Here is a 71,560-nt window from a genome sequence, read left to right as displayed (position 1 = left end):
CAGCCTATTAATATCTTTTAGACCATTCCAATACTTACTAAACTTTGCTCTCATAACCAAAGCCTTTTCCCTAAGCTTCTCATCCGTACTATTACTCAGTGTAATCAGATTCCTTTCTATAGTGACGATCTCATTGTAGCACTTGTAGGAGCTAGGCGAGTTAGAAGCAGAGACAACTAAAGTGGAGTTATAGAATATTACCAGGAACTTGACCAAACTCTCCACTTTATCCCAGTCCTCTGAAGTTGGTGGTCCAACCCTCTTCTTGCCCTCCACAGTCTCTTGAAAGTGATCATTGTAAAGCTTGTCCTCAACTGCCATTCTATCAAACGCCACCCTAAACTTCATAGCTCTTGTCAACATCAAGTATGTTGAATTCCATCGTGTCTTGCAGTCCAACGATAAGCTACCTCTTGTCATCTTTGCTGACTCAACCTTCTGATCAAATGAATCGACTCTCTTGGTAGAAGCTCTGATATACTGTATAGCGTTCCTAATTGCAGACACACTCGCATCCACCTCGTGCAAACCATCTCGCACAACCAAGTTGATGATGTGAGCACAACAGCGAAGATGCAGAAACTGACCTCCCAATACCAAGGACTGAGGTCCTAAAGCGTTGAACGCATCCGTAAACAGCTTCAGAGCATTAGTGTTCGCAGTGGCATTGTCAACTGTTATTGTAAACACCTTCGTTATTCCCCATTCAGCCATTACCTCCAGCAAGACAGAGCATATTGTCGTCCCCTTATGATCCACTACATGCTTGAACCCAATGATGAATTTCCTCAGTTTCCATCTGGCATCGATGAAGTGTGCTGTGACGACCATGTAGCTAGATGATGTGCTCGGTGCAACCCAAATGTCTGTAGTTAAAGAAACCCTCTGCTTGTTGCCACTGATCAGCTGCATCAAATCTGATTTCTTCCTTGCATACAACTCTACGATGTCCCTAGTTGCTGTTCTGCGTGAGTGTGGCTTAGGTAGATTAACCTTGTTGCAGAAGTGCCTCCATCCCAAGCTATCAACAAAGGAGAGTGGCAACTCGGCTATGACAAGCATCTCATTAGTAGCTTCCCTTACAACGTCATTAGAAACCCTAGACAGCTTCAACTGAACACCATCTTCATCACCACTCTCGACATTCAAAGTATGCTGAGTCTGAGACTGACTTTGCTTCCATGACTGATATTCCTTGCAGATACCATTATGCTTCTTCAGACAGGAAGTGCCATTGACCGTTCCACAACACATAACTCGACCGCAGTAGTTACAGCTGCATTTGTTCCTGTTCTCCTTCAGTCTTGTGTAGTGCTGCCAATATTCTGACCTTGTACTTGTATTCTTCTTCTTCTTAACATGTGGAGCTGACTTCTTCTTCCGTTTGTTGCCACTTGCAGGAGCAGGACTAGTTGTCCCAATCTCATCTTCGTTTCCCTGAGGTTCATCATCATCTCTGGTATCTTCATGTTGAGGTGACGAAGAATCCATCTGCGAAAAAAATACCCAAAGATTAATATAAACAGAAACATAATCACGATAAAAACTTCTCAACGCTTTCATTTTCATTACAGAACACGATCTCAAATTCTCAATTCTCAAGTCTCAACACATAACAGAACACAATCTCAATTCTCAAGTTCTCAAGTTATTTAATCTATTATAGAACCCAATCGAAAGTCTGAAATCTCAAGAATCAAACATCACAATCTCAAATCTTAAGACTCTTTAACACAAACAAATTAAAAATGTAACATACCTTCGATTGATTCCTTGAAGAAGCTGAGAGAGGATATGTCTGAGTTGGGGAGAGAGATGAACAAGAGGAACCTCGATTAAATAGTGAATGAGAAGGGAAGGGACAACGGTCGGACAGCATCTTTAAAGGATTCAAGTAGCATGCGAAATCGCAATCGGTGCGTAGGAGCCAGGAGGATTGATAGGGTTTCGGCTTTCGATTGTTCGAGAAGGAGAAAATGTGAGTTCCAAGAGAGAAGAAACATGCGCACACTTAATACTAGTTAATACGACATTAACATCATAACATGGGTAATGAAGGTTTGTTATGATATTCGGTTTTTCGGGTAAACCGAATGGTTCCGGGTTTTAACCCGATCCGAACCGTAACCCGAATCACAAAATATTGAAAACCGATCGGGTAATAAGACAAAACCGAAACCGTACATTATCGGGTTTTTCGGGTCGGGTCGGGTCGGGTTTTTCGGATCCGGTTTATATGCCCAGGGCTACTTTTATCCATTAAGTTTGAATGAATTCGTTATTTGTTTCGATTTAATTTGAAAAATCGGATATCCATAAATATTGAAAAAACAAATACTAAAGATCCATTCAATCTATACTATTAAAACATAATCTCTCATAAAAATATATCCTTATTTTTTACATTTTATAATGGCATGCCCATTACCTTTTATTGATTAAAAAAAAAATTCGACCACAATATACGCACCAAATCAGAATCAAATATTTTTATGAACAATCACATTACATGACCATTTAAATCCGAATCTAACTAAACTGCAGTGTATTTAAAAATAAAATAAAATCGGTCATAGTCGAGTTCTGATTGGACTAAGATTAGCAGTGGGTTTTGATTTTTAATTCTCCGGCAAAGAGTATGATCGAAGGAGGCGATGAAGTCGAGGAAGGTCTAGACTAGAGTTTTAGGGATTGAGATTTTTCATGATCTATTATTGTTGGTCGCTGGGTACTATGGCAAGTCAAGGTGTTGAATTGAGTTTCAGAAGCCCTGTGTATTCTACAATTCCAGTGATGCCGACAATAAGTTTCATAGAAGTGTGTTCAACTTTATTCTAACTTAATAATATGTACAAAACTTAAGCTATGTACCTGAATCTTATTATATTTAATATAATGATGAGATAGTGTGAAGGTATGTGAAAGATAGATCCAAACTAAGAACTAACCGATAGTTCTAAGAATGGTGAAACTAATCTAGAAGGAGATTACTAGAGAAAAAGAATCACCTCGAAGGTATTAGATCTTTGATGAGATAGATCATAGAGTTTTAGAGGTTTGGAGATAAAATATTTCTGATTGATTTTCATCTACAAAATGCAGGGAGTACATATAGCTAAAAGACAAGGATTTCTCAACGGTCTAAACAAGTGACTCGTTAGTGACTAGAAAGCAAAAGCATAAAGTAGAAAGTGAGATAAGCATAATGAAAGGATATTCTTCAGTGATAAGGTTGTCATGGATGACTCATCCTATGACAATACTCCCTCCAGAGCAACCTTGTCCTCAAGGGTTGAACAAAGGAAACTTGGCTGCAAAGTCATGGTAGAACTCACAAGTAGCAGTTGCAGGTGTTTCTCCCTTCCATTGAACCAGAACTTTTGTAGCAGCAGCATTGTGATATTTGACTGCTTTGTTTCCAAAATTGCCTCAAGTTCTTTGGATAGCCAGAGATCAATCCAGTACTGAGGGATGTCGGGAGCTGAATCAGGTGGGTTGGGGAAAAGCTTGAGCTGGCTTACATGAAAAGTATCATGGATAGCAGCTTCGTGGGTAGGGACAGCTTGTAAGCAACTTTGCCAATGCAATCAACAACACGAAAGGGGCAATAAAAGCGGGGTGATAACTTGTGAGGCATCTTTCGTTTTCTGAGAGTGTGTTGGCGGTATGGCTGGAGCTTCAAGTAAACAAAGTCTCCAATCTTGAACTCGCGTTGCGAACGATGAGCATCGGCGTATTGTTTCATTCTGTTCTGAGCTATGAGCAGATGAAACTTTAGCATATTGATGACTTCTTCACGTTTTTGCAGGCTGAAATCCACAATAGGTGTTGAACTCTCACCTGGAAGATAAGGAAGGTGTAGTGGAGGTGGCTGTCCATAAATTATCTCATAGGGTGTTGAGCGTATAACGGAGTGGAAGGTTGTGTTGTACCACCATTCAGCAAGACCTAACCACTGGCTCCACGATGTTGGGGTTTCTGCAGCCATAGCAAGTTGGTTTCCAGAGTTTTGTTGGTTATCTCAGTTGGCCCATCTGTTTGAGGGTGATAGGCAGTTGATGCTTAAGGGTGACGCCATGAACCTTGAAGATTTTCTTCCAGACTTCACTGAGGAAAGTTGGATCTATGTTGCTGACCACATCTTTTGGCATGCCATGCCATGGAGCTTGAAGATGTTATCTAGAAAAGCTTAAGCCACAATGAGAGCGGTGTAGGGGTGAGATAAGGCGATGAATTGAGTTTTTTGCTCAGACGATCGATAACCACCAAGATGCAGATTTTCTCATGGGATTGAGGAAGGCCTTCAATGAAATCAAGGCTGATAGATTTCCATATACCGTCGGGGATAGGAAAGGGTTGGAGGAGGCCAGGTTTAGTAGCCAGATCATACTTGTTCTGCTGACAAGTGGAGCAGTTGTGTATGTAGTTATGAACCTCCATGTTCATTTTTGGCCAGTAAAACAGAGATTTTATGCAATACAAGGTAGAATATCTGCCAGAGTGGCCTCCAATAGTAGAATCATGAAGCCATTTGAGTATATGTAGCTTGCTTCTTTGTCATTACTGACCGCCAGCTTTCCTTTGCGACGCAGCTCCTCATTGATAAACGTAAAGCTTGGGTGAGAGGCTTTGTTAGCTTTCAGGTCAGAGATGATCTTCCGGAGGTGGGGATCAGTTTCCCACAACAACTTGAGAGAGTCATAGAAGCCAGAGTATTCTTGTGAGAGCACCATACTCAGAAGCTCAGAACCAGTGACTCTAGAGAGCGCATCGACGACAATGTTGTCTTTGCCTTGTTTGTAGCGGATCTCAAAGTTGTATCCCCTAAGTTTGGAAAGCCACATATGCTGGAAAGGAGTGGTGATTTTTTGCTCCATGAGGAACTTAAGGCTCCTTTGATCAGTCTTAATGATGAAAGGACGGTGAGCTAGGTAGGCGTGCAATGTCTGAACAGCGTGCACCACTGCCATTAGTTCCTTTTCGTAAACAGAAAGGTTCTGATTTCATGGTCCCAAAGAGAGACTTCTGAAGCATATAGGATGTTTGCCTTGCATAAAGACTGCACCGATTTCAGTGTTTGAAGAGTCAGTTTCCACTATGAAAGGTTGCTCAAAATCTGGTAGTGCCAAGACTGGTGCAGAGCACAAGGCAGATTTGAGATGGTTTAGAGCATTTGTAGCTTCAAGGGAACAAGAGAAACCATCTTTCTTCAGGAGTTGGCTGAGAGGACGAGCAATTGAGTTGTATTCTTTGATGAAGCGTCTTCAGTAGCTTGTCAATCCCAAGAAGCTCCGAAGATGCTTCTATGTCGTAGGGATTGGCCAGTTATTGATGGCTTTGATCTTTTTAAGATCAGTGCGTACACCATTGGTGGAGATGAAGTGACTCAAGTATTCAATCATTGTTGCTCCGAAGGTGCACTTGGACAACTTGAGGTAAAGTTGTTGGTGGCGTATGATGTAGAAGACCTCGTTTAGATGTTGTAGATGATCTTCCCACGACTTACTCTAGACGAGTATATCGTCGAAGAAGAGCAACACAAACTTCCTTGAGATGTGTTGAAAAACATGATTCATCAAGATTTAGAAGGTGCAAGGCGCGTTTGTGAGTCCAAAAGGCATCACAAGATATTCAAAATGCCCACTGTGAGTTTTGAGGGCAGTTTTGTAAACATCAGCTTCTACATACGTAGTTGATGGAAACCAGCACGTAAATCCAACTAGGAGAAGTATTGAGCTCCACCCAACTCATCAAGAAGATCTTCAAGAAAAGGTATGGGGTATTTATTCTTTATAGTTTGCTTGTTTAGACCCCTGTAGTCGACATATAATCTCCATGTACCGTCTTTCTTCTTGATAAGTACTATTGGTGATGCGTAAGAGCTGGAGCTGTGTTGGATAATCCCTTGTGTGAGAATCTCCTTAATCATTGTGTCTATTGTGTCTTTCTGTCGGGAAGAGTAACGATAGGGATGAAGCTTAACAGGGTTGGAGCCAGCAAGCAACAATATTTGGTGATCAAAGCCTTCACGAAAGGGTGGGAGAGACTTTTGTTCTTCAAATATGTCAGAGAAGGAACTTAGTAGCTGTTGAAAATGAGGATCATCAGTGTTTAAATATGTGAAAACAGCATAGCAGGGTTGAAGTCAAATTGATCTTCGTGACTGCTATCTATCTCACGCAACTGTCACAAAGATATATGAGGTTCCTGCAACATCAGCTTGTTTAAGCTAGAGCCTTTGATGAGTTCACCACCAAACTTTACTACACCATGAAGAACTTTTTGGTGTCAAATAAGGTGAACTCCATTCTGAGGTTGAGGAAATCCCAGGGCCCAGTGTACAGAGCCATTGAACTCCTAAGACAAAATCACAGCAGTCCAAAGGTGTTGTTCGTATCTCAGTAATGAAAGACGAGCCCTGAACTTTCCAAGTAAAAGAAGAGCATTTGTAGTTTGTAAGAAGGGTGCCAACAGTAGCTGCTTTGACTGACTTAGGTTAGGTGGTTTCCAGTTGACAGCCAATCTGACTCGCGATGCTTATATCAAGGAAGTTGTAGGTGGCCAAAGTGACCCACCAAACACATACATTTGTAAGATGTTGAGCCATTGATGGCGTTGATGGAGAGAAATGGTGTTTCGTCTGGTTGATCAGCCTTCTCTGGAACTGCGAGTGCTATAGTTTCTTGCTCAGTGTCGGAGGAGCTGTCATCTGAACCAGAGTCAATATCATCACACTTCATGACATAGATATGGGAATGTTTGTGCTTGAGTTGATCTTACAAAACATCGCAAATCCCTTAGAGCGTCGATCTTACATTTTTTTGTAGGAGTACTTTTGTGGGGGTTTGTCAGGGTTGTGACGGGGGATAAAGATTGGTTTTTGGATGGTTGGGGTGTTTTTGAGGATAGTGGAGGGGTTTGTTTTGGTGTAGGGACGTTGGTTAGAGGATGGATTGAAGGGAGCTCGGGATTTTTCGTGAGGGTGTGTGGGAAAGAGAGGACTCATGGAGTATAGCAATCTTAACAGCGCCATCTATAGTGGTGACCTCAAACTGGCGAGCATGTAGTGACAGATGAGGGTTCATGTTGGCTAAGAAGAGCTTAGAGCAAGAAGACGAGTCTCATTCGAGAAATCTCATACTTGTCGAGGCAGTCACTGACTGAATCAGAGCCTTCTTTCAAGGCGACAATCTCAGCAAGAGGGTCATCGAACAGTTCACTGAATCGAGCAGAGATGGCGATGATATAATCAGTCCATGAACGAAACAAGTTGTACCTAGTGCTCATGTAGTTGTGGTGCCACTGGGTGGCTTTGCCAGTGAGGTGGATAGCAGCGAAGCGCACTTTCAGCTCCGAAGGAGTACCGTCGATGTCGAAGAACTGCACACATTTGGATATCCAGTTGCGGAGTTGGATACCATCGAAAGCGAGGAAGGTAACCTTCGAGAGGCGGGAGGAAAGTCGACCGCAATCGCCTCTTTGGTTGTAACCAGTCAGATCTGGGGGGTCTAGTGGGTGGGGAGGGCCTGGGTGAATCGGGGCTTTTCCAGAAGCTTGAAGGAGAGAGATGTTGTTGTTGTTGAATATCATCGCCTCAAGTCTGTCAAAGCGTGTGTTGAGAGAGACGTGTTGAGATTTGACTTCTGCAGCGAGGATGTGATAGACCATAGATATTACCCACTTTTAACCATGGTTTATAAATGTTTTAACTACTAATTATTATATTATAGAGTCTACTTAGTATACTTATAGGTTCAGGAGTGATTTGGAAGAAAATGATGTTTTGAAGCATTTTGGAGATGAAAGGAGAAAGTACCCGAGCTGACCATCGAGAAAGACTAGCGGTCAACATTAACAAATAATAATCGATCAATGTATATCTTGTACCATCGATCGACAACGAAGCGCAGAAGCCCATTTGATTCCAGCCGACTTATGGTCCAAGGCTTCACCAAATTACAAGATTACCCCTGACAAGTTTTTAATCTAATATATATACTTTGCCAAAGTGTTTAGGGCAAAGAGAACTTTTTTGTATTCTTATTTTCACAGTAAAGGTTTTCTAGGATTTTTAGAGTTGGAGAGAAGATCAAGAGAGATTTGTGATTGGAACTCCATTATTATCTATCTATCTATTTATGCAGTTTTCTTTATATCTTGTTGGTATGAATTGCTTAGTTATGTCTGAGTAGTTCTACTGTTAGGTTTAGGGTACATATGGGTTATGAGGGATTAGCTCCAACTATAGATTGCTAAGTTGTGATATTAATTGGTAAGATTATCATAATGCTTGAATCTAGAGTAGCTAACTAGAACCTTGATCCAAGGAGTTGTAGGGATAAGTGAGAACTTGTAACTCACCTTGAATCCATCCTCATCAATATGCTAAGCAGCCTAGCGATCATATGCAACTCGTGCGCAAAGCTTGACAAAGCGCATCGATCGATATTCCTATAGAGTAATCGATCGGCGGTACGAAAGGTGTATCGATCGATATCCTCTAGAATCATCGATCAACACTTTCTAACTGGTCCGACCTACTCTTGTGAAACCATTAGATCTGTCAATAGACAAGTTTAGAAAGTGAACGCCTAATGGCTTGTTATCAAGTGTTGAGCTCTATAATATCATGCATACAATTGATAGGCATCTATAGAATTATAATCCTGATTACATGAATAGAAACCATCAGTCTAGCTATTTCATTTAATTGTCTAAACCACAATCGAACCAATTGAGCAACTACCTTGCTCACTACCTGCTGTTTACTTTAAATCATATTAACCTAGCTTAATCATCCTGATTAGATTTATTAGGTTCTCTAGCTTCTTGTGGATTCGATCCCTAATTACTACAATTGAACATTTTATTTGAAAGAGTAATTCACTCCTTATGGTAATTTAAGTGATATCAGGATGTCGTGAAGAGAACGGATCTCGTCGACTTGTTCAGTCAGGGAGCGTTCTTGAAGACGTGTTTCCACCATTGTTGCAATGCCGAAGGTCGAGAAACTTCTGATACCACTGAGAGAGTGTGAAGGTATGTGAGAGATAGATCCAAACTAGGAACTAATCGATAGTTCTAAGACTTCTTATACCAATGAGAGAGTGTGAAGGTATGTGAGAGATAAATCCAAACAAGCTTAGAAGGAGATTACTGAAGAAAAAAAATCACCTCGAAGGTAATAAATCCTTGATGAGATAGAGAGCAGAGAGTTTTAGAGGTTTAGAGATAAAATATTTTTGATTGATTTTTATCTGCAAAATGCAGGAAGTACATATAGCTAAAAAAGCAAGAGTCTTTCAACGGTCTAAACAAGTGATTTTTTGGTAACTAAAAAGTAAAAGCATAAAATATAAAGTGAGATAAGCATAATGAAAGGATATTCTTTGGTGATAAGTGATAAGGTTGTCATGGATGACTCATCCTATGACATATGATATGCCTCCTATACATGTAAAACTGTGAATTTGTATCAGAATAAGATTGATGCTTGTAAAACAACGATCTTAACTCACTAGCTAAGGATATCGTAGAAGAATCAACCTTCAGACTTGAGTGAGAAAAACTTTTGTATAGAAACGTAAATGAAAAATGTTTTTGTACGATTATACGAAATGCATTAAAAAGGGTGAATTAGAGAAATATACTCAAATGAGATCCAAATTAGAGACATGATAATTGATGGACATAATTGACCTGCCTAAAGCCATTTTGGTGTTGAGTTTCCGGAAAAGCCCTCTATGTCTGACACATGAATCTCCCTGTGGACTGACACAGCCGTTTGAGAATATTTTTTGCAGGTTTTGCAGAGCACTGTTCAAAACTATAGATTAGACTATATTGAGTTTTGGTATACACGTTTGGCTAGTGTATTAAGTCAATATTTTGGACGAAATGCCTGAGATAGCACCGGTAAGATAAACTGTTCAGGAGTGGAGAGTGATTTCGCGGTGGCAGAATGCTTGACGGTGGCCAACCGCGGTGAGTTAATCATAATCGGTTGAAATATCAGTCATCAAAATCGAATACTCTATGTGAAATCTGCAGTTTTGATGAAAAATAGTAAAATCCCAACACTTAGGTAATTGATGATAGATCTATGACAGCCATGGTTAACGTTTCAGAAAACTCATATGACAAACAAAGAAGATAACTTAATTACTATTTTGCCATTAAAATTAAAAATATTAAAAAAGACCAACATGCATTGACTAAAGTTCAAACACATGATATAACGACTATTAACCTTTCCAAAATTACATAAGACCATGTAAAATTATTTTTAAATTGCAAAATAGACTAATATATTTTAACATTGTTTTTTACAAAACTGAAAATACAATATCAAAACTAGTCCCAAAACTTTAACATAATATATTTCCTTGTATGATTTAATATAAGGTTTAGAGAATATTTTGTATAGTTTAGTATGAAGACATAAGCTTTACTAGCAATAGAAAAATAAAATAGTTAAGCAAATTTATATCTGTTAAATGAGTTGTTAACATCTACGCAAAGGAATATTAACTAACATATTGCTAGAGACAAATACGAAACATTAGCATAAGGTATTTCTTGTATGCTTTAGTATGATTTAGTGTTCAGGAAATATTATTATGATTTAGTATAATGACATAATCTTTGTTATTAATAGTAAAATAATATAGTTAAATTAATATGTACATGTTAAATAAAATGTTAACATGTACGCATAGAAATATCAACTAAAATATTTTTGGGTGTTACTGAAATTGTATTAGTTGTGAATGGAAATGTGATTAACCATAACTGCATTTGGGGTATTTTTTAGGACATATTGTGTGTTGGAAAACATTATGAAATATAATACTGACAAATAGCATATGACAAATTGTTAAGGGTTTACCCAAGGCTTGTTACTTGGACACGCATATTGGTAACATAGTTATAAAAATATTTATATGATTTAGTATTAAACATTATTAGTAATAACAAGATAATATTTTTAAATTAAGATGTATCCGCTAAATAAAATTTTAAGTTACAACATGTTTTCTTAAAGATCATAATTATATATAGCATGTTAACAAGGAAATTACAAGGAAGAATGTATCTGATAACAAAAACAATATCATCTAATAAATTGTGTATCAATCAAAATGTAATATCTAACAAACCATGTATCATCTAACCAACTAATATCTACGAACAACATCTATTAAGAAACTTCTTATTTCATACAATCTGAAATAGCAGCATAAAACTGAAGTAACATCTAACAAAAAGATAATATATACTATACTAAAAGGGGAATACGATCTATATATAGGCTGTCCACATCGGATTAATTAAATCAGCCAATAGGAGAGCTTCATCTCGCCATGTCACCACCGTCACGAAACAAGAGCGTACCGGGACTTTTTATTGGGCTTTATAACTTAGCTACAGTCCAGATTAAATCCAACAACCCTAAGCCTATGTTCAGTCGGAACGTCTTTGAACTCTGCCTCTTTCACTTCATCGTTCCTCTGCAATTGCCGTAACAGCCACACTGATTCATCAATTTAATGATGTCTTTATTCACTCCCTTATTTTTCCTTTCCACATACTCCTATATAGATCTAACCAAAAAATAATAATCACTTCAAACAATAGCAACCAAAGGAACTGGAGGAAAAGGAACTCTATGAGGATTTTGAAGGTGACTCAGTGGAGGAAGATATGTTATCGCAGCAGAGTAGAGGTAAAAATAAGGTGGGTTTGAAAAGAGGCAGGAAGCGTGGGTCGAAGGCAATAGCGCAGGATGTGAATCCGGCTAAGAGCTCTAGGCCTACTCGGAAAAAAAACTAATATGGCTAGTTTTTTCTGGAATGTAAGAGGATTCAACAAGTCTTTGAAGCATTCTGTTGTGAAGGAGTGGATTGGTAATAAAGAGATGAAGTTTGGTAGTATTCTAGAAACAAGAGTGAAAGAAGTGAAGGCTGAGAAAATAATAAAGGAGGATTTTAAGGAGTGGTTATCTTTAACAAACTATGATTGTAGTCCAGGTGGGAGGATTTGGGTGCTATGGAGGGATTCTGTTAGAGTGACTCCAGTCTACAAGTCTGATCAACTGGTCACGATTTCTGTAGGGTTGGAGAATGAAGAAGAGTTTCTGTGTTCGTTCGTTTATGCTAAGAATCAGAGTGAAGAGAGGAAGGAGTTGTGGGAGGATCTCTGTCATCATCATAACTCTAATATGTTTAAAAACAAGGAGTGGATGATTATGGGGGACTTTAATGAGATATTGGATGGGGAAGAGAATTCAAGGTTTGAATGTTTGGAGAGAGTATATGGTGGTATGCGAGATTTTCAAAGAGTGATGCTGCATTGTCATCTATCTGATTTGGGTTATCAAGGTCCTAAATTCACTTGGACTAACAAGCAAGAGGAAGGTATCATTTGTAAGAAGCTTGATCGTGTTTTGATGAATGATGCTGCTCTGCATCGTTTCTCAAACGCATACTCTATATTTGAAGCCGGAGGGTGTTCTGATCATATGAGGTGTACGATCCATCTGAAGCCGCCTCAGGAAAAAATAAAAAGGCCTTTTAAATTTGTCAGTGCCATTGCTAAACTGCCGAGTTTTCTTCCCATGGTACAGGAATATTGGGCTACTACGCAGGATCTGTTCCACTCTACCTCAGCGTTGTACAGATTCTCGAAGAAGCTCAAAGCACTTAAGCCACTTATAAGGGAACTGGGCAGGGAAGGATTGGGCAACTTGACAAAAAGATCCAAGGAAGCGTATGGGATATTGTGTGAGAAGCAGAAGCAGACACTTCAGAATCCAAGTGAGGGTTCTGCTCAGGAGGAAGCTGAGGCCTATGGGAAATGGTTACATGTAGCAAGTCTAGAGGAGGACTTTCTTAAGCAACGCTCAAAGCTTCATTGGCTGGAGATTGGTGATCAGAACAATAAAACATTCTATAATGCCATAAGAACGCGCCAAGCTCAGAACATGATCAGAGAGGTCAGATGTGTTGATGGTAGATTGGTTAAAACACATCAAGAGATAAAACAAGAGGCTGAGGGGTTTTTCTCGAATCTTCTAAATTTGAGGCCAGAGGATTATAAAGGGGCTACTGTGGAGGATCTAGAAGAGCTTCTGGATTTCAGATGTACTGAAGCTGACTGCAATATGCTTGAGGCAGAGGTAACAAAGGAGGAAATTCAGAAAGTGCTCTTTGCCATGCCGAACAGTAAATCGCCTGGACCAGATGGGTTTCCTTGTGAGTTTTTCAAATCCACTTGGTCGATTCTGGAGCATGATTTTGTTGTGGCTATACAGTCTGTCTTCAAATATGGTTTCCTTCCCAAAGGAGTCAACTCAACGATATTAGCTCTGGTCCCAAAAAAGACAGACTCGATGGAGATGAAGGATTTTAGACCTATTGCCTGCTGCAATGTCTTATATAAGGTGGTCTCTAAGATCTTAGCCAATAGATTAAAGAAGCTGTTGACCAGAATCATAAGCGTGAACCAGTCTGCATTCATCCAAGGGAGATTGCTAATGGAAAATGTTCTTTTGGCTTAAGAGTTAGTAAAAGATTATCACAAGGAATCTATCTCTCCAAGGTGCGTAATGAAGATTTATATCTCCAAAGCTTTTGATTCGGTGCAGTGGGATTTCGTCATGAGTAGTTTGACTGCTATGGGGTTTCCTATGAAGTTTACTCATTGGATCAGATTATGTATCACGAGCCCATCCTTTTCAGTTCAGGTGAATGGAGATTTAGCTGGGTATTTCCAAAGTTCAAGAGGTCTACGGCAGGGTTGTTCACTCTCTCCGTATCTTTTTGTACTTTGTATGAATGTGCTGTCTATGAAGATTGATAAAGCGGCTCGGGAAAATCAGTTTGGTTTCCATCCTCAGTGTAAAGCTCTATCTCTTACCCACTTATGCTTTGCAGACGACTTGATGGTGTTTGTGGAAGGGAAGAAAGAATCGGTTGAAGGGGCTCTAGCAGTGTTTGGTGAGTTTGCAACTTGGTCTGGTCTTAAGATCAGTATCGAGAAGTCTACTATCTACATGGCGGGAGTGTCTTCAGTGGAGAGAAGTAGAATTCTTTTAAATTCTCCTCTTTCTGTTGGAAAGCTTCCTGTGCGGTACTTGGGTCTTCCTCTTATAACCCAAGTGATGAGAAGGCAAGATTATCTGCCTTTGGTTGAGAAGATAAGAAGTAACATCAATTCTTGGAGAAGTAGATTCCTTTCCTATGCGGGGAGACTGCAACTGATTAAGGTGGTCATTATGAGTATTATAAACTTTTGGTCTGCTGCTTTCCGTTTACCAAGTTCATGTATCAAAGAAGTGGAGCAACTCTGCTCTGCTTTTTTATGGTCTGGTCCGTCGCTCAAAACCACTGGAGCTAAGGTTTCGTGGAGAGACTTCTGTAGAGAAAAAGATGAAGGTGGTTTGGGTCTGAGATCGCTTAAAGAAGTAAACATTGTTTGCGGGCTGAAGCTTATTTGGAGGTTGTTGGTGGGGGATTCTTTATGGAGTAGATGGGTTGACACTTATCTGTTGAAGAAAAGAAGTTTTTGGGAAGTAAAAATGAAGACTCAATCGGGGTCTTGGATGTGGAGGAAGCTACTTAAGCTGAGAGAGTTGGCTAAGAAGTTTTATAGAAAGGAGATTGGGAATGGTCGTCATGCATCTTTCTGGTTTGATAATTGGAGTGTTCATGGGGTGTTATATGATTGCTTGGGAGAGAGAGGTTTTATAGATATGGGCATTCGTAGAGAAGCTACGGTGGGAGATGTTCTCAGTTGTTCTCGTCGGAGACGAAATCATAGGAGGGAGGTTCTGAATAGTATTGAGGAAGAGTTGAGAAGCATGAGGGGTAATTTAAATGTTGAGATGGAGGATTTGAGTCTTTGGAGAAGAGATTCGGGTTTCAAAACCTCTTTCTCTACTCTAGAAACATGGAGGCTAACGCGCAAGAGTTTTGAAAATTGTGAATGGGCCAAGGGGATTTGGTTCTCTCAGATCACACCAAGGTATGCATTCATAGTCTGGTTGGCGACATTGAATAGACTATCCACAATGGATAGAATTATTCAGTGGAACCCAATGGTTGATGATGGTTGTGTACTTTGCAAGAGTGCGAGTGAGAGTAGGAATCATTTGTTCTTTGATTGTCAATACTCAACTCAGGTGTGGGATAGTCTTGCTAGAGGTATTATGGGAAGTGCTTATGTCAGTTCTTGGCCTGATATCATGCGGGATATGGTGGAGAATAGGAGGTTGGGAAAAATGAAGATGTTCTGTCTTCGCTATGCATTTCAGAGTGGGGTGTATAATGTATGGCGAGAAAGAAACAAAGTTAAACATGGAGAGAAGCTACTTCCTGTGAATGTTTTGAAGAAGTTAATTGACAAAGACATAAGGAATAAGCTCAGCATTTTGAAGACTAAGAAAGTGAAGGGGATGGAAAAAGCATTACAATATTGGTTTAGTACTAGAGTTTAAATTCTCTTTTTTTTTATCTGAGCTTTTGTAAAGTGTGATGATACACTAAGGGTTGCATCTACTGTAAACAGGCTTTTTTGAGGAATACAATTTAACATTCTTTCAAAAAAAAAAATAGCAACCAAAGCGGCTTTATCCACCAGAAAGGCTCCAGTGGCTCAGCTCAACAATGATGTCTCCCATGTCTTCGCCGATCAACTTTCACATCGCTACCTTGCAGCAGCTCGATCTCACCAAACACCTTCTTCACGAACTACCTTGCAGCAGCTCGATCTCACCAAACACCTTCTTCGCGACGAGGAACAACAGGATCACTCACCACAAATACACTATTGGCTTCGGTCACATCTTTATCCTCTTTGATTCTTTTTTTTCTGTTCTTATCGTTTTTGTTTTCTTGCTTATGTGGAGCTGTGAACCAATTTTTTTTAGAATGATCTTTATGGTATGTTTATTTCACATGAATACGTTCTATTTTGATTTTTGGACATGCTCTTCACCGACATAATTATGAGTGAGTATATCCAATATCTCCTTCAGTCTGTTTCATGTTATTTTGTTAGATGTCTTTTATATATGTGGCTAAGTGAGTTTATGTGATGTATCTTCATTTTTGTAAGATTCTGATTGAAAAATATGGATCCAGATTTCTTGTGAATCACATATTATTATGGCTAAGTGTAGAGATGCGGATCTTTAATGAAGCCATTAATCGGATTGCTACAGTTGAAGAGGACTTTCAGAAAATGATGGAGCTTAAAGCTCGTGCAGAGGCTGCTGATATCGCAAAGTCACAAGTCAGTTTTCTTCTTCTTGTGCTATATATTTACCCCCTTAATCAAGTTCTTATGATTTTGATCAAATGTTTGTTGTGTGTGTGTGATTGGTCAGTTCCTAGCCACTGTTTCTCATGAGATATGTACTCCAATGGTTGGTGTTCTAGGTAAACAACAAGCAAACTTAATAATTGTTTTTTTTTTGGATTTTGTTTCTCTGGAGCTGAAAACATGTAAGGGGCTGTTTTTCACAGGGATGCTGAAGTTGCTGATGGACATTGATCTTGACGCTAAACAAATGGACTCTGCTGAAACCGCTCACGGCAGTGGGAAAGATCTCATATCGTTGATAAACGAGGTTCTTGATCAGGCAAAGATTGAGTCAGAAAGGATTGAGCTCGAAAACGTGCCTTTTGATCTCCGCTTTCTTCTGGATAATGTTTCATCACTTCTCTCTGGCAAGGATGCTGAAAAAGGAATCGAGTTATAACCACACAAACACAAGACATCCTATAGCATGCCCACTCTTTCTCTAATGAATGTTTCTGTTTCTAGCAACTGTTTGTTTTGTGGCAAGAACAGTTGGCTATTTATGTTTCTAGCAATGTTCGAGCTGTTATAATTGGTGATCCAAGTCGGTTCCGATAGATAATCACAAACCTTGAACTTAGTAAACTATTGATGGTTAGCTTCTTTTTTCCTAATAACAGTCTTTTCACCGGCAGCATCTATTTGGTTCCATGACCAAGCTTGGATTGTTACTGCAGAGGTGGTTACTTTCAAGCTATGAAGCACGGGGACGGCAATTCACTGCCGTATCACGTACCAGCGGCGTTTCAGGGATGGGGACGTGGTGGGGACGGTGTGGGAACGTTTCCGAAACGTTTCAGAGTCGGTGGGGACGGCAAAGATTTGTGGAGACGGCGTAGTTAGGTTTTGGAAACGTTTCTGAAACGTTTCTAACGTAAACTCAGTATATTTTTTGTAAAAGATTTGGTTATTTGCTTTTTTTTATGTCTTTATTTTTGGAAAACAATTGAAAAAGGAAATACGTCCTTAGTTAAGCGTAGTTAAACGATTACGATTACAAAGTTTTAAACCATTTTCTGATCTCAATCGTAAGCAAACTCTTATTGTCTTCATCTTCTTTCTTCAATTGTCAATTTTCATCATTTCTAAGAAAAACACTGTAAGCATTATAATAAACTCTGTTTTTGGTTTGCCAATTACGTATGTGTTGTTTTGTGTTCTGCAAATCATATGATTCGGACCAACTGCTAAGCCCATTGATAAGGAAGAGAAATTTGCTTTTTGCTCTTGCTATACTGTTTATTTAACCTGTTGGAGAGAAGATGGTTATGCCCCAGCTGTTGGAATGAAGTTTGTCATGTGATGATGATTATAACTGCTGCGCTAAGCATTTTGGGTTTATGGTTAAGAGTAAATAGCTCATTCTGATTTGCTGAACGTTGTTAGAGGAAACAATTTGCCTCATCTACAAATACTTTTGTTGTATGAAGTTGACAAACCCATTTTTTCTCACTGATGGTCCACAGAAGAATAGACTTAAGTGATGGATGTAAACGATGAAGGTCAACTAAGGAATTGTTCCGGGCAGATGCTTTCTCTTAAATCTCTTGGAAATATTTTGGTGACATCCCAGAAACTTCGATTTATATACTTACATATCAAGGATAGTAGGCTATATTATATTCTCATACTGCCTTTTGTTTTTTTATTCTATTGATTTAATGATTAATGGTGAGAACTATTTTTCCTATCATTGCAGTTTTTTTTAAATCTACTAAGCATATTTATTTTATAAGAGTTGGTTAATTTAGATATTATCAGTTACTGGCGGAGTTGTTCAAAAAAGATAAACAATTTCTGGCTGGTATACACTGAGTAGAGTCATAATTTTTGTCATGTACACTCTCTTTTGTTCTAGGTACGATATTTTCTCTTAGTGGAGCTGATGTCAAATACTGTGTCACTTTCTGGGGTCTTTGCTAAAATTTTGGAGTGTCCGTTTTAGTGGATAATGTTTTTTTTAGAAAGGGCTTTCAGTTCACCCAAAGCTCATGGAAGAACCTTTAGATGTTGCTGAATTTTTATTCATATAATTCACCGGTGGGTCTAGACAAAAACAAAATTTTCCTTCTGCTATAGGAAAATGATACTTTATGTAGCTTTGTAAGCCTGATGAATTGCTTTCTTATGTGTCTCTTTCTTCTAAAGAGCATCCCAATTAAGGCTTCTCTGATCCAACTCCATACGAGCTCTCAGTTACCACAATGTGTGCGCCATAAGAAGTGAGGAAGCTGCGGTAATTGTGTTTGAAATTTAAGCTCATTTTATTATTTACTTAGATGTCAGATTTTCTAAGATTTTGTACACAAATTAGTTTCGTTTTTTGTTATATCAATTTCCAAAAATAATGGCTATATCTAAATATATCTTCTCAAAGTAACACATATATAGAGAAGAAACTCAATTATGAAGCTTTTAACTTAATTTGACACAAATAAATCAATATCAAGGTTTATGAAAAAATTAATTGAACAAAAATTATCTAAATGAATTTCTTAAAACATGTTACAATAAAAATATATGTACTGAAAAATGTATATAATATATTTAATTAGCAAACCTTTTAAGAAAGCCAAACTCTTAAGTATAAGTTCACTTATTGAACAATATCTTCTGAACATTTTTGACATACAAAACTAACAACAAACTTATATATAATATATCCGAATTACAAAAAAATAGTTCTCAAGGAGGAAAATAACCTAAAGATATTTTATTAAAGGGTAAAATATGTATTTATACCTCTTGGATTAACTAATCTAGACTTAAAGTTTAGAGTCATGGGTGGATTTTGGGGATGGAGTTTCAAATGTCAAAAAATAAAAAATAAATATTATATTTTTTGAAAAAACTATTTTGATCATTTTTTTTTAAATATTATTTCTACAATAAAAACTTAAAAAGAGTTATTTAAGAGAATTGCCCATTTATTTTTGTTATTCTAATATCTTCACTTATACACAACAACTTCCTTGCTCCTACCATTAGATTTTTTTTTTCTTTTTGAAAATGTTGTAAAATAATTGTTTTATCCAAGGATGTAGCAGGTTTTATGCTATATGTAGCAGGTTTTATGCTATATGTAGCTGATGAGGTATGTGCTGAAGAACCTCGAGACAATCATGGAGCGATGAGCAGCAAAATAAATTGGTCAATGGGATGAATCATGGGGTGAAGAGATGACTTCACTGGATAAGAACCAAATCTGGAAACTTGTGAGAAGGCCTGAGAAGCGTGAAGCGATTGGCTGCAAGTAGATGTGTTAAATTGGAGTCTAGTACAACTGGTGTTGAGAAGCCTGGATTCGAGGCTTGGTTAAATTGCAAAGGGATATTCTCAGAGAAAGGGAATTGATTATCAAGATGTGTTCTCACCCATCGTGAGACATGTATCTGTGAGGTTTTCTGCTACATAGAACTTTGACTTTGAGCAATTTGGAGTATACCGGCCTTTCTTCATGGAGTATTTGAAGAATGGATTTACATGAAGCAACCAGAAGGATTTCAGCATGATGGAAGAGAAGATCATGTGTCTCTACTTCATAAGAGGAGTGTGTCAACACCTGCTGGTGTACACTTCAGAGCGTCTGCTGTAGTAGATGATGAAGCAGAGATGAATGGATGATATTCCATGTACGAGGTGTGATCTGTTGTATGGGTTGGTTAGAAGGTTTATGAGTAAGCCTAGGATGGTTCATTGGACTGCGTGGGAGTTGAGATATATCACGGGAACACAAGATCAGACTATGCTTCAGAGAAGAATGAAGTGTTTATGGTTGAAGGATTTTGTGATTCGGATCTTTGCTTCCTGTTTTGGACAAAAGATTGTTGATCTCGGATTATGTTTACATGGCTGGTGATGATACAATCAGCTGGAGATCAAGACTACAAACTGTAGTGACTCTGTCAACGACTAAAGCAGAGTGTATGGCGCTGGTTGGAGGAGTCATAGAAGTGGCGCTGGTAGGAGGTGTCATAGAAGGAATGTGGTTAAAAGTGGCTTAGTGTAAGAGCTTGGATTCAAGCAAGACACGGTGGTGATATCGTGTGACTCTCAACGTTCATTGTTTCCAGTAAAGAACAATGTGGATCGTGAGAAGGCTAAGCACGTCAGCAGAAAGGTGTACTTCATCAAGGATATCGCTCAAGGTGATGCAAGTGTGTAGAAGTTAAATACTTCAAGGGATCCTGCTGATATTATAACCAAAGTGGTTCCTGAGTTTGAGGAAGCTGTTAAATTTCTTGGGATGGTCGAGAGCATCGACTTCGCCTGGAAAAGCACGAGTTTGCTTAACCTAAGTAATGGATCATGTTTGATGTCATCAAGGTGGAGTTTGTTGGGATTCGAGACTACTTCAGAGACTACCTCAGAAATTACGTCAGCGAATACTTCAGGGACTTCGTCAGGATTTGGTGATGGAAATCAAACAAGATCGCATAACTTAAACCAAGACAAGGACGTCATATTAGGAAAAGGAAATATCACTTTATTGAAGGTGATAGGTTCCTGGAAATATTACTTCTCATGGAGTTATGGAAGTTGCAAGTATTTTGGAATATTTCCTAATAGGTTTATGGAAAGGGGCGAATGCCCTAATACAACTAGGTTAATGTAATAAACTCCTACTATATAAGAGGAGCTCGTGTGTACTCTTTTCTAGAACCTTGGCATGGTCCAAAAGGTCCAGACGTGACCAAGCAAGCCGACTTGTGGCTTGTGTGAGAGAGAGAGAGAGAGGTGCTATGTCTTTGTACTTGAGATTATAGTGAATTGTCTCATTGCCAGGCCCCAGGGACGTAACCACGTTTAGGTGAACCCTGGGATATCAATTTTTTGTGTCTATCTTCTATAATTCTGTGTTCTTCTTCTGTTCTCCATAGATCTATAAACTCATACTTTCTAACGTACTACGACAAGTGCATCAGAGAGTGCTTCAGCGAGTTTGTGTGGTGAGTTTTCCCAACAGTTTCGAATGAGTAAGGGGCAGAGTCGTTGGAAGGCTTGAAAGGGATGGGGTTGATGTAGAAACCTTGGCCGTGAGAGAATGGGTTCTCGTCACGGGTCATGAACCAGGCTCCGGATCGGTTTATACCGTCGGAGGAGGGACCAAGCTCTGCGTCTCCGAGGCACATCAAGTTCTCTCCATCGAAGGTTTTGAAGTTGAACTTGACGGCAAAAGCTGCTTGAGCTAAGAACAGAACAAGAAAACAGAGTTTGTGAATCTGCATTGTGTTTTTTTTTGTATGACACTGAAGTGGGAAGAAGATAGATAGATTAATTGATTGATTGATGATGAAAGATCTCAGGGTGGTAATGTGTTTATATAATAGTTTACGTAAGCCATCGAGTTTGAAAAATCAAACTTGAAGGAAGCAATGTTCGAAAATGGTCAAATAAATTAAGCCAAGTGGACGCGTTACAAACGCCACCATCCTTATCGTTTTGCTAATTATGGTAATTGTTTTGTATGTAGTAATGTCGTGATTCTGTTACGTGATTCTCTATACCAAACATTAGTGCCTCTGTTGACACGGTGATCATTGTTCTTCGCCTCGGATGTGTTTTTGGGAGTATACAATCACAAGATTTAAGAATTCCACCAGAGGTGTGTAGAGTCTTGACTAATCCACCAAACTCTGGGTTTCTTTTCCCGCTACAAAGGGTTCAAGCCTCATCTAAGATCATAACGGAAGAGAAAATGACCACCTTCCTAATGCTGCTGCTGCTGACGATGCATCTGATAGAGGAGAGTTATCTTTCAGGATCTGTTTGACAGATGAGCGTTATTTGGACTTCAAACCATTTCACTCTGATTCTTCTGTGAACCCTGGTTTAGTCACAAGGATTCTGGTCGAGTGGAATAACGATGAGCATGAAAAGTATGATGCCAGCCACTTACGTGACCTTCCAGAAGTGTATGGAACAAGTTTCTCTGCAGAGAAGACAAAGCAAGAAGCGATATCTCTGTTTTCTTGTTCCAGAAGTATACCAATAAGTATCAGCACTAAGGAAGATACAACTTTGTGGTAAAAATCTACATGTAACTTTATTAGTATGGATCATATGTATATAGGTTTTTATGTTGGAAATATACCTATTAACAGATTGGTATGTTTTCTAAAAGTTGTTTTATTTATTGTTTAGATAAGTACGGAGGACTTTGATGAACCCGCAATCTTGAAGAAGACATTTTGTTTTCACACAAAGAATCTCTGGTGTCGACGAGGTACTTATTAACCAAACCCACTTTGTTTGTTTTATTTCTTATAGAGCTTGATTTCTGTTGTCTAATACACCAAACTGTTTTTGTTTTCTTACAAAACACTGTGCAACATCTACAAGGAGTCTTGAACCTGACTGATTTTCCGAGAAGTAGAGTTTGTTAAAGAATGGATCAAGCAGAGACATATTTAAATAGAGTCAGGTTAGTTTGCAGATGAATTATGACAATGACTTTTCTTTTCAAGTCATATGATTAGATCACTCTTTATTTTCTTCAATATTTTTTATATGAATTAGACTGTTGTCTTCTATAAAAATCAAGGTCAATCAGCTTTATTTATACATCATGGTTGATTTTTTTTTTGGTTATGTCCAAGTGTGATCAGTTTCATGTTGTAGGTTTATTTTAAGAAAATCACTATCACAAAAGAAAAAAAATCATATTCTGTAAAATCAATTTTCATTTTTTTTACTGTATCACTATTTTCAAGTTGACCTTTGAGTGGTGATGAAATTATAGAATTTCTAACTATTTTCAAGTTCGAAGTAAGTCCTTTGTATTTTTTATGTTAATCTTCTCAGTTTATATATTTTTTCTCAGTTTTCTCACCTTGACTTCTGATTTTGAATCTCCATTTTTTCTTAAGAAATATTTTCTTGGGTTTGTCTGTATTTTCTTTTTATCATTTCTTGGCTTAATGAAGAATTTCAATCTCAATCTTGGATTTAGTATTGCAGGACGATGGTGAGAGGAAATATATATATGAAGAATATCGATACATTGGCAAGAGACTATGAAGTATAGGGTGTTATAGTTGAAGTGCGCATACTAATCTTGTGACAGGTGATTAAGAAGATGACGAAGAGAGTGAAGATAGGCCAAAGAAGCATAACCTATCAAATTCTCTCTGACTATTTTCAAACTTTTACTTGCTCTCTCTTTTCATACGCTCTCCTGGACATGCTCTCTGTTTATTTATAACTTTTTTACTTCAAACACAGTTGTGTTCTGTTTGGATCCATTTTATATATTTAAAAATAGTAGTGTGACTTTTAAATTATTGGCTGTGAGTAGGACAGCTAATAAGTTGAAATTTGGAATTAGAATACAATGGTGGAGACTTGAACAATTCAAAGTAACTTGGCTAAGCATGTAAGTGAATCTTTATATGAGACTGCACAAAATAATAGTGATTCTCTTCAGATTAGTAACCTAGACTGCTCAAATATTACTAAGGGACGAGAGTAAACTGTCACCATGGTCGCGGGAAAAATGCCCTTACTTGACCACATGATGGCTGCATCGTTTTCTTCTAGATTGTGTAGTGACCTTACGAATTTAAAGATCACTATAGTTATGCCAGACAGCTGAAAATGGAATGTGTTAATGTGTGCCTTGATATTAGATGTTTCACACTTGCTTGAACAATGATTACCAATGAGAGAAAATTTCATGTGAAAAAAATCACCGGACATCTACAATTAAACAATGGAAATAACTTACCAACAAGACAAGTTAGAAGTGCATAACACACAACAAACTGCATGAAGAAAACCACATGAAAAGACTGGCAATATACATTCAAATCAAGATGTAGATCAATAAGTAACAATGAATACGTACATTCAAATCAAGATGTAGATCAGTAAGTAACAATGAATTAGGCTACCAAATGAGGTAATGTTTTTAGGATATTTACTTGATCAATCAAAACCATAAGTTTAAAACATTTAGATTTATTTATGAAATTTTTTTTGTTTGGGTGATTTTAAAAATTAATGAATTTACTTTATGTATGTTCACAATAAAGAAGAAAATATTATTTTAATGATTTTTTGTTATTTTTTAAGGGAGAGAGAGAAAGAGTTATTTAGGCTTCGAAATGGTGACGAACCGCTCTGCACATATACCCATATATCTCTATGTTTTTGTTACTATTACAACCTCACCGTACTCGTCCTGCAGTTGTCCCGCACGTTACCATTCCGAGCCTTAGAAATAGAGAGATAGAGAGCGAGACTGAGACATATATATAGGTGAAATAGAAAGAAATTAAAGATTATGATAGAGAGAGACAAAGGGAGGCTGAGAGAAAGACCCAAAGAGATATAAAATAGATGAAACAAGTGAAATAGAGAGAAACTAAATGTTGAGAGATAGATGGAGAGAGAGAGAGAGAGAGAGAGAGAGAGAGAGAGAGAGAGAGAGAGAGAGAGAGAGAGAGAGAGAGAGAGAGAGAGAGAGAGAGAGAGAGAGAGAGAGAGAGAGAGAGAGAGAGAGAGAGAGAGAGATTTAGTGTTTTGAATATACCCAAGGGTTTACAGTTTAGTGTTTAGGATTTACCGAAAGGTTTAGGGTATATCCAAGGATTTAGGGTTTAGTGTTTAGATTTTTACCCAAGGGTTTAAGCTTTGTCCAAGGGTTTAGGGTATAGTGTTTAGTGTTTATGATTTACTCTTTTGTGACGGTTTTAAAATTGTTAAAAAAATTCATCATTTGGCAGCTACTAATATTTTTCATTTATTTTAAAAACTTAACACAAATTATTATTATTTTATTTATTATCTTTAAAAAACTGTATATTAATTGGCAAACTATGATTAGTTGGTAATTCACCCAAGAAAAATTCATGATAAAATATTAAACTATGAAACATTCCCATATAAATCAAAATTGTGGTAGTTAAAAGATAATCGGTGAATTAAAAGAATGTTTACATTTTTATATTTTTTTAAAAAAAAGGTTTACGATGAGAAGGAGAGAGAGAGAGAGAGAGAGAAAGAGAGAGAGAGAGAGAGAGAGAGAGAGAGAGAGAGAGAGAACTACAATCCACTTATGCACTTATAATAATAACGTAACATGTAGTATATGAATTAGACATAATGATACATAGAGATTGAGAAAGAATTACAATCTACTTATATATTTATACTAATAGCTAGACGGGTAATATATGAATCATATGAATGCCCGCACGCACGATATGATCGCAATTACCTTTTTATATTTTTCAAAAAAATTAAAAGGTTTATGATGAGAGAGAGAGAGAGAGAGATAGAGAGACTTATATTTGGAGAAACCTAAATGAGTAAGATACAAAGATACAATGAGAGTGAAATATAATTACGATCCACTTATGCACTAATAATAATAACTATAATGCAATATATAAATCATATGCCCGCACATGCGTGATTTATTTATTTCATATTTCAAAGTATATGATAATAATTTAAACATCCAAGTAGATTGAATTAATTAATGTCTAAAAGGCTTATAGTTTTAAACCACAAAGACTGAATGAAGAATAAATTTAGTTTTAATAATACATAAAACATATGAATTGTATTTGAATATATAATACATATTTATATGAACAATACATAAAACATATGAAGAATAAATTTAGTTTTAATAATACATAAAACATTTGATTAGATATTAATAATGTTTCTGCCTAGGCCAGTGTTCTCTCATGGTCAGCTCTACGTTGCACTTTCAAGAGTTAAGTCGAGATCTGGATTAAAAATTCTAATAACCGGTAAAGAAAAGAAGCCGAAGACAAAAACATTGAATATTGTCTACAAACAAGTTTTTCAGAATATTCCGTAGGCAGGATACTTAATTGTTATCTATTTTTTTCCTGTGCCTGATGCTTTATCCCAAAAACGGTGGTCTTATGATATAAAATCCATTAATTCCAAACCTGAGCATTATAGTTATCTCTTAAAAAAACTCTCCTACAACTTATTTTTAAATGTTTTTCGGTTTAACAAAATTTTCCGTTTTAACATTATCCTATATGTGTCTTTCATTCACTTACTAGAGTTGATTACCATATTAGACACATTATGAGTTTCTATTGCATATAAAGACACTTTCCACTTGCAAGACACTTTGTGGCGGGTCCAGAAAAAATATAGACGGTTATGTCCTTATTGAGATGAAAGAGAAATTGGTTTACCTTTATTGAGATGAAAGAAAAATTGGCTTATAATTTCGATACCACGTGAACCTTTTGATTTTGTTTTAATAGTTTTGTTTTACATGAGATTGTTTGAAACTATTATTTTATTTTTTATCAAAGATTTTGGTTATGGATGTGGACGCCAACGTAACCATGTATTAAAGAAAAAGAACTCTTAAATTTGTGGATAGGAAATCAGAAGTTTGATGTAGTTGACACTAAACAAATAGATGAAAACGTATCCACAATCTCACAGATATAGATGCTAATGTGTACATGTCAATCTGTCCAGACCAGAATCTCAAGGATGAACAAGTTAATAAATTCAAATCAGAAAACATAGTCACGTACATGTCCATGGAGAAAAACAAAAGTTGAATGATTAAAAACAAAGCTCAACTACAAACATGTCTAACGATTATTTATGAATAAGCTCTTGTTAATTTACGACTTCTCTTGATGGATTTAAAGCTTTTATCGAGTCCCATTAGCCAAGGCAGTGTTATCCTTCTGAAACCATGAGAAACTAAAACACTTTGAATCTATCTTAGGATAAATGATACAACATCATTGTTACCTTACATAAAAGCAAAAAGAGTAACTTGAACTGGACAGCAGTTGCCTAGAAAATGATTTTTTAGAAGTGAAAGTGACTGTAAATAAGAGTGTGAGCCAAATTCGTGGAAAGTTTGAGATATAAGATGAATATGTATTTATTTTTGTGGATGCTCTTTTTGTGGACAGGATCTAGGAAACAAGATTACCAATTCTATGAATAAAAAATGTTGATCCTCAGCGCATACTCATTACTAATGCTAGTAGCCAATTACATTCCACACTCCTAAATCAAGATTTTTTTTTTATGAAACACAGATAAGAACAACAGATTACTCCAACAAAATAAATAGAGGTTTTCAATGAAGAATAGATCTTTAAAAAATCTGAAAATCCTCAGCAAGAATAACATATAAGTCGATCGAACAAAAAAATTGAGCTTTTAAAATAAAGATACAGCAAGAAGAACGGATCTTAGAAACCAAATATGAGAATATCAAAATCTCACAAGACAAAAAAAAAGGGACAAGCTTTACAGAAACAGAGACGATAAGAGTTGCCGTGAGAGAGAAAGGGAGAACCATGTGTTCATCAATGATTTGCTTGGTTATGACGGAGAGGTTGAGGAAATCCCAGTGCAGAGACATGGCTTCGTCGGAGAGAAGATACAACTACTCTCTCCCCTAAGTGTTTAAGGAAAATGGTCAGTGGATGAAGTCCGGATCTCTCAAGTTGATGTGCTCGACCCACCTACATAACTGATTCAATCCGTGAAGAGTAAACTGAACGAAAGCGACAACTAACTCGCTCGATTCACTTCTCTCGGCTCCACCTGCAACTTTTCAAGGAAGACGACGGCGGTATTGTACGACAATGAAGGAGAAGACCTGTTCCGACTTCGATTCTGGCGACTCTGCTAGAGACTAGACGACACAATAGTTGGAGAAGACGAAGTCAAAGGTGATGAAATAACTGATTTTCTAGACAAGGATCGAGAGAAGATGGATTTAGGTTGAGTTGCGGTGAGAGAGAAAGGGAGAACCATGTGTTCAGCAATGATTTGCTTGGTTATGACGGAGAGGTTGAGGAAATCCCAGTGCAGAGACATGGCTCTGTCGGAGAGAAGATACAACTACTCTCTCCCCTACGTGTTTAAGGAAAACGGTCAATGGATGAAGTCCGGATCTCTCAAGTTGATGTGCTCGACCCACCTCCATAACTGATTCAATACGTGAAGAGCAAACCGAACGAAAGCGACAACTAACTCGATCGATTCACTTCTCTCGGCTCCACCTGCAACTTTTCAAGGAAGACGACGGTGGTATTGGACGACAATGAAGGAGAAGACGTGTTCCGACTTCGATTCTGGCGACTCCGCTAGAGACAAGACGACACAATAGTTGGAGAAGACGAAGTCGAAGGTGATGAAATAACTGATTTTCTAGACAAGGATCGAGAGAAGATGGATTTAGGTTGAGTTGCGGTTTGTGAATTGTGGGTATTTGGGAAAGTGATGTTTGAATTAAAGATCGTGTTCTTCAGTTTCGATAGACATGCTTTTTATTTTTTTTTAATATTGTAAGAGTTATGCCATTTAATTAAAAAAAATGTTAAAGAAAATCAAAGTCTAGTTGAAGGGCAAGACTAATAATTAATATGAAGAATGTGTTCCTCAAGTGCATTGTGTTCTTTTGGAGTTGATTACCATGTTAGACACATTATGAGTTTCTATTGCATATAAAGACATTTTCCACTTGCAAGACACTTTGTGGTGGGTCCAGAAAAAATATAGACGGTTATGTCCTTATTGAGATGAAAGAGAAATTGGTTTACCTTAATTGAGATGAAAGAAAAATTGGCTTATAATTTCGATACCACATGAACCTTTTGATTTTGTTTTAATAGTTTTGTTTTACATGAAATTGTTTGACACTTTTATTTTATTTTTTATCAAAGATTTTGGTTATGTTGTGGATGTGGACGCCAACGTAACCATGAATTAAGAAAAAGAACTCTTAAATTTGTGGATAGGAAATCAGAAGATTGATCTAGTGGACACTAAACAAATAGATGAAAATGTATCCACAATCTCACAGATATAGATGCTAATGTGTACATGTCAATCTGTCCAGACCAGAATCTCAAGGATGAACAAGTTAATAAATTCAAATCAGAAAATATAGTCACGTACATGTCCATGGAGAAAAACAAAAGTTGAATGATTAAAAACAAAGCTTAACTACAAACATGTCTAACGATTATTTATGAAGAAGCTCTTGGTAACTTACGACTTCTCTTGATGGATTTAAAGCTTTTATCGAGTCCCATTAGCCAAGGCAGTGTTATCCTTCTGAAACCATGAGAAACTAAAACACTTTGAATCTATCTTAGGATAAATAATACAACATCATTTTACCTTACATAAAAGCAAAAAGAGTAACTTGAACTGGACTACAGTTGCCTAGAAAATGATTTTTTTTAGAAGTGAAAGGGACTTTAAATAAGAGTGTGAGCCAAATTCGTGGAAGGATTGAGATATGAGATGAATATGTATTTTTGTTGATGCTCTTTTTGTGGACGGGATCTAGGAAACAAGATTACCAATTCTATGAATAAAGAATGTTGATCCTCAGCGCATACTCATTACTAATGCTAGTAGCCAATTACATTCCACACTCCTAAACCAAGATTTAATTTTTTTATGAAACACAGATAAGAACAACAGATTACTCCAACAAAATAAATAGAGTTTTTAAATGAAAAACAGATCTTAAAAAAATCTTAAAATCCTCAGCAAGAATAACATATCAGTCAAACAAAAAAATTGAGCTTTTAAAATAAAGATACAGCATGAAGAAAAGATCTTAGAAACCACATATGAGAATATCAAAATCTCACAAGACAAAAAAAAGGGACAAGCTTTACGGAAACAGAGATGATAAGAGTTGGCGTGAGAGAAAAAGGGAGAACCATGTGTTCAGCAATGATTTGCTTGGTTATGACGGAGAGGTTGAGGAAATCCCAGAGCAGAGACATGGCTTCGTCGGAGAGAAGATACAACTGCTCTTTCCCCTAAGTGTTTAAGGAAAACGGTCAATGGATGAAGTCCGGATCTCTCAAGTTGATGTGCTCAACCCACCTCCATAACTGATTCAATCCGTGAAGAGCAAATCGAACGAAAGCGACAACTAACTCGCTCGATTCACTTCTCTCGGCTCCACCTGCAACTTTTCAAGGAAGACGACAGCGGTATTGGACGACAATGAAGGAGAAGACGTGTTCCGACTTCGATTCCAGGGACTCTGCTAGAGACAAGACGACACAATAGTTGGAGAAGACGAAGTCGAAGGTGATGAAATAACTGATTTTCTAGACAAGGATCGAGAGAAGGTGGATTTATGTTGAGTTGCGGTTTGTGAATTGTGGGTATTTGGGAAAGTGATGTTTGAATTAAAGATCGTGTTCTTCAGTTTCGATAGACATGCTTTTATTATTTTTAAATATTGTAAGAGTTATGCCATTTAATTAAAAAAAATATTAAAGAAAATCAAAGGCTAGTTGAAGGGCAAAATGGATAATTAATAAGAAGAATGTGTGCTTCAAGTGCATTATGTTCTTTTGGAGTTGATTACCATATTAGACACATTATGAGTTTCTATTGCATATAAAGACACTTTTCACTTGCAAGACACTTTGTGGTGGGTCCAGAAAAAATATAGACGGCTATGTCCTTATTGAGATGAAAGAGAAATTTGGTTACCTTTATTGAGATGAAAAAGAAATTGGCTTATAATTTCGATACCACGTGAACCTTTTGATTTTGTTTTAATAGTTTTGTTTAACATGAGATTGTTTGAAACTATTATTTTATTTTTTATCAAATATTTTGGTTATGTTGTGGATGTGGACGCCAACGTAACCATGAATTAAGAAAAAGAACTCTTAAATTTGTGGATAGAAAATCAGAAGTTTGATGTAGTGGACACTAAACAAATAGATGAAAACGTATCCACAATCTCACAGATATAGATGCTAATGTGTACATGTCAATCTGTCCAGACCATAATCTCAAGGGTGAACAAGTTAATAAATTCAAATCAGAAAACATAGTCACGCACATGTCAATGGAGAAAAACAAAAGTTGAATGATTAAAAACAAAGCTTAACTACAAACATGTCTAACGATTATTTATGAATAAGCTCTTGGTAACTTACGACTTCTCTTGATGGATTTAAAGCTTTTATCGAGTCCCATTAGCCAAGGCAGTGTTATCCTTCTGAAACCATGAGAAACTAAAACACTTTGAATCTATCTTAGGATAAATAATACAACATCATTGTTACCTTACATAAAAGCAAAAAGAGTAACTTGAACTGGACTGCAGTGGCCTAGAAAATGATTTTTTTTTAGAAGTGAAAGTGACTGTAAATAAGAGTGTGAGCCAAATTCGTGGAAGGTTTGAGATATGAGATGAATATGTATTTTTGTGGATGCTCTTTTTGTGGACAGGATCTAGGAAACAAGATTACCAATTCTATGAATAAAGAATGTTGATCCTCAGCGCATACTCATTACTAATGCTAGTAGCCAATTACATTCCACACTCCTAAACCAAGATTTAGTTTTTTTATGAAACACAGATAAGAACAACAGATTACTCCAACAAAATAAATAGAGGTTTAAATGAAGAATAGATCTTAAGAAAATCTGAAAATCCTCAGCAAGAATAACATATCAGTCGAACAAAAAAATTGAGCTTTTAAAATAAAGATACAACAAGAAGAACGGATCTTAGAAACCAAATATGAGAATATCAAAATCTCACAAGACAAAAAAAAGGGACAAGTTTTACAGAAATAGAGATGATAAGAGTTGCCGTGAGAGCGAAAGGGAGAACCATGTGTTCAACAATGATTTGCTTGGTTATGACGGAGAGGATGAGAAAATCCCAGAGCAGAGACATGGCTTCGTCGGAGAGAAGATACAACTACTCTCTCCCCTAATTGTTTAAGGAAAACGGTCAATGGATGAAGTCCGTATCTCTCAAGTTGATGTGCTCGACCCACCTCCATAACTGATTCAATCTATGAAGAGCAAACCGAACGAAAGCGACAACTAACTCGCTCGATTCACTTCTCTCGGCTCCACCTGCAACTTTTCAAGGAAGACGACGGCGGTATTGGACGACAATGAAGGAGAAGACGTGTTCCGACTTTGATTCCGGCGACTCCGCTAGAGACAAGACGACACAATAGTTGGAGAAGACGAAGTCGAAGGTGATGAAATAACTGATTTTCTAGACAAGGATCGAGAAAAGATGGATTTAGGTTGAGTTGCGGTTTGTGAATTGTGGGTATTTCGGAAAGTGATGTTTGAATTAAAGATCATGTTCTTCAGTTTCGATAGACATGCTATTTATTATTTTTAATATTGTAAAAATTGTGCCATTTAATTAAAAACTAGAGCTTGATCCGTGCGCACGCACGGGTATTTATTCTTGGTTTTTATATATTCTAATTTTTGATAATGTTGCCAACTTGATTCTTGTGTTTATGTTGTAGATTAATATGTTATTTTCTTTTGATATTTTTGTATCATATTCAATGCGCTTAACTTCCAAATTATTAGAAATTTTGTTTTCACGTTCTGCAGACTTTGATTCAATTATTTTGATATATTAAACAGCAAAAATGTAAATATTAGAGATTTAGATATACTTTTAAGTTTTATTAAATTACATTCCAAATATTTTGATTTAATTATACATACATATATATATATATATATATATATATATATATATATATATATATATATATATATATATATATATAAAGTTCATATCTGATTTTTTTTGATTTTTTAATAAATACATGTCTAAAGTTTGTCATACACGCTGACAGGGCTATTTATTTTAATTTATAAAAATCGGTGTTATCTTATAAACCATTGGTAATTACTGGATTTTATTAACTGTGATCAAACGATATTAGATTATTGTTTGATTATTATCGTATTGAATGTATTTATATCACAAACAAATGATTACCAATACATTCAAATATTTATTATTGTTTTTGTTTCTACTAATTTTATATTGTTTTCAAACCCTAATATTTAAAATGGTAATTCTCTCAATATCATTTTTTAAGTTTTTATCACCAAAATGTCTTCAAAGAAATTTTTTTATTAAAAGACGTTTTAGAGAATATTGTTTAAAAGAGGTAAAAAAATTCTTCTATCCATTGGTTTTTAATATATAAATCTAAATTAATATAGAAAATTTCTCTATTTTAAATGTTAAAATTAGTAATTATATCTATACTATAAATGGATAACTTATTTTTTGACAAAAGTATATGTTCAATATTTATTAAATATTAAAAGGAGTCATATTGATTTTATATATTAATATGTGTATGAAATGTTTATTATTTCGTATAAAATAGCTAGTAATACAAAATTTTATTCGAAACTTTTCGTTTATGTCAAATTTATGTTACTCATATACAAAATTATAATATTTTTTCAATTTAATTATTGTGAGTAATCACACATAGGATCTACGTGATCAATATATTTGGATAATAATAATGGCAAAGTAGTTTATTTTGATGAGAATAAATTATTAATCATGTTTTAGATTAACATGGCAATATAGTTTTAATAATAGCGAAATATATGGCAAGTTAATAAATACGTTTTTGATTTATATGACAATGTGGTTAATTAAAGCGAAATATATATTAGAGAATCACGTTTTGGATTTGTATGGTAAAATAATAAATATTATTTGGGTATGTGTTATATTTAATTGGATAATCTTTAATTAAAAAGAGTGGCATGCCATTGTAATTTTTGTGCTACTCGTTAAATATTATTTGTACTTCAGTTTTAATATATTAGAAGTGTTAAAGAAAATCAAAAGCTAGTTGAAAAGTAAGATGGATAATTAATAAGAAGAACTAGATCTTGACCCGTGCGACCGCACGGGTATTAATTTTCAGTTTTAGTTTTTATTTATTTATACTAAATAGTATATTTATAATATTTGATCGTTTTATATTGACTAAGCTAGAGATAGGTATTTGGGTATCCACTTGAATTCGGTTAAAATTTATTCGAGTTTGAGATTTTCGAGTTTAAAGATTCTAACTCTATTTGGGTATTTATAAACTTTGGTTCCGGTTTGATTTAGATCTTTGCGGGTTTGATAACCCGTTTAAATTATTTTAAATTTTCAAAATTTATATATCTTTAAATATCCTTCAGTCTAAAAAAATATAATATGTAAATTTGAGTAATGTAAGCTAAAGTACCTAAACTAAAAATTAAAATAAATTTAACTTGAATATTTGGATGAAGAATATATATATATTTAAGTATTTTGGTATTTTGATTATTGTTTATTACTTTAGATGTTTACTTTATAACTATTTTTTATATTTCAAATCAACTTAAAATAGCTTATATCTTGGATATTAACTCGAAAAATAGCTAACATATTGAAGTATATAAATATGATTTAAATACATTCGAATATCCGAAATATTTCGTTCGGATAAGGTTTATTTATGGTTCTCTAGATACTAAAATGGTAAACCCGTTTGGATATTATCTAGTTTCGGTTCAAATTTGGTAATACTTTTTTCGTTCAGATTTGTTCAATGAAGAGTTGATATTATAATTTTCATGAATTGTTTGTCCAATAAAAATGTATTTTTTTTAATTTGACATTGATTTAATTAAAAAGTTAATGAAGTGTATTTAATTCAAATTTAATTTTAGAAAACACATTAATGTAAGTGGAAAAGACAAAACATTAAAATAGGAAGTATTATTTAATTATGTATTTAATTCAAATTTAATTTTGGAAACACATTAATCAAAGTGGAAAAGACAGCATTAAAATAGGAAGTATTATTTAATGTCAGTGGCATAGAAGTGTAAATAACACTGAAAACTAAGGGGTATTCTATATGTGTACTTCTCTTTTAATAATATAGACTAGATTTTGACCCGCACGCCCGTGCGGGTGTATATTTCAAAAATATATTACTATTTATTTTTCATATCAATATCAAAACTCGATAAAAAATTCAAATCTGAAAAACCGAACCGATCAAGATCCAAAAGAGTAATACCAAACCCAAACCAAAATTGATTAAATATCCAAATTATTCAAAATTTTGATGTTTAGACCATTGAAACTGTAACCAATTCGAACCGAAGTATTTTGGATATCAAAATGTATCCGAAAAATATTTATATACTTATATACATATTAATTATTTTTAGTTTTATTGTATATAAAAACATCCAGAATATATATGATACTTTTAGGTTGTTTTAAATACTTTAAAATATACAAAAATAATCAAATATAAAAATATAACATAGTGGAAGTACACTCAAAACACCAAAAATACTTAAAATAATTATTGATTTTTGATCCAAAATTTATTCGAAACCAGTTTATGTATTATATTTAGGTATTCTGACATATGTTATTCAGATTTATATAAAATATATTATTTTTTTTATAGATTTCAAGAAATTCAAAATATACAATGAATTTTAAAAGATAATTTAAATGGGTTATCCGAACCTGAACTGACCCCGCAAAGATCCGAATATATTTGAACTGAAATTTAGAAATATCTGAATGGGGCTGAAATCTTTGACCTCGGAAACCCAAAACCCAAACAGATCCAAAACGAATCCGAATGGATACCTGAACGCCTAGCTCTAGTCATAATTCGAATTGAAACTTAGAAATATATGAATAGGGCTGAAATTTTTGACCCCGGAAACCTGAAACTCAAACAGATCCGGCACGAACCGGAATGGATACTTGAACGCTCAGCCCTAGTCACTATTATGTATCATATATATGTCATCATATAATTAATTGTATTGGTCCATCATATAAATAATCATATAATTAATAGTATTTTATATGTACCATCTTATAAATAATCACATATATTAAATTCTTAAAGTTTAATGTGAAATATAAAAAAATCATAATTTAAGTTGGTATATGAAATTAATTTTTTTGTTGTAATTTTATTATATATATTGAAATCATTTTTTAAAAATGGTTATTGGAAAATATTTTAGTAAAAATAAAATTTTGAATATATACATATTTTAAATCAATTTTTGATATAAATCAACTTTAAATTATTATTTTGATTTGGAATATGTATATAAAATTTAAATTTTATTTTATGATTATTTTAGACAAAACAATGTTTTTAGGTAATTAGATTAGTCCATTTTGTATTTTAAAACTGATATACTTTTATCCATGTTTCAAATTTTTAATTTTTTCCATTAGTTTTTTATGAATTATTATTAATTTTATGATATTATTTTTTGAAAATTGAACTCTTAAATTTTTTATATTTGACTAAACTAAATAATGTAAAAATATTGTTTTAAAAGATTGTTTTATATTATATACTATTTATATTTCAGTTTGTATTTTTATTTTTACCATAAAAAATTGTAAATAAAAAGAATTGTAAATATAGTGATAGAATTGTAAACAAAAAGAGATATAGAAAGAAGGTTGTTTAATTTATTGTAAAAACAATGGCTAAATATTTAAATAAAAAGAAGTATTAAATATGTTATTCATGTTTCTAAATTTGTTATTAATTTATTGAAAATACAATGGCTAAATGTGTAAATAAAAGAAAATATACATATGTTATTTATTCTAATATCCATGTTTCTAAACATATCTCATTTATTCTAGTATATTTGTTTTCAAAATAAACCCATTGTGTACTTGAACTTTAATAATATGATTATTTGAAAGATTGATTCGCAAGTTGTAAAATAGGATTATACTAAATGTTACGAATATTTAGTAAAGATTTTTTTTTTTGTTCAAGTAAAGATCTTTACATTATGATTTTTGTATCACGTAATGGTAAGTATCTAAAGTTAGGAATCTGCTAAAGATGTTGCATTGTGTCTATCATAGTAAACTGTGATTAGCAAGTCTATATATTTTGTAACTAATGTGATAGCTTGAGTTTAGGTGTTTGTTATGTTAATGTTAGTAAGATAGTCAATGATTTTAGGAATATTTCTGATTCAATTGATACTCTGTTTTAATGCTATGTCCAACTAAATCGCAAGAAAGATTTTCTGTTTGAAAATACTGAATTAATAAAAATTTCGAATCTTTTTTTTTACGACTAAATCGAATCTTATTTATTCACAACTAATATATGCTAAACCGAATGGTTTTAAAATTGTATGTAATTCATGTAATATATATAATCCGGTTTAGTGATGTTAACAATTTACATTTCTAAATTTATGTATTAGTTCTGGTTTATAATGTTAACTGAATTATATTTTGGCACTTAAATTAACCTTTCGTTTTACTAATTATTTCAACTATTTTTTGCAGATATTAGGATAGTGGTGATATGAAAAAGGAAATATATTTTATGGTTAAAGAGATATAAATTCACGCCATCTGGATCAAATAAATATTAGTGGGCTTGCCCAATCTTTTTGTCATATGCCGTGAAAGCTTTATCTGAATATTAGTGCATCTGTATTATTAATACCAGTGGCAATCAGTTGTAATTTTTGTGAAAAAGTCAGGGCTAAGTATTATTTGTACTTCAGCCTTAATAGTTTAGATGTGTGCGTCAACTGCATTGTATTCTTTTGTGTAATTGGAAAGAGATAAAGTGTCTCCCGATGTAAATTTTTCAAATAAATATGTATGTCATACGTTTTGATTAGCTTTTCATAGTTCAGCCATTTAAGTGGCCATAACCAAATTTATCGTCATTCAATGGTTTTCTATATACTCAGGTCTTATTTAAAAATTCCATCGTGGATTTTTTTTAATACCATATCGATTCTTCTGTTAACAATGGCCAGAGACTCCCTCAAAAAACCGCTACTTTAAGATTTACGTTTATATTGGCAAAGATATTTTAGCAGAAGGCAGAGAGAAGCTTAAGAAATCTCCAACAGAGCATCAACTTTACCAAAAGAAAAAGTGTAGTGGCTAAAGATCAATACTCTTCACTTCTTAACCCAAAGGATGCAGATAAGAGAGAACCAGTAAAAGAGAACATATTCACCACAATCACATTTACAAATCCCAGAATCATCTCATCATATAATTTGCGAGTCTACAAAAGTAAAGCAGAGTTGAGAAGAGAAGATCAAAAGTCATTTACCACTCACCTTCTTTACAAATGAAAGATGCAATTGGTTTAATAGCTGCCATGAGACCTCGCTGATGAAACAGACTGAGCCGACAATGAAGCAGTCGGACTGTGGACTTCCCCATTGTTGCCTTTTGCTTTACCACTCAATCTTTCCATTCCATCCAGACATATCTCGTTGAACCAGTCGTCTTCTGGCAGCTCACTGCACACCATTCAAAACCACATTTATCCATTTGTACTACCAGAAAAATGAAAAGGTTATAATGTAGCAAAATACCCTCAAAACCGACTTACCTATATGGATCTAGTCCCGTTGCACTGAAAGCTGCTACGGCTTTAGTTATTATCTCATTAGTTCCCCTGTTCAAATTCCTCGATAGGTAGCGACCTTGGGATGCAAAGCATATGACAAACCTCATGTCCAAATACAGCTGTGACAGATGCAAGTTGTTAGAAAAGTATTCAGCAGTTTTGATGCATGTAAAATCTTCTTACAAACCTGCCGGAGGCCAAGAGGCCCCAAAGGTCTAGGTCCTTCCTCAATGTCATCCCAGAAGCTCTGGTCTCCGGAAAGCCATAAGATCACTGTCTCTGTTAATCGCATCAACAAAGAAGTGGCAAATCTTTCTCTTCCTTCAAACATATCTGCTGCTAGACTTGCCATCCTGTTAAGTTTCGCATAAAGTTCCTGTTTTCCAACGACACAACACCCAAAAGTATATGAAAATTAAGATAACAGAAAAAGAATATTGTTAAATAGACCATTGAGAAACATAGATTCAATTAGACGAGATAGAATCAGTCAATCAAAGTTCCTAACTCGGTACAAAACGTGGTCGCAGTAAGGCTTTCTGAACTGATGGAGATGAAACTACAATTACCTGGAATATCAGAGATGGGAACCAGTCCACATCATCGCCATTTCCATCCATGTTTATGTACATATCCGCGGACAAATGGCTATCTCCTTCCTCGGTAAAAATGAGATCCAGGGCATGCTGGCGACAAAACGCATCTTTTAACTTGTCAACAGTACTAAGTAAACGCCGCTTCCATTCTCGCTGTTCAGGATTACGATTTTGTCTGTCTGAAGGTCTCCTTAGGTCGTCTGTCCTTTGACTTGTCTGATCAAGAGGAGCGAGTTTCATGGCAGCACGAGGGAGTAGTTCATCAGCTAGCAGTGATGCGTTTGCAAGTAATGCAAGTTGTTGTGCCTCGGTCTCAGCCATTTGGACAATCTTATTACCAAAACCTTCAAAATTTGCTTCTTCTTCTTCCATCGAACCAGGAAGTGCTCTAACCAGCACATCTACATATGAGTTGAACACTCGAAACGGACCTTCCAGCGCTTTGCTTCCCAACTGCATACTCAGAAGAGGTCCTACGTCCTCAAAGAAGTCCTGCATTAAAAGACAAAATTGCAAAAGGATCAACTAGAAATATATCTCCAGAATTAAGGAGAATTCACTAGGCAGTCCATAGCCTACCAGACCAGGCTAATACAATACAGTAATTGGCACTGCACAGACTTCATCCATAATTTTCCAGTGGGGATGCAGGTGCAATTCGGCAACAGTTTCAGTCCTTGACATACTCTAGTGAAGTTTTAATTAATCATCATCCACAATGGCTAGTCAATTTTGTACAAACTCATAAGTTATGATATAAGCAATTATCATAGGATACTGGTATACTGGACAGTGACAAAGACAACAATTAAGATACGAAGATGATCCAAATTCATCGCATGTCGGCATTTGCTAAAACTTCATATTCTCTAGCACAACTTCGAAAATCTGAAAATATCTGAGAAAGGCAAAAAAGATTGCCTACCTGAACCATCAGATTAAAGCGGTGGGCACTGGATGTAAGCTTATTCTGAAACGCAGTACTAGCATGACGACTACCAGCAGGAGGATTGGTGAGCACCCAATCATCTGCAGCAGCCATAGCTGCAGTGTTTTCTTCAATTCGTTTAAGATTTGCCTCCAACGCCTGTTCCACAATAGGTTTAAAGTGCTTTAAAAGCACTGGGCAGAGGGACAAACCACGAGCTTCCAACAAAGAACAATGCCCAAGAGCTATCTGTGCACACTCTGCCGCGGCTCTTAGTCCTCCTGCTGCTGCAGAAGATGCTAATGCATGCCTTTTAACAAGAAGGGAAAAGGCCTCAGTTTGCTTAGTAGCCCAAGTAACAAGCTCAGAACTATACGCAGGCTCCTTCCCAAAGATTCCCAGTGAGTCACTAGAAGCTTGAGAGATAGCAGAGAAAACAAGCTGAGAAAGTGCAGCAGTGTAGGCTCCTCCATATGAGGTGCTAGATGGACGAAGACTCTGCATGTTGTATTGATATCTCTGGAAATGGGCATCAAGAAGCACGGTATGGGCACGTGGACCATCGCCAAGCCTTTTGAGAGCTGTAATCGCGGATCGAAGTTCCCCACCTCGAGTTGAAGGTTGACATGCAGCTTTGGCAAGTTGGTCAGCTAGTTTTTGCTTGCGCTCGGCAATAGCAAACCGAAGAGATGAAAGTAGAGAAGAGGTTAAAGCGTGATTCTCGTTGGCTTGAGATATCAAAATTTCACCCTCATCAAACGCTGCCAGAGCTTCATCTACTCTCCTCTCAGCTAACAAAGCATCGAGCTGGTCGGGATATTCAGCAGCCCATTTCTCCAGATCAGAGAGATCGTTGTCTTCGAAATTCAACACACCATTAGCGGGAGATCCATCATCGGATACTTTATCGTGGTCAATGTTAACTCCATTTGCTAAGCCATGAATTAGAGTGGCCTGAGTGGAGAGGAGATTTCTAATGGATGAGAGCTCCCCCTCCAAGTCTGATATCTCTTTTGATGTCCTGCACCAATAAGAAACGAAATAATGTATCAAATCAACTTCAAAGAAAACTCAAATTAGGTGTTAAAATCAAACCGTATAAAGGCAGGATAATTAGCATAAACACTACGGCGCATTTCTTCGGCAGAAGCTTTCTTCAAATCCAATAGATAAGAGCATAACTGCTTTATATCCTGCAAACACACAAGATAAATCAATCTTTTATGTTAACCAAATCGAATACTACGATCCTAAACCCTCAGATCTGTCACCGTAGATCAAATTGAAAAGAGTAAACACACAATCTGGTAACTAGTATCGATTTCGCTAGCGGGCGGAATCCATAAGCCTAACCTTCTCGTTGATAGAACATTTGGATTGCACATAAGCGTCAGCGTCGAACTTATCAGACTTGAACAGACTCAGGCCTTCCTCTACTCTGACGCCGTTTTCCTTCGTCGGTGTGCTTTTCGATCTGCCCGTCTTCGCCGCCATCTTCCCCTCACTGTTTCGGTTTCTGATCTGAGTCGGAGGCTAGAGATCGGATTCAGAAGGTAGCGATGAATGATAGTAGCGTTAGGTATAAAAGAAAGATGATCGAGTTGGCAACCAGCGATGATTAAGCCAACACGGAATCTTGTTTTCAATTAAGATTTTTTCTTCGGATAGACCCAAGAAGAAAATTGTCAAAATTATTTTCATATTTAATTAAAAAAAACAAATAAATGTCATATATTCATTGAACAAGATATTTAATTTAACCATTAACTTTTGACAGATCTAAAATAGATTTGTCAACAAAAATATAAAAAATTCACTGATTCCGATTTAGTAGTTAAATATTACAATGGTATATCTAAATTTTAAAATTATAGTTATATTTTTAAAAAATAATTGATCAAATATAAATTATATGTAATTTTGATAATAAGCAATACGACACATACTATGTTGTTCCTTTGGCAGACACAACTTTTTGTTCCTTTGGCAGACACAACTTCTTACTGTTGCAACTACATCTTTATCATGTTCATTGACGTTAATTTTTCCAGCGTCCAAAAATGACTGATGCTAGACGCAGCGTCCGTCCTAACGCTCAGACGCATGTAGTTGCGTCTACTAAACGAACAAAAATATTGTTTTCAGCTGTATAAAGTTGCATCTACCAAACGAACAGAAATATTATTAGGTCCGGCTTGAAAATGGATGGATTTTGTGCCATATAATATTCTTTTTATATTAATATAAATGATTTTAAAATTGGACCCTTGATTTGAAGAATGTTAATATTTAAGGCCTTAAAACCGCAAATAAATTTTAATTAAAAAAGGGAACCTAGGTGTATTTGTACCTCCAGCACTACCACAAAGCCGGCACTGCCTATTGTTGATTTTGATAAACAATTTGGCTTTTAGATTTATGAGTAGTCAGCCCTATCTTAAAATCTTTTTAATGTATAAAAAGTTGTATTCATAAATTCATGAATAATCTGTTATATTTTCAAACATTTATGGAGGTTTATTGAATTGATTATTTGAGAGACTTCTATATTTTTCTCCAAAAACTTCTTTTATAAAACTTGGCATTTATAAAAATTGTTATAAATCAAAGGTTATTAAACTGATCATTTATGTAAACTCTATAAAATCTACCTTTATTGGAATGTTGGGATTCCATCAATAATATTAATCAATGTTTAGTTGGGATTATCTAAGAAATGATTTGTAGTTAAAATTCAACGGAGAAAAACTCCACCCAAAATAACACCTAATAAGATGGTATCTTTTAAAAGAGAAAAATCGTTTATCTTCTTGTTTAAACCTTTGCTCAAGAAAAGTGATCAAACAAACTGAATCATTGGTTGTTTTTGTGGGTGTGGACTTATGTTTTCACTGTGTTTTTGCTCAACTTTCCCCGAGTCAGTTCCCTATTCTGCATCATATCCATGGGAAGGAGAAGTAAGGTGACAAGGTTAAATAGACGTGGATCGAATACACTGCAAATCAGGAGCTATGACATCCCTTGGCTGATACAGTAACCATAGTTTTAATCCTAAAATACTATGAGAAACTTATCCAAACGTTGAGCTAGTATTCGTGACAACGTTATCACTTAAATAAAAAAGATACATATCTGTTAGCGTCTTTTGGTCGTGAATCTTCTCATCTATTTGTTAATACTTTTCTTCCTTGGTTGATAAACTTTGATTATCTCTACTATTGATCTAGGTTGCTTGAACATGTTTTTCAAGTGATCAGAGTACTCTGGATACAAAGATGTGACTGACAAGAACATCTTTTTTTTTACCAAACCAAGTTTTTAAATAAAGCTTAAACCTTGACAAATGAGATATTGTTCAACAAGCCAAAAACAACCAAAGAGGCTAAAAACGTTAGCTGCAATAGGAGCTAAGCGAGAAACATAAACACAAGGGATAGGTACATCCATAACACATAAGCAACTTTTGACATAAACATCACAATGACTAAATGTTGAAATGAAGCAAAAAAGATCAGAAGAAATACATGGTGAATTACTGCCCAAACATGCTGCGGCAACAAGTGCAAAGAAAACAACAAGGAATCTGGCTATAGAGGTGATCATGCACCATCTTGATGAGCCTGTGAACTGTGAAAATAACAGCTATAACTTTCTAACTTTGAGATACATTGACTTTTTGTTTCTTATTGTGCAGCAACTTGAGATATTAGCTTCTTACTTTGTGTACATGATAAGACCTGGTCCATAACGTTTGTATATATCATGAGTCATCATTGAAAACCTATATTTGAATCTTGAGTCTCTTGTCTGCTCTAGCTAATTGAGCTTTATAGTATTTAGTGATCATACTCCAAACTTGATCAGTCGGGTGCACTACAAGAAAACGCGTCTATAACAACGACCTATTACGAGGAAATTATTTCCTCGTAAATTTACGTGGTTTTTACGACGAAGTTACGAAGAAATAAATATTCGTCGTAAGGGAGTTGTAAATTTACAACGATAACATTTTGTCGTAAACCCAATGTAATTTTACGAGGCTTTTACGTGGAAAGCTCAATTCGTCATAAACGCATTGTAAATATACGAGTGATTTACGACGAATCATGTAAATGTTACTTTTGGTGAAAACGTGCATATAGTGTGGTTTAAAGTAACTAACTTCGTTGTAAAATCATTGTAAATTTACGAGTGATTTACAACGAATCATGTTACCATTTTTTTTGGTGGAAACGTGTATATAGTGGGGTTTAAATAAACTAACTTCGTTGTAAATTCGTTGTAAATAAGATGTAAAAACGATGTAAAACCATAGTAAAGCTTTTCGTTGTAAAATCTATGTTATACCTTCACCTACCAGATACGAAAATCGTCTATATATATGATCATTTCTCAATTCAAATAACACACAAACGAAATCAAAGAAAAAAAACCAGAAAAAAGAAAACACAAATGGCTGATGGCTATAATATTTACGAGTTACGAAGTTGGATGTATTCACATAAAGATGATTCCGGTAGAGTGACAGATGCATTTCTAAGCGGACTAGAGACATTCATGCACCAGGCGGGCTGTACACCGATCACGCAGGAAAGCGGTAAGATGTTCTGCCCTTGTCGGAAATGCAAGAATTCAAAATTTGCTCGTAGTGAAACTGTATGGAAGCACTTACTAAACAGAGGATTTACACCACAATATTATATTTGGTATCAACATGGGGAGGGTTATGGTGGAAATGAAGCTAGTAGTAGTAATAATTTTGAGGATGCGGGTAATAGTGAAGAACCAAATCATTTGCATAATGAATTTAGTTATCATCAGGAGGAGCAGATGGTAGATCATGATAGGGTTCAAGACATGATTACTGATGCATTTTTAGAAACAACTACAACAATAGCTCATGAAACTAGAAATGTAGAAGAACCTAATTTGGATGCAAAAAGGTTTTATGAAATGTTAGATGCTGCAAATCAACCAATCTACACTGGTTGTAGAGAAGGTCTCTCTAAATTGTCTCTAGCAGCTAGGATGATGAACATTAAAACGGATCATAATTTACCTGAGAATTGCATGGATGCTTGGGCGGAGTTGTTCAAAGAGTATTTGGCAGAAGACAACGTGTCAGCTGAATCTTATTATGAGATTCAAAAATTGGTTTATAGTCTTGGGTTGCCTTCGGAGATGATAGATGTTTGCATCGACAACTGCATGATCTACTGGAAGGATGATGAGAAGTTAGAAGAGTGTCGATTCTGCAAGAAACCACGATTCAAGCCGTAAGGACGTGGGAGGAATAGGGTACCGTACCAAAGGATGTGGTACCTACCAATTAAAGACAGGTTAAAAAGATTATACCAATCGGAGAGGACTGCTGCATGGATGAGGTGGCATGCTGAACATGTCCAGAAGGATGGCGAGGTCGCTCACCCATCAGATGCAAGAGCGTGGAAACATTTTAACAAGGTATACCCAGATTTCGCTGAAAATATTCGGAATGTCTATCTTGGGTTATGCACCGATGGATTTAGTCCATTTGGTATGTCTAGGAGACAGTATTCTTTGTGGCCAGTTATTCTTACGCCGTACAACCTGCCACCGGACATGTGCATGGAACAAGAATTTCTATTCTTGACCATATTAATCACTGGGCCGAAGCATTCAAAACGGTCGTTGGATGTATTTCTTCAACCACTGATACATGAGCTAAATGAGTTGTGGTCAGAAGGGGTAAGAACTTATGATTGTTCCACGAAAACCAATTTTACGATGCGAGCAGTTCTGCTGTGGACGATAAGTGACTTTCCTGCTTATGGAATGTTGTCTGGCTGGACAACTCATGGAAGGTTATCTTGTCCATATTGTCATGGATCTACGGATGATTTTCAACTGAAGAATGGTAGAAAGAGTTGTTGGTTTGATTGTCATCGTCGATTTCTTCCCATTGCATATCCCTACAGAAGAAATAAGACATTGTTTAGGAAAAACAAAGTTGTCAGAGACAGTCCTCCTCCATATCTCACCGGCCAGCAGATCGAGGAGGACATTGATTATTACGGAGCTTAGAAAACTGTGAAGAAAGGAGTAAACTGGCATGTTCCTGGAAATATGCCTGATGGGTATGGGGGTATGTCACAATTGGCATAAGAAAAGTATATTTTGGGAGCTACTTTACTGGAAAGATCTTCTTTTACACCACAACCTGGATGTGATGCATATAGAGAAGAACTTTTTGACAACATCATGAATACAATACTGAACGTCCCAGGGAAGACAAAAGATAACAAAAAGTCAAGGATGGACATACCCGATATTTGCTCAAGAAGTGAGTTACATATCAAGAGCAATGGAAACAGTCATGTTCCCATCTTTCGATTGTCATCAGAAGCGAAGTCAACTTTGTTTGACTGGGTTGCATCAGAAGTGAAGTTTTCTGATGATTACGTTTCAAATCTGTCAAGATGTGTTGAACGAGGTCAAAAGTTCTCAGGAATGAAGAGTCATGATTGTCATGTGTTTATGCAACGACTACTTCCATTCGCTTTTGCTGAGCTCCTTCCAACAAATGTACATGAAGCACTTGCAGGTAAATATTAATTAATAATATACATATAATATATATATATATATATATAATGAAATGTTACTAATTTGGGTTATATTTGCAATGTACAGTGATCAGAGCTTTCTTCAGAGACCTTAGCACATGTACGTTCAAGGAAGAAGTCATCGAACAACTTCATGAGAACATCCCGATCATAGTGTGCAACCTAGAGAAGATATTTCCTCCATCATTTTTTGACGTCATGGAACATCTAGTTGTCCACCTCCCGTACGAAGCATTACTTCGCGGACCTGTTCACAACGGATGGATGTATCCATATGAGCGCTCTATGAAACATTTGAAGGGGAAAGCAAGAAATCTTGCAAAGGTGGAAGGTTCGATTGTGGCTGGAAGTTTGACAGCAGAAACATCTAACTTCACATCATACTACGTTGCTTCAACGGTTCGTACGAGGAAAAGAGTTCCTAGAAGATATGATGATGGTGGAGTACCGCAATCTTATGCAGTAGAAGGTGTTCCTGACATTTTCTGCCAAATTGGACGGTCTGGTGGTAAACTGAGAGAAGTATGGTGGTCCAGTGACGAGGATAAGCATAGTGCCCACACTTATATTCTGCTCAACTGCGAAGATGCTGTAACGCGTTCTTTTGAAAGGTAAATAATATTCGTGTGTATTATATGATATGATGTTAATTAATTATATGATATGATGCATTTGTTTAATTTGCAGCTTGTTTGTATCTCAAGTTGAAGAAGCAATACCAGGAATATCTGCAACCGAGGTGGATGCAAGGAAAGATAAGCACTTTGTCAAGTGGTTAAAAGGACATGTAATATTAACATATTAAGTAATCTTTGGTACTATTATTGATAATGTAAAATTCTAACAGTGATGTATTAATTTGTAGGTTGATTATGACGATCCATATTATCATGTATGGTTTCATGATTTGATCCAAGGTCCAGTAGCAAAGGTCACCACATCATCTATGTACTTAACACGAGGTTTCACTTTTCATACATATGAGTATGAGAGACATCGGGCAACAAGAAACTATGGAATATGTGTGAAAGGTGAAACAAACTTTTACGGGATCTTGCAAGAGATTATTGAAGTGGAATTTCCAGGGTTCTTGAAGCTAAAATGTGTCCTCTTCAAATGCGAGTGGTTCGACCCCGTGGAGAACCGTGGTGTTCGGTTTAACAAATTTGGTGTTGTGGATATCCATTCTGGGAGAAGATATAACAAATTCGAGCCTTTCATCTTAGCTTCCCAAGCCGAACAAGTTAGCTTCTTTCCATACCCTCGCCTTCGGAGTTCTGGGATAAATTGGTTAACTGCTATCAAAATTACACCTCGTGGACGGATTGTTGCTGGAGAAGAACCACCTTTGCAAGAAGAAGATGCAATCAATGAAGTTGAGGTACCTGATCAACAAACTGATGAAATTCTTTTAATCGACCCGGATAACCGTCAATATGAAGATCTTCCCGAAGATGTGACGGATGAAGCACGTGAAGATGAGTTCGATAGAAGCGATGATGATCATTGTAGTGGTGTTGATGAGAACTCAAACGATTCTTCATGATGTAAAATATGTAACAAATGTTGTTTTCATTATAAGATCTTATTTTCATATGTGTATCAAATCCTATTTTATATAATATGCATTAAAAAAAAGGAGTTTATGGTTTGAGTTGGAAAAAGATGTTGAATGTGTAAAAGATATGATATTATAGATATGTAAGTTTGGGGTTTAGGGATTTTGATTTTCGGGGTTTCACATATTTCGTTGTAATTTCGTTGTAAAAAAAACGCGGGCCTGGTACTTTCCTCGTAAAACTTAGGTTCGTCGTAACTTCGTTGTAAACCATGAATCGGAGTTTAGGGATTTGATTTGTGGTTTCATACAGGCGTTGTAAATACGTCGTAAACAAAAAAACGCGGGCCTGTTATTTTCGTCGTAATTCCTGAAAGCACGTGTCCTCGTAAATTCGTCGTAAACTAAAACACGGGCCTGGTACTTTCCTCGTAAACCAAAAAATGCGGGCCTGGTATATTCCTCGTAAATTTACGACGAATTTACGAGGAATGAGTTTTCTATACATATGCAACGCCTCTGAACGAGGCTTCCTCGTTCATTCCTCACAAACCTCTCTCTGTCTCTCTCTCTAAGGTAACTCCTCTCTCTCTCTAGTTAGTTTTTTTTATAGTTAGTTTAGGTGGTTAGTATAGGGAATTAGTTTAGAGAATTAGTTTAGGGAATTAGTTTAGGTGGTTAGTATAGGGAATCTTTTTTAAAAATAATTAATTAATAGTGTTGTGATTTTTTTATTTTTATTTTTTAAATAATGTAGATCATGGCTCCTAGGAAAAAACCACCACCGACTTATGATGAGATGTTTGGTAACGGTGCCGGGACGTCTTCTTCCGGCGGCCGAACATCTTCTGATGCCGTTCCGGACTCTCGAACATCTCAGAGAGTTTGGAGTCCTCCTCCTCCCGCACCTCAGATGGCTCCACCTCCACCTCCTCCACTAGCAGCTCCGCAGGAGCCCATCCCAGGGGCAGATGTTCATCCAGACTTGCGGGTGCCTCCTCATGCACCATACGCAAGATATACGGTGGAGGATTTGCTTTCCCAGCCTGGACGGGAGGGTATGGACGTTTTGGACCCCGATAGACCGCCGGGTACTTATTGGTATGTACATTTGTAATTTAAAAATTTCAAATCATTTTTAAATATTTTTAATAAACAAGTTGGTTCAATTTGCAGGTTTGGGGCCAACAACCGTGTTTCCCGGAGCGTTTCACAGACGATGAAGGGATACTTAGACGGAGCTTATCCAAACTGGAGCTTGACTCCAGATCACGTCAGGACCACTTGGTTTAAACAGTTTGCGGTAATTTTTCAATTTTCTTTTTAATATTTAATTTTTTTATTTTTATTAATTATTAATTATTAATTATTAATTATTAATGGTTTCATAATTTTGTTTGTTTCAGCAAAGGTGGCACTGGTCCTTCGGAATCACCGAAATGGTGAAGAAGGAATTCGAGGCAAAGGCGAAGACTCGCCTTACCAACACGGTCTCGGATTGGAAGGATAAGTGGGAGATCTACGGCTATGACGGGAAGCCCACTGGGGTCACCAAGGATGTATGGGATGGCCTCATCGCCTTTTGGAAGCTACCCAGCTCAATCCGGAAGGCCAACTCCTGCTCCGCTTCCCGTAGAACCAAGGATAAAGACGGGAATTTTCCTATGGTTCATACCACCGGGAAAAAACCTCATGCCGGGATCCGTCTTGAAGCTGTAAGTTTTAGTTGTATATTTATTTTATTAATAAATTTGAATTTCAATATTTAATATTTTATTATTGTTTTTTGTAGTATGAGAAGACCGGAGTCATGCCATCTTTGTCCGACCTCTTCAAGATGACTCACGCCAAATCGGACGGGACTTTTGTTGATCCTGCATCCGAGAAGCTCTTCAACACTGTGGCTGCTCGGATTGATGAGCGGGAGACGCAACTCACCCAGCAGTCTCAGAATGGATTACCCGTCAAATTGACGACGGAAGAGGTCGACAGGATCTTCGAGGAGGTAAAATTTAAAAGCAAGTTTAAATTAATTTTACTATTTCAATAATATTAACTATTTAATATTATTTTTATAGGTCGCTCCAAGAAAGAAGGGCCGGACGGTGGGAATCGGTTCTGTTAACGAAGTCGCAAGGGCGACTTCGTCAATACTCTTCGAGACGGGACCAAGAGACTTCTCAGATGCAGGCTCGATTGGATACCCAGCAGGAGCGTTTAGACTCTCTCGAGAACCTGTTGGATATTATGGCGATGGGGAACCCGACCATGCAGAGAGCGTTGGCGGCCAGACGAGAAGCTCGCGGGATGCAACAACGGGATCCCGAATCTACCGATCCAGTGGGAGCGGGAACGAGCGGAGCGGGACCGAGCGGGACCGACTACTTCGATGATGTATCGCTCCCGTAGTTTTTTTTTTATAATTTCGTTTTGTAAAATATTAAAACTTAAATTTTATTTATCAAATATTTATTTTCTAAACAATTAATTTTTTATTATTTGAAATTTTAATTTTTATAATTTCCAATTTTATTATAAATAAAAATAAAATAATAAATGAAATTAATATAATAATAATTATACAAACAATGTAATTTCGTCTCAAAGTTTACAACGAATTTACATCGAAGAAGTCGTAAATACGATGTAAACTATTACATCGAGTTTACAACGACGTACATGTAAAGTCGTCGTAAATTTTACAACGAATTTACATCGAATATTTACGTGTATTTTACAACTAAATGTTTACAACTCCTTTACGACGAATCTTTACGAGTACTATACAACGAGTGTTTACGTGGACATTACGACGAAAGCTTTCCTTCTCGTTTACGACGAAATCATTTACTCGTAAATGTTACGTGGCATTTACGACGAATCTTTCTTTACGACAGACGATTAACAACAAAACGCGTTTCGAGGTAAATTCGTCGTAATCCCCCTTTTACAACGAATTTACAACGAATAGCACCCTAGTAAATAATATGTTTTCTTGTAGTGGTGTCAAGTGATGGAACGCTACTTTCTGCGAGAATAACTTCATCATTTCGGTTTTAAAAGTTGGATTAACCATAGAGATGGAAGCAAATATTGACTTTAATAATCAACCAAGGAACCTTATCGATCATATCTTGATCATTTGAGCAGAATAACATCTTATCTTCATCCCTTGAATCATGTAGGATATGAAGATATATATTTTGTGGATTTGAGTTAGTGCTAATGGCATGATTGTTCAACATTGTTCCATTTACTCAGCTTTTCATCTTCCACATTATGATTATATATTTTGCTTTTTGTTGTTTTTATCGGGTAAAGAGTGTGTTAACATATAGAGAATATTAAGTTAAATTTTTTTTCTTTATCTCAAATTTTCTATAAATTCCACTGTAAACCCCTCCTAAAAATTTGCTCAAATCCCATATTTTTTAAAATCCATTGGATTTAGTATATACTATAATTCTTTCAAATGCTCAACAAATTCAAATAATTCAAAATAAGTTAATAGTTGCCCCAAATACATAGCCACTAGGTGGACGGCCGTCACGCTTGTGCGAGCATTAATATGATTTTAGTTTTGATAATTGCAGTTTTATGTTTCAACATTTGTGGCTTTATAAACATTATTCAATTTTCATTGTAGATTGGTGTTTAAAGTTATATCATATACTAGGTGAAGACCCTTGCCATGCACGGGATGAAAACTTTGTAAAATTTATGTAACTTATATGTAAAACTAAGCAGGTATTTTTATTGTTACACTACAAAATTAAAATATCAGTTATACTGAATTAAAAAAATGTTATTTTCTCTGTTTCTAAGCATAGGTGATGTTATGGAATAGATAGAAATACAGTATCATTTGAAGAGTTTATAAAGTTATTACATAGAAATTAAGAAAGGGTTGTAATTTATGACAAAGATTTAAGGAGTTAATCCAAATATGTTGATAAGTACTGTACATTTATATGGTTTGTGCCACAAATTAATTAGAATAATTTATTTGGTAAATTTAGATCATTATTCTATTTATAAACATTATATACTGACAGATTTTTAGAAGATTTATTTTAAAATATATTGTATATTCTAAAAAGATATATATATATATTTTCTAAAAAGATATATTCACTACCTAATCTAGAATACTGCATCATGTTTTACATTTAATATGTAATATAGAATAAATATGTTGTGATATATTGTTTGCCTATGGAAAACATTAATTAATACATGTCTTCATATAGTGAAAAAATAATTATTTACATAAAATATAAAAAACAATAATAAAGTACATTTGGTTTTGACTATGCATATAGTTTTGTCTTATATACACAAAAAAACATTATATCAAAGCCTTGTTCGGAAACTCGATATGCGCTACGTGTTCGGCACATACGGGCCTAGCGATTTATTGAAAAAACGGAAAAAATCGGGTATTAAACGGGAAGAAATTTTTTATACTTTTATATGTATAATACCACATTTTATACGTATAATAAAAAAATGTATAATATATGTTTATAAAAGATATATTATTAATATTAGAAGTCATAGATTTATAAATAATTAAAAATATACCAAATAGATCATAAAATGTAATTGTACTTTTTTAATCCACATCCATTACAAAATATAATTCACTTACAAGATACACAAAAAAAAATATATTGTTTTGATTTTGAGAACAACCAAAAAAAATCTAGGATTGCACTTTCAATCCTCTGTTCTTCAATAATCAAACAAATATATTGGCTCGATCTTGTAGTGGAGTTGATGTGTTAGAAGTTACAACCTCATACTTACCTGAAAATGAAAATAAAAAAAGATGACAGTTAAAATCTGAACTAAAGAAGCTAAAGAAAGACAAGAAATCAAGTTTTACTCTACTATTGAAGAGGCTCAGAATCATGAAAGACAGGATCTTCTTGGAAGACATCAGGTTCAAACTCCATGTCCACAATATCTTCATCTTCTGACTCAAAATCATCATCATACAAATCTCTTACTCTTGGAGCTTGGGTGGTAAGCACAAAATTAACATCACTGTCCATTTCTTCTACATGCTCCACAAGCCAATCTGCAACAGTGTCTTCATTACCATCATCGATGACATCAACATTGGTTTCTCTTATCTTTTTTGTGGTTGTTAAACAATCTTGCATTGAATTGGACATAGACTAGACTGTTTAGCCTATTCATATCTAGCCTTTTTTTTTTTTTGTGTGTCTACAACAACAAAAATGATATTTAGTTAGATATAATATCAGTGTAGAAACATACTGTAAAAAATAACTAATACACTGACCGCTTCAAAGCTGCTCCAGTTTCTTTCACAGTCAGAGGAACTAGATGTCAAAGCAAGGATCCTTGTTGCTAACTTCTGCAGATGTGGTGTACCACATCCATACGTAGACCACCAATTCCCTGAGGTTAAACAAGTTGAATAGGAGATAAGCAAAGTCTAACTTAAGTAAAATATTTTTTAAACGAAGATAATAAAACAAAAAAAAACAAACTTGGGTCAAATTTTTCCTTTTTCTCGCAGCCTTTCATCGCCAAGTCTCTACCAAAGGAGCCATTTATGTTCTTGTATAGATTAACTTCATGGTTGACAACTGAATCTTGCTTTTCAAAATCACCATGATAGAATGTCTCTACACACATGATGAATCCATCCATTACCTCCAAGTCAAACTAAATATTGGGGTCTTTGTAGAAGTAGAATGGATTGAGAAAATAAGCAGCCATACGCAGAGGAGAATCCAACCTACCTTTCATCTTCTAGTCAATGATCTTAAAGATAGGCTGGTAGTTCTTCTCCAAATGTCAGTAGCTTCTTTGATAGAATTCTTAGCCACTGAGAGTCACCATAAATAAAACCAAGAGAAGGAATCTTTTCTCCATCAGCAAGCCTCAGAACCTTCACTATTGGACTAAATACTTTCAAAACAGTCGTAACATTGTTCCAAAATGAACAACTCATCACAGTTTCAGATGCTAGCTTCCCCTTTGCAGTCTTTGAATGTTTGCAGTCATGCCATTCATCACTATTAAACATGTTCTTCAGCTGTGCCTTCTTTTCGAATAGACTATTAAGTGTCAAGAAGCATGTCACGAACCTTGTAGCTCCTGGCTTCACAATATCTCTTTTCGTATATGCTCTCATCATGTTTAAAGTTGTATGATGAGCATACACAAATATAGTGAATTTTTTTGCTTGCTCTATAACTTTAGCAAAACCAGCCAGCTTGGAAATTCCCTCAAGCATCAAATCAACAGTATGAGCAGCACATCCAGTCCAAAATATTCTTGGTCTCTTCTCCTTAAGAAGCCTAGCAGCTGCTACATTGTTGGTGGCATTATCTGTGACAACTTGCATAACCTTCTCAGCCCCTAAATCTTCAATGCATTTGTCAATGTAGCTAAAGATATATTCACCAGTGTGAGCATCTTTAGAAGCGTCCTTTGAAGAAAGGAAGCATGTACCCTCTCTTGAATTAACACACAGATTCATGACGCTTTGTTTCTTTCTATCAGTCCACGCATCCGTCATAACCGAGCAACCTTCTCTGTCCCATTCCTCTTCCAGAGCCTTTAACTTTTCTTTTGTCCTTTGCTTTTCTTCATTTAGCAAAGTTCTCTCAGCTGATATAGCGTAGGAGGTACCCATCCAGGTCCAAATTGTCCTAAAGCTTCACAGATTTGCCTAAACGCCTCATTGTCAATGGCATTAAATGGGATATTTGACTGATTCCATCGAGCACAATACTGGTGGACAGCATGTGTCTTCTCCTTTGAAATAGCATCATGGAGATTCTGCTGTCGTGTCTTTGCAGCTGTTGACACTTCAGGATTAATGGGGTTCGCAAACTGATCCATAGGACCTTGGAAGTGGGGATTTTTAAGAGTTCCAAGCTCTTTTGTTAGCTCTTCAATGACAGTGTCCTTGTTTATATCAACCTCTGCCCTCAAAGCTTCCTCATGTTTCCTCTTCATACTTTTCTTGTTCTTCGTTTCAGCTAAAGTTTTCTTACCCTTCTCTTGATCTTCTTTAGTTGACTTTGGACAAGCTGCAACATTTCCTTACAAATGACCAATGTGCTCCTTCATTATGAATATACCACTAGAGAACTCTTTTCCACACAATAAAACATTTAACTTTGTCAGGATATCGTGCATCACACAAAACTCCATAATCCCATCCTACATCATTTGAGTTTCTCTTAAGACGTGGAGGTGAATTTGTTAGAGGAATATTCATTCTTCTTAACCTGAATAATCAAGCAACAAATAAAAAAATTACAGTCCAAAACAAAACTCACAAATTTAAACTAATTTAAAACATTTGTCAACTTTAATAAGAGTTGCCGAATTCTTAGAAATAGTTTTGTAAATAAAAATAAATAAAATTCAAGAGACAGAGACAAGGAAGAAGACAAAAACAAACAAAAAACAAACAAAAGAAATAAAGATAAAGACAAGAGACAAAGACTAAAGAGATTAAAAAAGATACAAACATCACTAAGAGACAAAATAGATGAGATGTAGAATGATAAACTAGAACCGCAGCAAACTCCAAAAGCAAAAGACCTAAGGATTTTACCCGAAAACCGATTAAAAAGAGGTTAAGAGCTAAGAGGGGAAGGAAACTTATGAACGCAAATTCAAAGCCTTAACACCTCTCCTAGCACTTCAAAACAGATCCTAGACTAAGGGTAAGCACACGCAAAGCCTCCTACACTCACCTCACACACTTTTAAAAATTTATCGGTTTAAGCCATTTTCTCTCTCTAGAAAGAACAACAAGAACGACTGAGAGAGAAAGCTCTGGGAGGTTTCTAACTTCAAAAACACATCCTAAGGGTTCTATTTATAGCCAACGAGATGGATGAGAGCTCTTGACACATGTCTCAACACTTGTCACCAATTTTACCATGAAATTCATGCATATGGGTAAATACATTTAATCAACTCCTTTTCTTATGAGCTTCTGCAAAGTCATTAGCTTTACCTTTAAGTTCAAGTGTACGAAATTTCAGCTCCAAACTTGATTGGCAAGTCACTTTGCCACATAACCCATTTTAAGGCAAAAATGAGTGTATTTGCAAAACACATGGTAAACCAATGATCTAGGCTTGCTCCCCATTATTCCTGTAGACTATCTAATGTTCTGAATTGACCAATGCATGCACTCCTCCGTGCCTGACGTGCTCCCCACTCAAAATAATTTTCTTCATGAAGGGCTTTTTACCACTTTTGGTTAGTGGACTGCTCCACTCACTCCAGACTTCAAATGAATGCTCCAGCCTCCTCCATTACTTCAATTGGGTCCTAAATGAACCTTAGATGTCAAGGTTTTGGTGTAGAAAATCATTTCTCCAGCCCATGTCTTCTTTGCCATTTATAGTCCATTTCGGGTATAAAATGTGTCTTCTTGATTTTTTGCTCTCTAGATGTCTCTTACTCCTGATTTCTTCACCCAAAAATCTCTTGATTTATTCCACACCTTGTCCAGGTTTGAAGGAATTTTTTCTCCTACATGTGACATGTTCTATTGGTTGATCGGATGTGTTAAATGGACTATTAAGGTACTTTCTCTCTTCTTTGACTTTTCTTGACTTTTGACTCCTGAGCTGACCCTTTCCAAAACTTGTAGAAATGTAGAAAATACTCCTTTGAACTTTTTGTCATGTTTGCACATCTTCATTTTGCTTCCTTAGCTCTTAGATAGCTCATCCCGACCATATCGGCAATATTCTTCTTCTTCTTCTTCTTCCGGACCATCTTCATTTTGGCTCGCTCCAACTTCATTCTGGCTTGACCAAAAGTATTATTTTATCCCCTACTGATGATTGAGATTGAGTCCTTCTTGATTTGCACACTTTGAAATTTTTCCATGCTCAGCCTTGCCCGTTTCGAAGCTCCAGTTATGTCTTCTCGACCAACTCTTGTTTCTGCTCGACCATTCTTCATAATGCTTCGACCGAGCCTCTATTTATGTCTTCATATAGCTTTGTATCCAATTGTAGCTTGATCTGCGTCCGTTGACTTGCTTTGACTTGATACCCTAGACCATGGATAACGTCGTAACTTACAGAATCTATATTTTAAGAAAGACAAAAGAGTTGGTCACCCTAAGCTAACCCATCACAAAGTGATTAACTTCCATTCACGTGAATATACACTTCATTAACAATAATTGACAAACTCAAGTTCTAAAATCTACTAAGCTAATTTTTTTTACAGAATTATAAAAGAAATAAACTTAAAAGACATGAAGCTGGGAAATTTGAGAAGAAGCTTTAATAACTTAAAACATGAATGATTTAGTGTTATTACCTTGAATCTGGTAGAATAAAGATTTGCAAATGATGAACGAATTTGATTCACGGTGATTTGTTTTGGATTCACTTGAATTGAGGTAGAGCAATTGAAACTACGGTTGCAGAGATTCTCAATTCTGTTGTCGGGAAAGATAGGTGATGACTTTTCACGTGTTAAAAAAAAAAAACAGAAAGATCTGTCACTTTTTATTTTTTTAAATACTAATGGACTTTAATATTAGGCCTAATTTAACTAAGTATTATGGCCGATTTGTTTTGGTTCCAGCGATTATATGCTTATAAAAGGGCTCCGCGGGTACAACTCAGTTTACTGTAGAAACCAATCGAACTGGTTCAACTCGCTACGGTGAACATACAATTTACGATTAATCGGCCAATTAATCGGCTAGGCGGCCGATTTTTTGAACAAGGTATAAAACTGTAGCTTTACTCTTTATTTCTTTGTTAATATATCTGAACACTGAAACACTCATGCCCTATTATATAATCTAACACAACTTACATCCTCTCACAAGATTAGTTCAGCTACAAGCTCTGAGCTCTTTTTGTTTCAGCCTCCTTCCGCTTCTCCTGTACCATCAAACATTTTGTCAGCTCTCGCAATATATTATCGTGTCTAAATCTAGCACGTGTTGCACGACGCTTACATTTGACTCTGTCTCTTCAAAATATTGTTGCGGAACATCATCTCCTTTAAGGATTTTTGCACCACACCCTGGTGATCCTACTGAACCAACAGCCTCTTCATCCACCAAGACCGCCTTTATACTCTGTGATCCTTCTGTCTTGCTATCTGGTACCTGTTTAGTATTCAAATTTAGCATTTAAAGGCACCAACACAGTTGTTTTTAGGGGCATATATGCAATGATTTTCAATAGAATATGTACGTTGAAGATTCAAGGACTATAAGGGTGCATTCCTCAGCCATACCTCGAACATTGCTTCTGTGAGGATACTTTCCAGTATAGACCGTAAGCCACGTGCACCAGTGTTCTTTGACATGGCCTTCCTCGCGATTAGCCTCGTTGCACCTTCAGTAAAATGTAGTTGGACCTAACAAAGAGGGTTAAAGCGAGGAAAGAGGAATATGCAAGTAACTGTTGAGTGATAAATATGAGTTACATTGTTCATGCGAAACAACTTCTTGTACTGTTTGCCTAATGCACTCCTAGGCTCTGTTAAAACCTACATAAGGAACGAGAAAGAGTTATAACTGGTTAAAGAGAAAGCTGCCTCAGATAAAGAGGTTTGAAGGAAACACAAGATGCAATCCCGTACAGCCATCAGTCGCTTACTAGAGTGGAACAAAGATAAACAATATTTAGCAGGGAGTAATAAGATATTTTGTAAGACACTTAGTGTGATTGTAAACAAGGGCAAACTAAACGACAGAGGATTTTGTTTAAAAGGCCATTCCATAAGCATAATAAGGATTCATAAAATTAGTAGAAACAAGCTACCTGTACAAGCTGGTCTTCATTTAGTGCAGATAAGCTGACTAAGATGGGTAGTCTTCCAACGAACTCAGGAATGAGACCATACGCAACAAGATCCTCACTTTGTAACTAAAATAATTATAAGTGCAGTTTTGATAAGACAGTGAACAAGTTCTATCATTTTGACAATAAAAGAGTAAAAATAGGATTTTAAGAGTCATATAAAAAAGTATTCCTTACAGATTCCAACAATGAGGATGTTACAGCGGCACTACTGAACCCAGAAGTATTCATGTTTGTACGAACCGAAGCACCAAAACCAATAGAGGCATCGTGTTGCCTGACCAAGAGATATATATATATATATAAAGATGAAACAGAGAAAATGATACAATTAACAGATTTCGCCCCAGACTAGAGAGAATTTACCGCTCAGAAACAGTTTTCTCCAGATCGATAAATGCTCCACCACAAATAAAAAGGATGTCTTTTGTATCCATCTGCATATTTGATTTTACGTCAAAAAAGAATAAGCCTTTTCACGAACCGGAGTATTTTGACGGGCTGTGTCACAAAAGTGTTATTTAAAATGCTTGAAAACATGACTTTTCACGCATTTACCTGAATGCTATCTCCTCGAGGATCTCTCCGTAATCCTTTCTCTGGAATCGGGACACTGACCACCTGCAAAATTGTTATTTAATAGAAGCTGGAACTTTCGATTTCTGGACCACACTACATTGATCATCCATACGGTTTGCTAAAATTTTAAGGCATATAGTAACAACCTGTTTTTAATCAATAATGTCTGAGCATATATGTAGCTCTTAACTAAGGCATCAAGTAAATGTTAGCTATCTACAAGGGAATAGAGCCCCTGTGTTTTGTTTCCGAATATGCAGTCTAATTCAAAATGAATACTATACATAAGCACATGTAATGTAAGACCTGATCAAATGTGTATCAACACGAAGGCGAGCAAGGAATCCCTAAATGTTTATATCAGCAATCTACATCTACACGAAGTTGAGAACAATAAAAGATAAAGTAGGAAATGCTTACAGTTCCTTCAAGCAATTTCAGCAATGACTGCTGGACACCTTCTCCAGAAACATCTCTACCACCATTTGAGCTATGAGACTGAAAGAGAAAAATAGGTTCCCCACGTGTTGAGTCATTCATTAATCATTTTAGGATCAAGGTACGGAGTGAAGAAAACTTATACCTTCATACTCATCTTATCAACTTCATCAATGTACACAATACCCCTTTGAGCTTCTTCTACATTGCACCCAGCTTCCTGCAGTAACAAAAAAACATAAAACATGAATACTGTGCAAGCATGCGCAACAAGGTTTTTCCGGATTCAGAAATAGAGTTGACAAGATGCAAAGTTTCTGAACTATTGTATCAGTGGTGAAGATGAGAAAAAAGAGCATTTGTAGCTTCCGAAGTAGTCTCCCAAACACTATCCAGTAAGCAGTTATAGATGACATGTCAAAAGATGGTATAAACTATAATGGTATGAAAAACAAGAAACGTAATATGAGGTGATAGCAGGCCATACCACATATAGCTTGTAGAGTATTGATTCCACATCTTCACCGACATAACCTGCCTGGACAAGAAGCGTAGTTTTAGTTGTGCTAAGTAAGATCAAGGCTTGTGTAAGGTCTCCTCTTAAAACCATCCAGAAAACGTCACTCCATTTTCCAAAAAGATTTTCAAAAATGGTAAGACATCCTGTTGCTTCTCAGATGTACAGCATACCAGTAACTATTAATCATAGTCAATAACCCAAATCTGTGAGGGACAGGTGGAAGCAACTTGCCTGAGTTAATGAAGTGGCATCAGCAATGGCGAAAGGAACATTGACAATACGCGCTAGAGTTTTTGCCAGTAAGGTCTTTCCTGTTCTTATAATCAAGCAAGAGGTAAATAAATAGCTCCAATCCTAAAGGAACATTATAGCTGACACAGACCTGAACCAGTAGGGCCAAGCAACAAGACATTGCTCTTATCCAACTCCACTTGATCAATGCTATCATCATCATCCTCCTCCATACCAAGGTTGACTGATTCTGAACCCGACCTGGGCATCAGAATAAAAAGAATAAGCTATGTAGTAAGGCACATATATATATAAAAGATATGATAATGGGATGGAAGACAAACCCTTTAAGCTTGGAAGCATGATATATTCTTTTGTAATGATTGTAAACAGCGACAGAGAGCACCTGCACAAGGAAAAGGAAAAGGAAAGGAGTGTAAATGGTGGGTGGAATTTGAAACAAACTAGCTAGAACCGAACCGAACCGAACCTTCTTTGCCTTATCCTGACCAATGACAAACTGGTCAAGCCCCAGACAGATTTCCTTGGGTGTCGGAAGCTTCATCACGGGCTGCTCACCGCCATCATCATCATCATCGTCTTCGTTTTTGAGACCTTGAATCTTCCAATTCCTAGGAAAAGATGTCTCATCGTCATCATCATCAGTCCCTTTCTTGACTTTACCTAGCTCGATAAAGCTTCCTTGAAGGGGAGAGAGCTTGAAGGGCCTGAAGTAGAAAGCGGTCTTGCATTGGGGACAGAAATTAACGGCTTGATAGATCCCAGGCTCTCTGGCTGTGAGTGACAAAGGACGATTGGAGAAGACGACCAGCATCTGGGCGGAGCAACGAGGGCAATTCACGTCACTTCTGATGTACTCGTAATCATCGCCGCCGCCGCCGCTGGAGTCGTAAATACGGCGGGAGGAGAAGAAAGGGGTAAGGGTGTTGGAAGAGGGGCGTTGGAGAGGGATGCGAGGGAGAGTGTCGGCGGAGAGAATGAGTCTGAAACTGCGGGAGACAAGAGATGTCTTCCTCGACAGAAGTCTGGAGATGGATAAGCTGCTACACAACATTGTGATATTCCACTTCTCTTCTCCCTTTCCCTTCTCTTTTTTTTTTTGTTTTTATTTTGGATTTTCCTTTTCCTTCTTCACAAACAAATACACGCTTTCTTTCTCTCTTTCTCACTTAAATTATACATTAGCATCTATGATGAGAACATAAGTGGGTAACATTACTTACAACTTATGAGTTTTACCCTCAAGTACCTATAGAGATGGCATTACGTACAACCTGGACCACGGACCTGATCCGACCTGTAGCGGGTGGTATTAGGACATGCATATTCAGACCCAAAATATTGCAAGCTTCGCAGGTGATTTTGTGCGGAAATGAACTTAACGCGGGATGGCTCATATAGAGTCTGCTTGTGACCTAATGTCCTGTGAGTTCTAGATCATGTGCACGTTGTTAGCTAACTAAGGAAATAGATCTGTTAGATCCTCCATGTAATAAGATCAACAAAACAAGATCTAAATTCCAAAAGTACTTTTTTAGTTAACATCTATTTTAATCTTTCCGAACCGGGCATAACACTGAGTTACAAGATAAAAGTGAGTAAAATCGGTACATCATACAACCGGTTAGTTAAAAGATGTTTGATTACACAAACAAGTTGTGGGTAGCAACTTCAGGCCTTACATCTTTGTCTTCTGGGTTCTGTTAATCCGGAAAGGAGTCGAAGCAGCGTCGCTCTAATCCACACTTATAATCCCACTGAGATTGAAGCATGTATAGGAGAAAAGTTCCATACTTGAGAAATAAGAAACCCACCAAGAAAGTGGGTTTGAGGTAGCTGTTGCATAGATATCCAAAGAAGCTCTAAACCTATAAAAATATATTAGTAGAGACACACTATCAATCAAAGGTTGGTAATGGGAAAAGCATCTCCACCACAAGGTGTAACCGAGAACACAACAAGCTGTAGACCACCCTGACCATACAAGTTGCATCGCCTTATGCCGATTTCGAGAACCGAATGACGGCCTCACTCTGTGACTGAAACACATGACAAGGTGAAAACGGGCCAATGACAATAACAACAAGATCATAACACCTTTAGGAGAAGCCATCGCTTCCACCAAGGGGATCGTAATACCAAATGCCGGGAGTGTTATGGTATTTTTGTGATAGGGTCGTTTTAGTACTACAGAACACTAGAAGAGATTGTATTTAGAGAGTAAGAAATCGAGGCATAAGAGATGTTCTTATTGAGTTTATGATTCGGGATTACAACGTGGGTGTATAAACCTAGTTCTATCGCCTAAACTTTAATCTCTTAGCCTCTAAAAGTCGATCCCTTATTCTAGGGTTTGGACTCCCCTTTTATAGATGTAGACGTTGGTTTAGAGTAGTGGAACTCTTCCATAATTGGAAAAATGGAAGTTTTCCCTTAGGCGGAAAACTTCTATTTTGCTTCAAGGGTCGATCCGATCAAGGTGGTCGGACCTATGGCGGGGGTTGGTCCCTGGTTTCTTCTTGAGCAAGGGTCCAGAAGTCGAGGACCTATCCGGAAGCTGGAGAAAACTTATGTCTGGATATTTTTCCCCAACAGTTTGCCCCTTATTCCTTGATTTACTCGTGGAGATCAAGGGATAATGTGTGTTCTTGGACCTTGGTAATTTTCTCTTAGGACGAAGTCCTCCTTGAGTACCTTGCCTTCTAGCATTGAGCTGGCCCGGGACCTTTGCTGGTGACTGGAGCAACGATTCTATGAGGCCTTGAATTTTCCGGCCCAAGTACCAAGAGGCTCTTCATATTGTCCATGATTGCTCCAATTTTTCTCTTGGATCTACTTTCCTTTTGGAGATCGCGTTATTACTCCGAGAGATCTGGGGAGCGGGGCTCTTTGAATTCGAATTTCCCAAGCCCAGTCTTGGAAGTTCCGAGATCCCGGATCGGCGAATTTCCCGAGAAAAATGCTCAACGGCTCTCTTCCTTTTTTTTATATATATACTCTCGTTTTTGCGTTGTCGTAGCGTTTTCCTATCCTTATCCTCGGATTTTGCTACTTCGCTTGTTAATCCCCCTCAGCTCTCTGATGGCAGAAATAAGCAAATTGGAGAGGAGAGCAGACTCCTCGTCGTCCAGATCCAGCAGCCCACCGTCACGCCACGATAAAGACGTGCAAAATCCTCTGACCCCAGCTCCCTTATCGTTTGTTTCTTCAGGATCTCTGCAGGTAGGTCCCACATCAACGGTTAGAGAAGACGAGCTGCGCGATTGGTGAAAGAAGTATTTACTTCCTTCTTTCGTTGTCCTTCGCATTCCCAGATCGTTGGAGCGTGCTTCTGGTGGTATACCCAAGGAGATTGCTATTTATGAAGCTTTCTTTGAATCTGGCTTTAGAGGTGACGTGTCGTCGTTGATAGTGAGCCTCTGTAACTACTTCCATATCTCTCCATCTCAACTTAATCCTCCGGCCTGGCGCATCCTTATACCATCCAAAATCTCGGAGACGAAGAGGGCCTAGTGATAGTGCTCAAATTACCCAATAGAGCTTACTCTCTCAAATAAGAGGTACAGCTGTAGTACTTAGGGATCGAATCACGAGGAGCTAGGGAACCAATTAAATAAAATCTACTAATCAATCCTAGGCAATGTTGGTTTATATGATGGAAATAAAAGTAACAATTCCTAAAATGAGCAAGGTAGTTGCTCTAACTAACAATATGATGGCTTGTTTAAATGTGATAAAGAGTGCTAGACATAGGGTTTCTATTCAGGAATGGAGATTATAATCTCTATAAATGCTTTAATAAGTTGCTTGCATGATACTATAGATCTCAGCCGCTTAACTCAAGTGAAGTGTCACTGGTTAAATAATCTAGGTCTCTGGCCTCAACTGTCGTAATGTTGGCGCAGAAAAAGAGTCGATCGATATCCTTTTGAGATATCGAGCGATACACCTTTCGCAGTGCCGATCGATTCACCTGTCGGGATATCGATTGACGGCTTCTAGATCTGCCTAGGCGCGAGCCGAATATGAACAAAAGGTCTCAAGGAGGAGCTGTCGCTCTTCTCAATAGGAGACATGCAAGTTCAAATGGATAATTCAAGATAATCAAAGATCCTAGTGATCTATGTTCTAGTTAGCTAATCTAAAACAAGCATAGGGTGCAATCCATTTGATGAGTATCACAACTTAGCAATTATAGTTTGGGGCTAATCCCACAAACCTATTTGAACCCTAGATCTAACAAGTAGACTACTCAGACATAGCTAAGCAATTCATAACAATAGATATATGAAAGAATTGCATAGATAGAATAAAGTAGAAATACAAAAGGAGATGAGAAATCTCTCAAATCTCTCAAAAACAATAAAACTCTAGTCTCTCTCTCACACTCTCTGCTTTTCTCTTGAGGGTTGTCAAAGCTTGCTTCTTTCAAAGGTTGCCGTCAAAAACACTTAGCAGGAATATTTAAGCATTTCCATTAGGTTAAAAACTCGTCAGGGGCAATCTCGTAATTTGGTGAAGTCTTGGTGAAGTAGTCGGCTAAACCATTTCGTCTTCGATATCGATCGACAACACTGAATGTGTATTGATCGATTATAATCTTCTAGTACGCGGATCTTCTTAGCTACATCGATCGACAACTCAGGATGAGTATCGATCGATTATAATCGCAATGTTGACTTCCGACTTAGTCTTGAATGATCAACTCGGGATATCATCACTTGTACTCCAAAATGCTCCAAAACATCACTTTCTCACAAAATGCTCCTGAACCTGAAAACATACCTAACAGACTAGAAAACAGATTAAATATATAATAAAATACTAGTATACCATGGTTAAAAACGGGTAAAATCCATGGTATATCAACTCCCCCAGACTTACTCCTTTGCTTGTCCTCAAGCAAAAACAGTAGTCTTTGGAAAAGGTTTGAAAACAGCAGGAACTCAAAGATTCACAATATTGAAGTCATCACTCTATGGGTTTGCAATTCATGTCTAAACATCCTAATCACAGAAGTTCATTATGCCTTATCCTAGCTTACCAACCAAACTCATCTAGTCAACAACTTAGCAAATCTCATCTGACATTCCCCTCTACTAACCTCATTTCTTAACATAAAATAAAAGTGCAGGCTTTACCTTGGGAGTATCGATCAAAGGACACATGGATTCAACTCAAACAAGTATCTGAACATACAGGTAGTCTTCTCTGATCCCTTTCTCCGCTCATCTCTCTTCTCTGAATCTCTTATTAGTTTCAATTTCAACAGGTTTCGATGCCACATAGGTCATCTAGTCCCTTTATTGACATTTTCATTGTAACTCATACATTTTTGGGAAAGTGTAGCGAATAATGGGGTTGGTACTCAACCTATCCCTCGTTTCCACAATGTGTGATCATCCTTGAGATTTAGAATACTGGGGTCGCAGGAGACACTTCTACCCTCTGCCTCTCAAGAAATCATTTCAATCTTTTATAACATAAACTTAGATCTTGAGACGCTGAAGAGAGAGAAGGAAGGGAACCAGAAAACACAGACTTTTTACCTTCTAAACTTGTAAGAGGATTCCGATCCAGTGATTTCCAAGCCCCAAGACAAGCAAATAAGTCAGTATTAGTGTTGGAGGTCAGCTTTGGTTCCTTCAAACAATCTTAGCTAGTGAATATAATGGCAGGTTGATCCACTTTAGCATCTTTAGTACTATCTGCAATCAGTAATCTAGAATGGTGCTGAAGAGTGGTCAGACAATCAAATATAAATCTATATCAATGTTCCTATTTAATACTTATGCGAAAAATAATTTTGAAAAACAATTTGAATAAAAATCAAAATAAAAACACATATTAGTAAACTCCCTCCAGACTTAAATTACACTGTCCCAGTGTAACACAGCCGGGTGAGGTAAATAAAATAAAGCATAATTAATAAATATAACAAGTTAGAATGAATAAACCTGATCGACAAGGTGTCGATCGATTCATAGTGGTATACGTCGATCGTTAGTAATGATCGTGTGGTGTCGAGCGATATGAATGGTGAATGTCGGTCGACAGAATCATCATTCTACTTGGATCTAATAAAAACTGCAAAATAAATCCGAAAAAATAAAAGTAAAAATGAAAAATAAATAAAATAAAGAAAAATAAAAGAAAACCTAATAGTGGGTTGCCTCCCACTCAGCGCTTTGTTATAGTCATTTAGCTTGACTGTGGTAGGTGAGTGACTCATGGGGTGCAGTGGGAGTTGTTGTTTGCTGGTGGGCAAACATTTCCCTCATCTTTGGACTCAGCAGCAGTGAAGCTTCTTGTGGCATCATCTGAGCCTGTCCTTGTAGGATATATCTTTGCTAAATCTGCTTTGATGACTTGCAACCTCTGACCAAATCTTCCGTGTCTACCTGATGCTGATAGAAATCAAATCTTGAATGCTCAGGTAGTTCTTCATGTTGTTCTTTTCCGTGCTGGTCTTGAATCTGTTAATCTTGATCTGCCAAGGATTCTGTATCGATCTATGCTACAACTTTTCGCTGGGATCTATGTTGGTCGACTCAGTATCATCTGTGTCGATCGATTCTGAGCGTTGGCCTTGGTACGCAAGAATTCTCTGCATATTGCTTATCTCATTCTTCAATAGACCAGTAGCTCTACAGAGGTTGGTCACTCTTTCGTTGAGGGTGTTGTCAATGTCATCACTTCGTTCTATGAGTCTCTCCTCCATAGAATTCATGGCTTCGTACAGCTTATGTTTGATCTCATCAACTTCTGCTGTGGTGCATGCTCTCTTTGCTGGTGGTGGCTCGATGTCGATCGATATTGGTCTAGGCCTGTCGATCGATGTCGCGGTTCTGTCATGACGACCAAGATGATCTTGAACTATGCTCATGTTTCTTTGTAGCTCGTTCAGCTGTCGTGACAGTGTATCCAGGTATCGCATGATAGGTGAACTTAAAAGATCATGCTTCTCTTCGTATGCTTTCATCCTATCTTCCAGTTCTGCGAACCTTGTGTCGATCGACGGTGAAGATTGTGCGTCGATCGATGAAAAAGTAGCATTCTTAGCTTGTTCTTTCTTGCGAATTGATGCTAGCTCTTTCTGTAGAAGATCGATCCTCTGCTTAACCATTCGACATTGTTGTTGAGAGGGCTGTAGACGTCTCCAATCCGTGTATTGATGTAAGAAACTCTCCATTCATCTCTCTTAGGTGATGAACATTCTGGTCGGTCCATGGATGTAGTCTTGTCGATGTCGATCGATGGTACAGGTACTCTGTCGGTCGATACTGGTGGCGTAGCCTCTTTCTCAAGCATGGTCAATATGTTTCCAAGCTCCACTCTTATCTCAGCCATATCATTCTGGAAGTCCTTGTAACTGACATCCAAAGGCTGGAAAGTGTCTTCCACCAATGTGTGCATGTTTGCCTCAAGGTGTGCCTGAGCTCTCCATACATCAGTCACCATATCATCTATCTCCTCTCTACTGTAGGGTACTGGTGGTGGTATGTATGCATGGTAAGGGCGTGTGTGTACTGGAAGGCGTAAGCAACCTTGTGAAAAAGGGATGCTCTATTCAGAATTCTCTTTACTTGCTCCTTGGTAACATGGATGATTTCACCATCAACTCCTCTAGCATAGCCAAACTCATCTCTGTAGACACCATATTCATCCTTTGCTTCCCATTTGAATCTCCTGGATCCATCAGTATTGAAGGCACGTCGTCCAAACTCCAATCGTCTGTCGGGCGATCTGACTCTTGGTCTGTCGATCGATCCGGGATATCCGCCGTCGATCGATGGTGATGAAACGATGTCGATCGATGGTGAATTCCTAGGTTGACCGAAGTGTTGAGGAACTGTATCCTCCCTTGTGGGTGGTTGTGGTTGTCCTGGACGTGAGCTAGGATGTCTGGATGGCTACGTTGCTGTGTGAACAGGTTTTCTGGTCCATTAGCAACTTGGAGGATGTCTGCTATGTCTTCTCTGGTTATGTGCAGAACTCTTCCATCCATTGCTCTTGCATAGCCATCTGTGTCCCTGAAAATTCCAAATTCATCAGGTGTTAGTGAAACGTTCCTGATATCATAAGGTTCATGAGATCGAGGTTGAGCTCTGTTGAAGGCGTCGATCGATGGTGATGGTGGTGGTGGCGATCGATGGTGCACGTCTAGCTGCACGGTTGGATCGATTGTTCATGTTGTTGCAGTCCTCCATTGATGGTTTCTGAATGCTGGAAGCTGCTGGGTAGAAGGTGAAGAGTTTTGAATTTTTCGTGGCGAGTTGTCAACCTTTTATACCCATGTGTTGTCCTAATCGGTGAAATTCCGATTTTGTCCTTTAAGTCGTCCGGGTTAATATCGATCGATGTGATACTGGCGATGTCGATCGATGGACGATGTCGTTTTGCTGGATGAAGTAGATAATCGATCGATGGTGGGCGTTTGATGTCGATCGATTGTGGGAATCGATTTGCAAATCTGTCATTCTCCAAGTAATTTTCCCAAGCTCTCTCTTCCCAATAGTCTGCATCATGTTCTTCACTGTGGTCTCCACTGTGGGAAGAGGTGGCTATGTCTACTGCAAAACTCTCATGAAATCCGCTATCTGCCCAACTCCTTACTGAGTAATCATCTTCCTTTCGGCTGGGTGGGATGGCGAAATTCGGGTAGCAATGATCTGGTAGATCGAGTTCATCATCTGGTGGGTCTCTGTCGATCGATGATCATATTTTGTTGTCGATCTCCTCTGACTTGCTAGTGTCGATCGATGATGTTAAAGTGCTGTCGATCGATCCCGAGTACTCTGTCTCGTACTCGACTTCACAATGACAAACTGCTATGATACCAGTATCATCTTCTTTACCACTGATTTGGCTGGTGGTTTGCCAAGCTTGACAGGGTCGTAGTGGATCTCTGGATCTATCATAGTCAAGCACATCCTGTTGGTGTTCATGTCACATATGGCTCCTACTGTAGCCATAAATGCTCTTCCAAGTAAGAGGGAAGAGTTCCAATTTAGCTTGATGTCTAGGACATGAAAATCCACAGGGACGATAGCATTACCAATATGTACTTCCAGGTCTCTGATGAAGCCTCCAGAGTTTTTCTGAGTGTAATCCACGAATGTAAAGATCTCTGGTGAAGGCTCTACTTGCAGGCCCAGATGGTCTGCCATGACCTTTGGTAAGATGCTGACTGATGAACCAGTGTCACATAGTGCATGAGGAAATTCAATCCCTTGTACCACACAGGGTATTGCAAACTTCCCAGGATCACTCTTCTTTGGCAAAGTAATCCTTTCCTCATATCTTCTCTGACATTGTCAAACCTTCTTCTAATGTCATTTTCAGTCTCCCTTGTTTCTCTGAAGAACATCCACAATCTGCTTGTGAAGTAAACCTCCTCAAAAGGTTTCTCTGGTGGGATTCTGATAACTCTCTTAGTGAAACCATCAATCTCCTTTCATTAGCTTCCCTCTTAAGGTTCTTAGGAATCTTCTCCTTCCTACTCCTTAACCTTCTTCCTTCAGTTCCCTCTGATGTAGGTGTAGTGTCTGAAGGTTACCAGTAATCTCTGTAGGGTTAGCTTGTGGTTTCGGTGTGGGTCTGAGTGCATTGATTCGGTTGCTGTCTATCGATGGTAGTTGCACTCGGTATGTGAGAGGTGCGTGTCGATCGATAGGTGGAGAAAAGGGTCGATCGATACGTTTCTCGTCTTTGTGTCGATCGATGAGTGGCTCGTCTCGTCGGTCGATATCTTCGTAGGTGTGGGTGGGTGGGTATGGATGAGAAGCCGTGAATTCAGCATGTGTCAATATCCTAACCGCGTTGCAATCTGCAGTCGTATCCGGAAATGACATCGTTGATGTCGATCGATGTGGACTAGTTGGTGTCGATCGACACCATTGTGATCCACCGAGACTTAGTGAACTTTCCACTTCAAAGTCCTTCTTGTAGCTTCTCCTGTTTCACCACTTGCCAGAAATCATCATCTATAATGGCATTCACGTGGTGTTTCCTATTTCCTTCCCCTACTTCCTTAGAAGTTCCAATCCTCCTGATAGAGTCTTCAGTCTGGACAATCTGTGTCTCAAGTTTCTTAACTTGAGTGCAAATGGTGTCTATCCTTGTGGTCAGATTGTTGAAGACAGAATCAATCTTCCCATTGAAGTCTACTGTAAGCTTCTGCTGACCTTCCAGAACTCTATCAATCATGGCATCAAACTTACTCTCCTGGGTGGGTGGCGGTGGGTTTTGGTAAGCTGAGTTGCCGTAGTTCCTTGTGTTGGTGAAGGGTTTCTGATACTGTGAACTCTGGTTGTAGTTACTCTTCTGACCACTGCCAAAAAGTTTCTGTTTCCACTCTGGTTTCCATATCTCTGAAATCCAGTACCTCCAATGTAGTTCACATCTTCCTCTGTATCATCTTCTCTAGCCTCTCCTTCTTCAGCTGAGCAGACTGGCTGCCCCAGAAATGCATGTAAAGCATCTATCTTGGCTCTGACTTCATTCATCTGGTCTTCCCCGATGGCTGCAACCGATTTCTTCTTGTCAGAGTCAGTGTTCTTGGTGCTGCTGCTGTTGGCTAGGTTCTCAATAAGTCTCAC

General features: G+C 36.9%; 5 protein-coding genes and 1 pseudogene across 8 annotated transcripts in view; 1 reads left to right on the top strand and 5 right to left on the bottom strand.

Annotated features, from left to right (window-relative positions):
* The window catches only part of LOC130500077 (zinc finger BED domain-containing protein RICESLEEPER 2-like), a 4,925-nt gene extending 937 nt beyond the window's left edge, over positions 1 to 3,988 (bottom strand). Inside the window, exons 1-3 of the mRNA XM_056994780.1 lie at positions 3,627 to 3,988; positions 3,336 to 3,573; positions 1 to 1,491 (exon numbers count right to left, since the gene is read on the bottom strand). The exon at positions 1 to 1,491 is cut by the window's left edge and continues 688 nt beyond it. Coding sequence (XP_056850760.1) covers positions 1 to 1,491; positions 3,336 to 3,573; positions 3,627 to 3,988 — 2,091 coding nt within the window. The remainder of the gene's footprint in view (positions 1,492 to 3,335; positions 3,574 to 3,626) is intronic.
* An 11,587-nt stretch (positions 3,989 to 15,575) lies between these two features.
* Positions 15,576 to 17,608, top strand: LOC108826376 (histidine kinase 2-like). Of its 3 annotated transcripts, none has more exons than XR_001945431.2 (5): positions 15,576 to 15,837; positions 16,181 to 16,293; positions 16,388 to 16,439; positions 16,527 to 16,956; positions 17,040 to 17,608. XR_001945431.2 is itself a non-coding variant. In XM_018599764.2 (4 exons), the coding sequence occupies exons 1-4, from the start codon at positions 15,666 to 15,668 to the stop codon at positions 16,760 to 16,762; spliced, it is 573 nt and encodes a 190-aa protein (XP_018455266.1). In that variant the 5' UTR covers positions 15,576 to 15,665; the 3' UTR covers positions 16,763 to 16,996. The 3 variants fall into 3 exon arrangements, 1 of the variants encoding a protein (XP_018455266.1); XR_008938428.1 differs by having other exon boundaries at positions 15,580 to 16,010; XM_018599764.2 differs by lacking the exon at positions 17,040 to 17,608 and having other exon boundaries at positions 16,527 to 16,996.
* A 20,584-nt stretch (positions 17,609 to 38,192) lies between these two features.
* LOC108827973 (exocyst complex component EXO84B) lies at positions 38,193 to 41,808 on the bottom strand. The gene is made up of 7 exons (XM_018601501.2): positions 41,511 to 41,808; positions 41,253 to 41,350; positions 40,155 to 41,178; positions 39,203 to 39,721; positions 38,821 to 39,009; positions 38,616 to 38,752; positions 38,193 to 38,523 (listed from the first exon to the last, which is right to left on the bottom strand). Exons 1-7 carry the CDS (start codon positions 41,649 to 41,651, stop codon positions 38,367 to 38,369), a joined length of 2,265 nt encoding a protein of 754 aa, XP_018457003.2. The 5' UTR covers positions 41,652 to 41,808; the 3' UTR covers positions 38,193 to 38,366.
* A 1,188-nt stretch (positions 41,809 to 42,996) lies between these two features.
* Positions 42,997 to 51,746, bottom strand: LOC108824799 (fucosyltransferase 6-like; annotated as a pseudogene).
* Positions 51,747 to 54,120: 2,374 nt separating this feature from the next.
* On the bottom strand, positions 54,121 to 55,322 carry LOC130500076 (uncharacterized). Its single transcript, XM_056994779.1, has 2 exons — positions 54,993 to 55,322; positions 54,121 to 54,942 (listed from the first exon to the last, which is right to left on the bottom strand). The coding sequence occupies exons 1-2, from the start codon at positions 55,320 to 55,322 to the stop codon at positions 54,121 to 54,123; spliced, it is 1,152 nt and encodes a 383-aa protein (XP_056850759.1).
* Positions 55,323 to 58,081: 2,759 nt separating this feature from the next.
* Positions 58,082 to 62,110, bottom strand: LOC108828741 (CLP protease regulatory subunit CLPX2, mitochondrial). 2 transcript variants are annotated; one of them, XM_056994599.1, is made up of 15 exons: positions 61,429 to 62,109; positions 61,283 to 61,344; positions 61,090 to 61,199; positions 60,935 to 61,018; positions 60,675 to 60,721; positions 60,333 to 60,407; positions 60,170 to 60,247; positions 59,729 to 59,791; positions 59,537 to 59,607; positions 59,348 to 59,447; positions 59,132 to 59,236; positions 58,794 to 58,856; positions 58,602 to 58,724; positions 58,318 to 58,470; positions 58,082 to 58,240 (listed from the first exon to the last, which is right to left on the bottom strand). In XM_056994599.1, the coding sequence occupies exons 1-15, from the start codon at positions 62,011 to 62,013 to the stop codon at positions 58,196 to 58,198; spliced, it is 1,764 nt and encodes a 587-aa protein (XP_056850579.1). In that variant the 5' UTR covers positions 62,014 to 62,109; the 3' UTR covers positions 58,082 to 58,195. The 2 variants fall into 2 exon arrangements, with proteins under 2 accessions (XP_056850579.1, XP_056850578.1); XM_056994598.1 differs by lacking the exon at positions 58,082 to 58,240 and having other exon boundaries at positions 58,261 to 58,470; positions 61,429 to 62,110.
* Between the last annotated feature and the right edge of the window lie 9,450 nt (positions 62,111 to 71,560).

Source organism: Raphanus sativus, chromosome 9 (genome assembly GCF_000801105.2).
Source record: "Raphanus sativus cultivar WK10039 chromosome 9, ASM80110v3, whole genome shotgun sequence".
NCBI classification, from domain to species: domain Eukaryota; kingdom Viridiplantae; phylum Streptophyta; class Magnoliopsida; order Brassicales; family Brassicaceae; genus Raphanus; species Raphanus sativus.
This window is presented reverse-complemented; position numbering and strand designations above follow the sequence as displayed.

Coding starts and splice junctions, on each gene's coding strand:
- LOC108826376 (XM_018599764.2), top strand. CDS start 15,666: ATGATGTCTCCCATGTCTTCGCCGATCAACTTTCACATCGCTACCTTG. Junction 15,838..16,180: donor CAAATACACTATTGGCTTCG/GTCACATCTTTA, acceptor GGCTAAGTGTAG/AGATGCGGATCTTTAATGAA. Junction 16,294..16,387: donor CTGATATCGCAAAGTCACAA/GTCAGTTTTCTT, acceptor GTGATTGGTCAG/TTCCTAGCCACTGTTTCTCA.
- LOC108827973 (XM_018601501.2), bottom strand. CDS start 41,651: ATGGCGGCGAAGACGGGCAGATCGAAAAGCACACCGACGAAGGAAAAC. Junction 41,179..41,252: donor AATTATCCTGCCTTTATACG/GTTTGATTTTAA, acceptor TTATTGGTGCAG/GACATCAAAAGAGATATCAG. Junction 39,010..39,202: donor TCCCATCTCTGATATTCCAG/GTAATTGTAGTT, acceptor GTTGGAAAACAG/GAACTTTATGCGAAACTTAA.
- LOC130500076 (XM_056994779.1), bottom strand. CDS start 55,322: ATGAAGAGGAAACATGAGGAAGCTTTGAGGGCAGAGGTTGATATAAAC. Junction 54,943..54,992: donor GACAATTTGGACCTGGATGG/GTACCTCCTACG, acceptor AATGAAGAAAAG/CAAAGGACAAAAGAAAAGTT.
- LOC108828741 (XM_056994598.1), bottom strand. CDS start 62,013: ATGTTGTGTAGCAGCTTATCCATCTCCAGACTTCTGTCGAGGAAGACA. Junction 60,722..60,934: donor CACTTCATTAACTCAGGCAA/GTTGCTTCCACC, acceptor TTGTCCAGGCAG/GTTATGTCGGTGAAGATGTG. Junction 59,608..59,728: donor CTCGAGGAGATAGCATTCAG/GTAAATGCGTGA, acceptor TCAAATATGCAG/ATGGATACAAAAGACATCCT.